Source organism: Triturus cristatus, chromosome 6 (genome assembly GCF_964204655.1).
Source record: "Triturus cristatus chromosome 6, aTriCri1.1, whole genome shotgun sequence".
Taxonomy (NCBI): Eukaryota; Metazoa; Chordata; class Amphibia; order Caudata; family Salamandridae; genus Triturus; species Triturus cristatus.
Genome location: NC_140589.1, coordinates 969,185,533 through 969,257,621, shown reverse-complemented (window position 1 = coordinate 969,257,621; position 72,089 = coordinate 969,185,533). Strand labels below are relative to the sequence as shown.

The window sequence follows — 72,089 nt, the reverse complement described above, 5'->3', positions numbered from 1 at the left end:
CATTCAATGGCAGCAATGGTACCAAACAACCAGGATGAATGTGCAGAATGATGTGATATGACTCACAGGGACAGCAGGGAAAATCACAATGGCCCACAACAGCAATACCAATGCACTGGTGCAGTTGCAAAAACACAAACAGGCAACCTCACACTGCACATATGACACAACATGTGTGTGTGTGTCTCAGTATCCCCAGGCAACTACACAACACATAAGGGGGGCTGAACCACAGTGAGACAGGTGTGGACACAGTGCCATACAAAAGTAACCCATCATTGGGCCCCCCTTAGTGGGCAATCAGGCATTGTGAGATGAGAGGGAGCAAAACAGACACATGTGACACAAGCTGGAATGAACAACAACTAGCACAGCAAGAGACTGACACACAACAGTACTACCCCCAGGGACCAGACATTGGGGTGACACAAGCATGCATGATACGTCCACTGTGATGACAAAGGTAGATGTCGTACAAAGTGTGAAATCCAGACATGTGTCCTGTGCCACAAACGTACATCACACCTACACAAACACAAATCCTTCAGCATGGCCGGTCATCCATGGACAAACGGGAGCTAGGGGCCCATCCATGCAAACATTTATATCAGTCCACCCTCAACACCACACACCCTGAACTGCACCAATGTGCATCTGTGAAGCTCACATGGACAGGTGACATTGCACATGCACCCATGACAAATACAGTAATGTTGGGAGGAACTAAAGTGCACAGACTCATCACACAAGGACAGTATACAACCCTGGTGAATGACAGACATACTGCACAGTATGCGGTACATGCCCATGACGTCAAAGCTCCGGTAACCTTTGGAATACCTGCCACAGTCCCAGGACAATGCAGAAGCCAAGGAGAACCACAAGGCCCACATGCTGACACCTGCCAACATTGCAGCCCTGAATCTGATGAGTGGGAGCAGTCACACACACACACACATGTCTCAATCACTGAAAGGTACCACCTAGGGACAACTACATGATATTGTGAACATAAAAGTGCCTTGGGGACCCCTGACTGTGTCCCATCTGCGTCTGACTACATCATCACCACTCAGAACTGACAAATCCCAATGATGAACCACCAATTAACAGTAGTGGGTCACGCACCCACATATCTGGTAGCCCATGGCACAGATGTGGGATGAACACAGTACAACTCAGCAAGCATCAACAACAGGAACATATCAAGGGAACACTGCCTGTGTATGAAAAGGGATGTGGACACACACACACATGCTCACACAACACACACCATGGGCCGAGGAAATGTCACAGAACAACACACTTACTTGAGGGGACTCAACTCCTGTGGAAGCTCAGCTGTGCCAAACATAGTCCCAGCAGGTCTCAGTCAGAACACTTGGTCAGTCAGCCATCAGTTACCACACAACGAAGGCTCTGGTCACAACAGCCTGGGTACGGGAGTGTCCCTTAAGTCATCTGCACATACTTAATACATATGTCCAGCAAGTTGCACAGAGGACCCAGTTGCTCCTACACCAATGATGCCCACACCTACATGTCAAGTGGATATGCACCCACAGTCAGGGAAATAGACAAATTGGACAATGGGAAGCACATCATATGTGCATGTGTGCAAGCCACAGATGTGACCATGCAAATGAAATGTTTACAGAGATGTTCACAAATTGTTATTCATGACACACCCAGTTAGCTGCAAAGGATTACATGGATACCGCCCAGAATAGGATACATATCTCATGGACCACATAGAGTACCTCACATCAACACCTCAATATTCAATATTGGAAATCCATCATTACAACTGCAAGGTCATGCTAAACATCATCAACATAATGTACAGCTAAATCAAATTCACAAGGATAAAGAAAAATGCTTTATTCAGCAATTTTTAAATGCAAAGTCCTTTCAAAACAAAGGCCAATGGCCAGTCCATATCCAAATGTCAACAATGTGATTTGAGTAAGAACTGTCACACGTTGCTTGCCTGCACTGGTAAGGACAGGGGACATCCCCTCGGAGGGGCATACATGGGGGCAGGCCAGGCACTGCAGGGACATGATCAGGGCTCAGCAGAAGGAGGCAGTGAAGGGGTGGTAGATGCAGGAGAGTCACTGGCAACTGCAGTGGAGCTGACTGAAGTAGTGGGTGCAGTCACAACTGTGGGGCACAAGTCAGATGGGGTGTGTGCCGGCACAACTGCAGTGGACAGGTCAGATGGAGTGGACTGGGTCCCCACTGCAGTGCCCAAGTCAGATGGAGTGGTTGTGGACTCCACTACAGTGCCTAACTCAATGGGAGCGGAATGGGGTTCAGGTGGGGTCAGCAGGACAGAGGGGGGGGGACACAGTCCCCACATCAGTGGCACAAACTGTCTGACCGGGGGTGCTGGGGGTGGAAGAGCGAGTGGTAGGGGTGAGGGCATGAGCATTTTGGGGATGGTGTATCTGTGGGTGGGGTAACCTGGGGCAGGGTGTGGTGGTGGAACCTGTGGAGTGGTGGCCTGGGGATGGAGGACAGAGACTTTGTCGTGGAGCTGCGGGGTGGGATCTTGCTCTTCCGGCTCCGGGGGGACTTGCAGGTGGGGGCCTCAGTATGACTGCACCTGGGGGAGGGTATCTGGGTGTGAGGGGCACTCCCCTCTGTGTGTGGGGACTTCCTCTTCCTCTTGTAAGCTGGATCAGCTGGGTCAGTGGGGAAGAGGCCAAGGTCACAGAGGAAGAGCTTCTGGCGAGATGGGGTTGCAGGTGAGGCAAGGAAAGGGGTCTGGGAGGGAGAGGTATCGGAGGACTGCAGAGTGATTGTTGATGACTGTGTGTGAGTTTGCAAACAATCCCCTGTGAGTGTGGTATCAGTCCCCTGAGGTTGCTTGTGTGCACGTCTAGCCCTTGGTTTGGGTGTTTGTGTGCTGCCCATGTCTGTGGGTTTGGGTGAATGTGCTGGTGCGTGTGTGCTTGGGACAGGTAGGGTGCTAGGAATCGTGGGTGGGGCAGGGGTAGGAGGGGTGTGGGACTGTTGGAGGAGGGACACTGCTGCCATCAGGGAGGAGGCCACGGACTGATTGGTCCTCTGTAGGGCAGATATGCCTGATGAAATGCCCTCCATGAACGACACCAGTTGTGTCAACAGACTGGTGTGCGCATGGAGGACACTCAGCATTGATGTCTGCCCTACATGGATCTGTCGAAGGAAGTCCACACCCTCCACACTAAGGGCAGCAAGGGACACAGGGGCAGGGGGTGCGGTGCCTGGCACAAAGGAGACATGCTCCAGAACACGGGAGCCTCCACGGACCTCTGGGATGGGACCCGATGGGAGGGTGGTGATGGTGGTGGTGGTGGCGTTGGCGGGGACAGCCTCACTAGCTGGGGTTTGGTGGCTGCTGACACCTGCCTGCACAAGGGAGTCATCCTCCGAGGATGGTGTTGAGGACTCCTCGGTGTGGCTCCACTCACCCTCCGTACCACTGGGTCCCTCCGACTCCTCGCCTTCTGTCCCAGCCAGGCTCTGTGGCTCCTCCTGGTCCATGGAGCTGTCCCCTCATGTGGCCGTGGATGTATCAGGATAGAATTAGGAAACAAAGAACAACATCAGTCACCTGCACTGACCGCACACACCACAGTGAGTACAGCACATCACAGGGCTAGCCCTGGCATCATCAGCTGAACAATGCTCAAAGTGCTCACACTGTTTAGAATAAGCCAATTGTCAGTCTCACCATCAACCATGGCACTCATATCCCTCCTGGACTTGCACCCATATGTCTGTTGCATGTTGGATGCTAATACCCAATGTGCAGACATGCACCACCAACACATTTGTTGGACATGCAAGTGAACATGTAGGAGTATGTCACTATACACACATCACATCTCTTGCCACTGACTCAGTACAGGTGTCAGGATGAAGGGATGACCAGAGTCTCATTTCACATGCTTGTGATGCATACCAGCAATACACACTATGATGTTCTCATGTCCCGATAGTCAATGCCACAATGGGGTGCATGGAGCACATTTGAACCCAATGCAGGATCACTCATAGCAAGTTAAATGCCATGGCCCTGGCATGCCTGGAAAGTCAGTCATCACTGTCTCCTGTCACAGGGGCAGGGCATCCAGACAACAACAGTATGTACTGTGTCACAATCACAGGTCATGGGTAAAGCAAACTCTGCAGCTGACAAGTGCACTTGTCCATTCCCTGAAAACAACATATCCCGGACCCAAAAGACCCCACATCATACAAAACAGACATATGAGTCTCTGCGAACACAACTCCCTGTACATGAGCACATCACAGTCTGCTGTGCATGAAACACAGCTGCCTGAAGTTCACAGTTGCATACACCATTGTGCACTGTCAAGTGATCACACACCTATATGTCACACAGGTCTTGTCTCTCATAGTCACATCTCAGATGTCCTGCTGACCCTCAAACTCATGAACACCCCAGTTGTCCGGAAAAGGAAGCCACACCACAATGACACAGAGGCAGACACCTGAAGGCACATGTCACTAAGCACAACCTCTAAGTTGATACACAGGAGTGGGATTACTGAGTAGACATGACTGCCCAGGTCTACGTGAAACAGTGTATAGCCCTGGACGGTAGTCAGGTGGCTAAGCAAGTGTGACACACTTGATATACATACTCCTGAGGCCCACAAATTGGAGTCCCCTGCTGCATGGGTGTGTTTGCAATACCCCAGGCACATGTGGCGAGTCAAACCAGCAATTGGAACACATATCAAGTATCAAGGGCATACACAGATCACATGTCGGATCTCAGGTATTGTGCAAACAATTGACCCACCGATGAAACCCACAACAGAGTCACAGTAACAGATGCTGCCCGGAAGCTGAAGCATAGCTGACTGCAGGGGCACAGTGCCCTTGTGACACAAGCAACAGACTGTAGGGTCCACACCTATGGATCAGATGAGGAGGATGCATCACACAATTGAGGGACATGAGTCCTGGACTACAAGACCGACGTAATGTGGAAGTGTGACCAGGCCAAAAGACTGCAAATAGCATGTCAGACATAGTACACAGATTAGGCATGGACTTACCCCCTCCTGCTGCTGTCTGGCCTTCTGCTGCCCATCCAGGTCCAGGAAGACCACCGCCAGAATCCTGAGCATGTGGGGGGTCAGGACCCGGTGTCTGCCCCTCCTGTGAGGAGGCGACAGCTTCAGCTGGACCCTTGCGATCCTCCGGGTCCAGCCCCCAAGGTCCTGCCACCTCTTCTGGCAGTTGCGGATCCGGCACTTGTAGACCCCCACCGATCGAACTGCCCAGGCGATGGTCAGCCATATCTCCTGCTTCTGGTGGGCATCAACCTGTGAGGATTACAAAGTCAAAAGTCCATTAACAGACATGCCCCATATTTGTGCTGCACACAGTTGGATATACATGTCGTCATCAAAAAGGAAAATGAGTTACACATGTAGTGCACCCATGGAAATGGACAAATGCCCTGCATGTCTGACATGTTAACAATGCCTGGGAGGTTTAAGCTTGCACAAATGCACTTTAGCTGCAGAACACCTGTTCATTACATGTACCTACACACTTTGGGGAATGAAAGTACTCAGTGAGTATGCTTGCCACTGGTGTACACACTGCTAGTACTGCTAGTCAGACAACATGCACAATTAGGAAGGCAGTGGACTGTACACTCACCTGCTCCCCTGGTTTCCCATACAGCTTGCTGTACTGTGGAAGGAGCCCGTCCAGCAGGGCCTGATTCTCCTCCTCAGTGAAGGCTGGTGCCCTCTCCAGAGTACATGCCATAACAGTAGCCAGAGGAAGCAGAGACAGCAGCAGTGCTATCAGAGATGTGGTCAAGTAGCATGTAGTGGAGGCAAGTGAGCTCCCTGGGGGCCAGCCAGCCTTATATCTGTGCTGATCTGTGCCATGTGTCCCAAGTGATCGGTCCAACACGGTTGCATTCTATGAATCTGGCCAATCCATAGAATTGTACGACTCGTACACGTCTTCCGCATCGTTCAAATCTTCACCTTCATAAAACCCTAGTAATTGCAACATTGTCCAACTGAATTTCCAGCGCATGACTCGTACAAGTTTTGAATCCGCATCCGTCTCCATGACAGTCCAGAGCCAATGGGTGCGCATGGCTTGGTCAACTGACTGTACAATGCGTAGTTTGAAAATACACATGCACCCGTCTCCATACGATTCAATGGCCAAGGCGTACGCACGGCTCGGTCCATGCCTGCATGACGCGTATGCATGATAGTCACCCGCATCGGCTCTGATTGCAGTCAATGGCTAAGCGTACGCACGGCTCGGTCAATGCCTGTACGACGCGTATGCATGATAGTCACCCGCATCGGTCCTCATTGCAGTCAATGTCTAAGCGTATGTACGGCTCGGTCCTGAACTGTGCAATGCGTACGCATGATAGTCACCCTCATCGGTCCTCATTGAAGTCAATGTCTAAGCGTACGCACGGCTCGGTCCTGGACTATGCAATGCGTATGCATGATAGTGACCCATATCGGTTCTCATAGAAGTCAATGTCTAAGCGTACGCACGGCTCGGTCCTGGACTGTGCAATGCATACACATGATAGTCACCCGCATCGGTTCTCATTGAAGTCAATGTCTAAGCGTACGCACGGCTCGGTCCTGGACTGTGCAATGTGTACGCATGATGGTCACCCGCATCGGCTCTCATTGAAGTCAATTTCTAAGTGTACGCACGGCTCGGTCCTGGACTTTGCAATGCGTACGCATGATAGTCACCCGCATCAGTTCTCATTGAAGTCAATGTCTAAGCGTACTCACGGCTTGATCCTGAACTGTGCAATGCATCTCTGTAGAAGTCACCCACATCGGTTGACATTGGTGTGACTTTTTGACGGCTTCCACACACAATTACTTGCCAGGGACTCAGGTGCACACCTACCACACTACAGCATGTGCCACACTGTGTCCCATGGCATGTAAGGCTGCATTCCTTGTGTATTTGGGGGGGGCAACATTTGGTTTGTTGTGTGGCACTTATGTGCAGCCACTCCCAGGCTGTGCACGTATTCATGGGGACAGAATCCTTTGTGTGTTGTGCACATTACTCTGTGATGTGCAAGTGTACAGTTATGGGCATTAGTCATGGACACAGTTTCAGGTTGGCTATGTTTAGGACATGTCACATACAGCCTGAGTCCTGGGGGTGATGGTATGTACATCACAGTGAGACCTATAGCCCCAATTCTGATGTACACCCAAAGCCTGTGTGCATGTTGTGTCTCAGAAGTGGCTGATCAAATGTGCCCAATGGGAGACAGTCTCCACATCCATGTGGTTTGTGCATCAACATTGATGTTGTGTGTGTGTCTACAAGACGTACATGTAGGGCCTGCAGAGACAACAGTGGCCATTACCTGTGGGACTCACGGTTGTCTTGTGGCGTGTACATGATATGCCATGCAATGCCAGTGTCCATGTTCATTACAGGGACCCTGGGTATCTGCATGTCAAAGATCTGTGATGCCTGGGAGACATCAGGCCTCACTTGTCGCTGTGGTGTGTGTTTGTAACGTGACAGCAGTACATAGGTACTGTGACACAGCCCAATGATTGGCCATTGCATTACATGGGACTTATGTAGACATGTGGACTTGTGAGGTGATGGGCATGTAGGTGACATATGTGTCCATACCCAATAGCACACACCTCAGTACATTGTGTATTGTCATGATGTATCTTGTGATATTTTGCTTGGTCATAGCCACATGGGTGGATGAATCGACAATCTTCCTTTGTTCATCTCTGTGCTGCAGTGCACCAGATGTCCATAGACCGTTCCCAGACCTTGGACCCATTCAGGAACGCGACGGCATCCGATGGTACCGCTTCACCAGGCCACTGATTGAGGAGTTGACAGAGCAGTTGGCGCCACATCTGCTACCTGGCCGGACATACCCTACAGCACTGACTCCAGAGGTGAAGGTGATGCGAGCCCTGCACTTCTTTGCAACTGGTACCTTCCAGTGCACTGTGGCTACTGCTGGTGGTATGACGCAGACTATGTTCAGTCGTGTGTTACGCGATGTCTTGGAGGAGATGTTGCATTTCCTTGACCTGTACATCAAGTTTCCTAGCCCAGGTCAACTCACTGAAATAAAGGAAGCTTTTTATGCACTGGGGGGGATGCCGAACGTCATCAGATCTATTGATGGTACACATGTGGCCCTGATACCACCACAGGGACATGAGCAGGCATACCGGAACAGGAAACATTTCCACTCCATCAATGCTCTGGTGGTATGTCTTGCAGACATGTGTATCACACATGTGTGTGCACGTTTCCACGGTTCTGCGCACGATGCCTACATCATGAGGAGTAGTCGCATTGCAACACTGATGTCACAGATGCCAGAACAGCGTGCCTGGCTTGTCGGTGTGTACTGACTGTTTACCATTGTGTGTGTTTGGCAATTTTGTATTCCACCCTCTTTCAAAACTCAGCTAATTGTTCAATTGTTTGTATGTAGGTGACTCCGGATACCCAAACATGCCGTGGTTGCTGACACCCCTCAGGAACCCTGTGACACCAGCCGTGATGCACTACAATGAGGCACATGGTCGGAGCAGGAGGGTGATTGAGCGGACATTTGGTCTCCTGAAAATCCGCTTCCGCTGCCTGGACAAGACCGGAGGGGCCCTCCCATATGACCCTGCAAAGGTATGCAAAATTATCCTTGTATGCTGCATGCTACACAACATGGCAGTGCGGAAGAAGTTGCCTCTCATCCAGGATGACGATAACCTACCTCCGCCACCTGTGGAGGATCCAGGCCTGGGCCACGAAGTCAGTGATGATGATGATGATGATGGTGACGTCCGCACACAGCTCATCAATAACTTCTTCACCTGAATGTGAGTTTACAGGGTTGTTATGTCAATGTATTGAGTTAGCCTGAAATGTGTTGGGGCTGCTCTGTTGCTGTTTGAGTGTGTCTGTGTGCCACTTGACTGGATGCATGCAGTGATGTGTTCTTTCAGGTGGTCTGTACTCCACAATAGTGTTGAACTGCTAACTTGTTTCTGTGTAGGTTTATTTTGACATGTTTTGTGCATGTGTATTGCATTTCTCTCCTGTTCTGCTGTGCCTTTAGACTGTGTCTTGTGTCTGTCCTTCCCAGGGTAATTTGCCTGCTGTTTGGTCAACACTGACCCCCAACACCCAGAATCCAACACCAGTGTGGAAGTTGTCAATTCCCATCAAGGGATGTGCCACACACCCCTGGACTTCAATTCTCCGACACTTTGTGACCGTGTGTCCACTGTAACGTACAATTACCTTGCAACTATTATGGAATAAACATCTTGATGATGTGTAATGAACCTGTGCTACGCTTTGTTAGGTGCGTTGTCTGTCTTCCCACATCTGACTGACATTTGTTTACCTCACCTGTGGGATTGTTACCACTGACTATGGATAGGTGTGGTGACTGTGCATACCTATGTATTTCAGGTCAACATCATTGTGTGGGATGAGTTACATGGACATGGTGAGTATGTGTTGAGGTGCCATAGTGGTGTGTCTCCTTCACATGTGTCACATCACCATGACTCACATAACGTTGATCACATTGTTGTATTATTTAGCATGCACTGTGTCGTTTAGCTGATCAACATCTCCATGACACATGACAAGTTGGAATCACATCAGAGGCAAGTATAGTGTACTGGTGAGTTTATTTACAAACATGTGTGAGGATAGTGCACAGGATGGTGGGTGCTGTACATTGGGTTTTGAATCCAACGTTTACAGTAGAGTTGGAAGTGTTGGTAGCTGAAAGGTCGAGAGTAAAGTCCACAGTCATCTGCTACATTGGACCAACATGAGCCCTCCATGTCATGTAGGCGAGTTGTGCTAGATATGACAAGGTGAACGGGTTGCGCACAAATAACATTGTCCAGAACAGGTTTAGAGGTCATAGGGGGATGTACAGGGACATCTGCGTCTCACTTGTCCTTCTTCGGACGGCCCCTCTTCTTCTTCGGGGGGGGGTCCTCAGGTACAGGCGTCTGCGGTGCAGAGGACTCTCCGCCAGAGTCATCCTTTCTCCCTGTGGCACTGGCAGATGGTGCGGCAACAGATGTTGTGGCCACACAGGGAGGTGTGGACATGTTGGTGCTTATCTGGCGGAGGCATTGGAGTATGTCCCGATGCACCGCAGTAAGTGCATCCCACTTTGCCTCCATGTAGGCATGATGGGCAGCCTGCTCCTGTTGAATGTCCTTGAGGTTCCCCACTACCTGGCCGAATCCTCCGGTGCTATGCTGGTACGCATCTATGATGCGTGCCTGTTGGGTGTCATCATGCAGTCCAGACTGCTCTGCAAGGCGTGCCCTCTGCCTACCACCTCTCCCAGCACCCCTATCCACATGGGCAGGACCTGCGGCGGCACGCACAGGTGACACTGGGCCCCCTTGGGTGTTGTTGCTGGTGGTGTTGTCCGTAGCTTCCTGGGGGTCCTGTGTCCCTGTGCTTTCGTGTTCTGTGGCCTTGGTCTGTCCGTGTTGGTGGGGGTGCCCTGTCTGTTGCCAGATGCTGGAGGCGTGGGTACAGGGGGTGCAGATTTTGGTACTGCTAGTGCTGCATGATGACTCACACCGGAGGTGCCAGGTTGTTGGTCGTTATCCGAAGAGGACAGAGACGGATCCACACCAGAGAGCTGAGGGTACACCAGAGTCTGGGACAGGGACTCCTCTTCATTTGCTGCTGTGTCCCCAGCACCACCTGTGTTTGGAAGAGACACACAATGTAAGTTATGTTTCTACAGGCATCAATGGTTCACATACATGACATTTTCTACTGTACGTCAGGATGCATGCCTGTACACTGCTTTGTCCAAGGTTGGCACGGACAGAGATTGATATTGTTGTGGCACATTGCCCAGCCAAAATGAAACATTTCAATGTGCATGTCAAAGTGTGTGCATGCCCAGCTCATGTGTAGATTTGTCTGTACATGGCCATTACTACTCAAGGGCCATCATGTTGCTGACACAGGTGTGTCATCCCTGTACACATTTGAGCTTTAACAAGGATATACGTGCAATTCCACTGAGGAGATGTTGTAAGATTGGGGCATGTGTGGTAGCAGATTTTGCTAGTCTTTGTGTGTCACATTGGAGTATTGGTACGACATGGTCACAGTCCACTATGCCTGTGATCTCTTTGGAGAAAGAGTTTTTTTTACAGTGTTCCTAGTTCCCATCTCATTTCATACAAGTGATGATGTCACCATTGTTAATGAGTCTGGTGCTGAGGTTTGTACGTGCATATGTGATTTGACTTGTCAATGTTCTCCATGGTGACATGGATTGGGCAAGGTAGCACTCTGACTTTTCAATGCTCATGACACTGAGAGCCGTTGGTGTGTGTGTTGCAGTTTGGCTGCTGTGAGTAGCATGTCTCCTCCAATGCAGTCCAGGTTAGACCTTGTGTCTACAGTGTCTGTGTCAGTGAGTGGTGTGTTGTGTGAAGGATGCATATGTTGCAGCACGATGTAGGAGTGGAATGCAGCTCACAACAGCACCAAGTGGGAATGAGACCATGCTATGGTGTCGGCTACATTGGTGTGTCCATTCCATTCACTGTCAGATGTCCCCTGTCAATGATGTATGTGTGAGTTCCTGTGTGTTTTGTGCAATGTACTATATATGGCTCTCCACACTTGTCATCTGCAAGACACACCTCCACAGCCAGGCCAGGGGGCACCCCTGGACACTGCATCCCCAGACAGTGAGTTTGAACATATGGTTGCAATGGCTGTGTGTGCGACCGTGTTTGGTTTGGCCAGTGCATATGTGTGATTTTCAGCCACATCATTTATCAGGCCCATGTGTCAGACATTTTGCCCGGGCATCATCTTTGTGAGTGACTGGTACCACGTGTGCAATGTGTTTTAGCATAGAAGATGTGGGTATGGCCAGCATCAGTGGGTGCAGGTTAACTTTCAGGATGTCAGTCAGTGCAGTCCTGGTGTTTGTTGTTGCCCAGTTCCCAGCATGGCCTTGTGCTCCCCACAACAGAGCCCAGTGTCAGACATCTTGTCAGGCCATTCCCACTCCCTGTGAGGTGAGCATGGTTCAGTGTGAGCTTGCTGGGCCATGTGGGTGGGTGGGGAATGTCTGTGACTGCAACTCCTATCATGCTCTTGGCTACACCCCCCTTCCCAGCATGCCCATACTTCCTTCCTTTTGACTCTGCTTCATTGTGAAGGAGTGTGACAGCAATGGCAAGATGGCTGACTGTGAAGTCCTGGCTACAAGTCCAAAGAGAGCCCCTGTGCTTCACACAGCAGCACCCAGTGCGGTAATCTTTGCGTGATATTTCACTACAGTGTAAGTTAATGCATTTTACCCGGTGAGTTGTGTGGAGTTTGTGTTGAGGGGTGTGTGTGTCTCCACATGCTGATAAGTATGGTCAGAGCTGTCAGTTCTCCTTCCCACCCGGCCAGACATCTCACCATGAAACGTGCTTCCATTGGAGGGCGTGCAAGTTGTCTTTCAGGTTGTCAGGCAGTGGTGTCCTGCTTCTGATTTGCGCACAACCCCTACAAGGACCTTGTGCTCCCCACAGCAGGAACCAGTGTCAGCCATCTTGTCAGTCATTTTCCACTCCCTGTGATGTGGACATGGTTCAGAGAGGTCTTGATGGGCCAATTTGGAGGGGGAGCATTATCTGTGACTACAAACCTCATCATGCTTTTGGATACACTCACTTCACCTGCATACCCACTATTCCTTCCTGTCAGTCAGCTGCACTGTGAGGTAGTGTTTTGTGGTGGCAAACTGTCTGACAGTGTTTATTTGGCTTTGTGCCACTGCCTTGCTCTATTTGTTGGTAGGTTTGTACATGTCATGACACAGTTACAAGTCACTATGAGATGGCAGGCATTGTGTTTGTCTGACTAGCATACACATCTTGGAATGATTATCTATTGGTTACTGTGGCTTTGCTATCGGTGCATGGTTCCACTGTCCCCTTGCCACACAATATTGAGTATGTTGGTTGTGTACTCACCAGTCTCTGGTATGTCTGCTAGACCAGCTAGACCATGGATGCTCTCTGGTGGTAGGATGTCCCGCACCTTCTCCTCCCAGGACCTGAAGGATACTGGTTTGGCAGGAGGGCCACCAAGGCGTGATATTTCTCGATGAGTTTATTGACCCTCCTGTGCACATCATACCACCTGTTCTGGATATCGTCCTTTGTGCGCAACGTTGGTGCTTGTGCATTCACCTTGTCCACAATCCTCGCCCACATCTTTGTTTTCTGTGACACGGGGGTCCTTTGGACCAATGTACCAAACAAATGTGGCTCTACTCTGATGATCTCGTCTACCAGCACTTCTAACTCACTATCTGTGAACTTTGGATTCTTCTTTGGGGGCATGGTGATGGGAGGTGGTGGTGAGTGATATGTGTGTGAAGGTGCAAGTGAGGGTGGGTGAGTGTCGGTTTCGCTAGCTGTATGTGTGGGTGCTTTTGGTGAGGTGCTAATGGTTCGAAAGTTGTATGATGGGTGAGTTGTGAGTGTGTCTGTGGTTGCTGTGTGATGGTCTTTTCAGCTGGCTGTTGTATTCAATTTGCAAAGGATCATGGTAGCGATTGGTGTCCTTTTTATAGGTGCTGTTGTGGGTGTGTCTTTGTTCCAAGTAAAAAAAAAAATATTTGTTGACTTTGTCATTGCTTGTTTGGTCATTTTTTTGTATTTTTTCCTTTGGGTTTTCTAGGCATGAAGGAGACGTTCTTCTGACCAAGACGGACGCTGATGTTGGCTCGTGCGGGCTTCTCCGACTCTTTCACGCTGACTTTCTTCTTGGTTTCATACGCGTCGGTCGCAGAGATCTCTATTGCTTCAAGTCCCTGTTTTCTGTGTGTGTCGGTCATGCGGCTTGGGCTCCGTGCGATTCGGTCTGATTTTACACGCATTGCATCGTACTGCGCGGGTCGGACATCATGGGTACGTGTCGGTCGGGTTCATTCCTGGTGCGTGTCGGTCGGTGCAAATCGCGTCCGTTTTCTGGGTGAATCACTGTTTTCCCTACGGATCGGTCGTACGTGTCGGTTGTAATTCACACGCGTTGCATCGTACTGCATGGGTCGTACGCCACTGGTCCATGACGGTAGGTCACCGTTCCGGGTCCGTGTCGGTCGGTACGTTTTGCGGCTGGAATCAGAATCGGCCTCTAAGTGGCATATTTACAAGGGCTTTATTTCCGCTTTTTTAAGTTAAAAAGCCAAAAAAGTGGAGATGAAAATATCGCCCTATTTACAAGAGGGTGCTAACATGCATAACATGCATAATCGCATGTTAGCACCCTTTTTCCCAACGCCTCCCTTTGCATCTCTAATGAGATGCAAAGTGGACGTCACTAGGCGTTCCCCGGAAGGATTACCTTGCAAATATCGCTGATGTTCACATCCCGATATTTACAAGCAGCCCACAGGATTTTAGCACACGTTAGATTTTGGCAAAAACGGCGGTTTTCGCCAAAAACTAACGTCTGCTAAAATCCAGACTTACCTATGCTTTACATAGGGGGTGGATTATGCTGATACGACCACAGGGTCGTATCAGCAAGGTTATCGCCATTTTGTTCCCTGCAAAACGGCGATAACCTCGCTATCTCGGGAATTTTTATCGCCCTGGAGAAACACGCTGTTAATAACGCGCTACCAGGACGATACATTCCAGAGATAGCCTGCGATAAAAAATGTATCGCTAAGGACGGCCAGCAATAATGACCGCTGGCCGTTGATTATATGCCCCTAAGTGTGATCATTAGTTGAAGTAATGAGTATGCTAACTCATTTTCAGTTACTATATTTACACAAGTATCTAATTGTACCTCTATTTGTATTTCCTCTCACGCAGATTTGACAACTACATGCACCTATAATACAGCAGTTTGGTGTGCATGGTTGTATCTGTTTCTTTTAGCAGCTACACCTTTGCTTTTTGATGTTTATTATTATTATTAATTTGTTCACATTATATGCAGTAGCTTACACTTCTAGGTCCTGAGGAATGTTAATCACTCTGTAGATCATGATAGCAGAAACATGTAGATCGACCCTCTAACTTGATAGTTGCAGTTATTTTTTAAAACTGCTTACGCACTGTTTTTAACCACGAGATATATATATTTTTTTAAATTCTCCTGGTAGTTAGTTTTAGTACACTTTTTCACGCTTTTTCTTTGAGCATTCCACCCATCACCTAGTAATGAACTCTAGCTCTTCATCTGGTGGATGTTAGTACATCCCTGAATATTGAAAACATCCCTGAGCTCCTCCCTCACAGTGAGGGGGTTGTAGCCCTCGGCTGTACTAGGATTTACAGCTGGGAGGAGTTCCCAGATGATGAAGCGTGTCACCTCTGGTGAGTGATGGGATTCCGTCCTTTAACCCCTTCAGTGCCCATGACGAGCTGGACTCGTCATGGGCTGCGGTGGCGCTGTGCCCATGACGAGTCCAGCTCGTCATGAACTCCGCCCGCTAATACAAAGCGCGGCACTGGGCGGGGAAAGGGGCGGGCATGCAAGGGGTTAAATAGGGCTTCCCAGCGTGAGGTTCAATATACTTTACTTGCGTTTAGGACGCCCTAGAGCACCTAGTGACTGGTTAGACCCAAAGATAATTTAGTCTGTTTTACAATGAATATGGTACCCATGTTAGGGCATACTCTTCCCACTTACAACGATAAAAGCAAAAAGAAACAATTATTATTTCCTCTCACAGAGACTCCTCAGATTCCTCTCACAGAGACTCGTCATGAAAAAATTATTATTTCCTCTCACAGAGACTCATCAGATTCCTCTCACAGAGACTCGTCACGCGGCTCGAAGTGAGACTAGAACCGACCGGACCAGCGCAATCATGAGGGAATGTATTTCAGTCCAAGTCGGCCAGGCTGGGGTCCAAATGGGCGATGTCTGCTAGGAGCTGTACTGCCTGGAGCATGGCATCCAGCCGGATGGACAGATCCCCAGCGACAAGACCATCGGGGGCGGCGATGACTCCTTCAACACCTTCTTCAGCAAGACAGGGTCGGGAAGCACGTGCCCCGGGCCGTCTTTGTGGACCTGGAGCTCAGTGTCATTGATGAAGTTCGGACTGGGACATACCGCCAGCTCTTCCACCCAGAGCCGCGTATAAGTGGCAAGGAAGATGCGGCCAATAATTATGCCTGTGGGCATTACACCATCGGCAAGGAGATCATTGATCAAGTGCTGGACAGAATGCGAAAGCTGGCTGACCAGTGTACCGGCCTTCAAGGATTTCTCGTCTTTCATAGCTTTGGTGGAGGCACTGGCTCCTGCTTCACATCCCTGCTGATGTAGCGGCTTTCTGTAGATTATGGCAAGAAGTCAAAGCTAGAATTTGCCAACTACCCAGCTCCCCAAGTGTCAACTGCTGTGGTCAAACCCTACAACTCCATCCTCACAACTCACACCACCCTGGAGCATTCAGACTGCGCCTTCATGGTGGACAACGAAGCAATCTATGACATCTGCTGCAGGAACCTGGACATTGAGCGCCCAACCTATACCAACCTCAACCGCTTGATAAGTCAGATTGCGTCATCCATTACAGCCTCCCTTTGGTTCGATTTTTCCCTCAATGTTGACCTAACAGAGTTCCAGACCAACTTGGTGCCCTATCCCCGTATCCACTTCCCCCTGGCCACCTATGCCCCAGTCATCTCGGCAGAAAAAGCCTACCACAAGCAGCTTTCAGTCACTGAGATCACCAATGCTTGCTTTGAGCCAGCAAACCAGCAAACCAGATGGTTAAATGTGACCCACACAACGTTAAGTACATGGCTTGCTGCCTGTTATACCGTGGCGACGTGGTGCCCAAAGATGTAAATGCTGCGATTGCAGCAATAAAGACCATGCGCAGTATTCAGTTTGTGGACTGGTGCCCAACTGGCTTTAAAGTTGGTATTAACTACCAGACTCCCACAGTGGTGCCTGGTGGAGATCTGGCCAAGGTGCAGCGTGCTGTGTGCATGTTGAACAACACCACAGCCATTGCTGAGGCATGGGCTCGCTTGGACCACAAGTTTGACCTGATGTATCCGAAGCATGCCTCTATCCACTGGTATGTGGGTGAGGGGATGGAGGAAGGAGAGTGCTCGGAGGCGAGGGAGGACATGGCTGCCCTGGAGAAGGATTATGAAGAGGTGGGATTAGACTCTTATGAGTGCGAAGAAAATGAAGGTGAAGAGTATTAGGCGAAAGTAAGATTTTATTGTGTGGTAGATGGACAATTTTCTTTGCGGTCCTTTCATCATGAAATTAAAGTCTTTTCCAATGTAAAAAAATAAAACAATTATGGACAGAATGCAAACAACAAATCAAACATTCACCCCCAGTCACAGATCTGGGTTTAATCCATCATTCTTTATACTCACCATGCCACCCCACTTTGAACCCAACCACATGCAAATCAGTCTTGACCCTGCTCGTCATAGAAACTGTCTATTCAGAAATGACAGGCCAGGTTCTCCCTGGCCCAGAAATATAACTTGGTCTAAACTGGAATAGCATGGCATGCAAAAGAAGATGGATTTAACCCAGATCTGTGACTGGAGGTGAATGCTTGATGTGTTCAGAATTCCGTCCATTATCTGTTCTTTTTGCATTTGTTATCCTAAGTGGGAAGGGTATGCTGAGACGTGTCTCCTGTGCTTGCTATGCCACTGCATTCAAGCTAGCCTGGCTGATGAGGGGTGTTACCCTGGAACTAGTCCCAAGATACTTGTTTCTAGTCCAGGGAGGACCTGGCCTGGCGGTTCGAGCTGGACTGTTCACATGGGTAGTAGGTTCAAGACTGATTTGCATATGACTGGGTCTAACCTAAAATGACGTGGTGTGTAAAACAATTATGGATTTAACCCAGATGTGTGTCTGGGGGTGAATGTTTCATTTGTTCAGCATTCCGTCCTTCATCTGCACTATTATTGTGTCATTCAATATGGTCAACACCAGAAAATCAGTTTCCAGGAATATACTTTGTTGTATAAATGTTTGAGTCACATCACCACCTTGTTTCACTCTCTCACACAGAAAGTGTGTCCTTGGGCTGATACTTCTCTAATGTATTTGAGAATATATTCTGATAAATAAAATTCAGCGCACAGTAACTGAGCATCTCTATATACTTATTTCAATGAACACAATAAGGAATAATTTACCTTTCCAATAATAATTTGGTTTTCATATGTTTAGTCCCCATTTGTTAAAATATGACAAACTTATATGAAGTTGTGTGAATAAATGTGTGCTAGTGTGTGCTTACGACCCTACTTAACCTATATTACTTGGATAAGAGCATACACAGTAGAACCTGCCTAGCACCACCAATAACATTTTCCCACACATACGGGAAATAGGGTGAAGGTTCCAAACACAATAGACCTTTGAACCCACTGCGTGATCTACCACAACGTTTTGAACATTTCAGTAAGGAAGAAATCTGTGGAGCTCATTTACAAAGAAGTCACGCAGTACAGCAAGTCACCTTGATGCACTGCCCTGCGTGACGGGGAAAGGGCAAAAATGCGCCTTATTTAAGGCAATACAGTGCATTCCTGTCCTTTTCCATGCGCTGGCGCCCTTTTGGCTCCCTAGCACCAACACAGGTATCCTTTTTCAATGGTACAAGGGTGCCTGTGTTGCACTCAGGATTGTTTTTATGCAAAACGGGACACCTTCTGGTACAAACACAATCCTGGAAGGCATATTCTGCTTTGTATGTGTGCTGCAGAATGCAGCACACATAGAAAGAGGAAGAAACAGGGAAAAATAAAGATATTTCTCCTTGTTACGCCTCACCTGAGGAGGCGTAAGATTGTAGCGCATTCCCAGAGTTACAAGTTTTTGTAAATCTGGAAATGCGTCAAAATCCATGTGAGTTGCGAGGGAACACCCATGCAATGCCCATGGAATCCCTTCCCAGGGCAGAGTAACCCAATGCAGCAATTAGCACTGTCATGCATGACTCCAGATTTATGAAGTCACTCACAGCCCCACAAAGTGGCCGTTCTTGGCTTCATAAATGGGACTTAGAGGTGTGAGTCGTTGCGTGGTGGAAACGGTGCGCAAGCCTCTCATAAATATGCCCCTGTGCTTCTGCATATTGTTGTATAGTGCATACGGAACTTGGCCCTTTGAACAGTAAATCACTGTACACATGAACTCACATAAAAACACAAATATTGAATACAAGGGAATGAATGAGACAAAACATTCGTCAATATTCGAGTCACCCCAAGGGGCTGAACTAAATTAGCACAGGTTACAACAATTTGGGGTGAGCAAACACGGAAAGTAAGGTAATAACTAGCCACATCTAGGGGGTCAGAGAAGGTAGCCGACAAGGAACTAACTGACACATGCATCAAAAATGTCATTTGCGATTCCTAATTAGCAAAAAATAAGGATTCGCTAATAAGGAATCACAAATGCCTATGCATGTAGGAATCCCTACAAAAATAGCGATTCCTAAACATTCCTTAATTGCGACTTGGAAATTCCGAGTCACAATTAAGGAATTGCTGCCCATTTATTCCTATGGGCCCAGAGGCGCATAGGAATCAATAGAAATTGCATGCGTAATTTGTGAGTACCCAATAGGTACTCGCAAATTGCACATGAAATTTCAAGGGTGCAAGGGTGCCAAAAGGACACCTTGTTGCACCCCTGAAATTGATATGTGAACACATGTTGCGCACACACATGCCCTTGTATGTGTAACCTGGAACTTTGAAAAATGCAATTTAGTGCATTTTTCAAAGTTTTCGCTAATTATCATCAGGTATAATTTTCCGGTAATTAGCGGATACTAATAGCGAAATCACTATTTTAAATGGCATCTTGCATTGCATTCAAGGCATCGTAATTTGCAATTCCTTAAATGCAATCGCAATTTGCGATTTTTGCATTTGGGATGATGCATCCCAAATGCAAAAATACCGGTCGCAAAGGGGAAGGTTGTGAGAATCTGCCCATTTGCGACAGTTTCTTTCCTTGATGCATGTGGCCCAAAGTGAAATCTGTATCCAGCAGCCTCTTAGATGCAGTCAAAGAGAGTCTCTTTCAAACTGGGAAAAAGTGACGCACCGGTGGCGCAAGGGGCTTGTAAATAAGCCCCAAAACGTCCATCGGACTTGAGGTGCTTTTGACGCTGAGCGTCTGCAAGAAACTGCCGTCATTGTTTTGTTTTCAATGCAAACGCCGTTCTGCACTTGCTTTTCAGATGGACCACGGAATTCTACAGAACACCACAATCTGGGATGCTGAAAAGGAAGTAGCACTTTCCCTGCCCCGCCCCTGACTCCCCTCCGCCCTGATTCATTTACTTTCTCTGGTTGCCCTCTCAAACAACATGGAATGAAGTTGCAGTGGGCGGGCAGGCTGTGGTTTACAGGGCAGGAGGTTTTCAGTTGCAGCGTCTCTGTCACTCCCTTCCTCCCTAGCTGTCACACGGTGATTAAGTTACACTGCAGGTTAGGGAGCTGTGGGAATGCACAGTACAGTGCCACAGATAGCAGGGCTTTCACAGGATGTTAGGCAAGTGCCAGTGGTCACACCTACCCTTGGACTACTGTAAGGGAAAACTAAAGGGGTATTTTGATCACCATAATATTCCACCAGAAACGAAATGTCCCTCGCTAACAATACAGCTTATCCACATAACATGATTCATGCGGGAAACTCCCGATTTTTAATGCCAAAAATGTCGTCTTTTGGCTGTCTCCTGCCTGAAATTGTCTGTCCATAAAACTCAATAGGCGAATTACATTCTACCGAGTATTTTTTTTTTATTTCCCACTTTCCTTCTGCAAAATGTTGGCATGTATGTATCCATAATGTAATAATCTGCCATGTACATATAAAGTGCTCGAAATGGAAATATAGAATACAGAGTACCAACATGGCTGCTACTAAGAAGTTCCTGCAGTCTCCAATTAAAATATTGCACCCCTACTGAAAAGTTAATCCTACGAGTAAATGCACTGTATATATCTTTCTACCACGTCAATAAGATTTATTTTCCTTGTAAACCCCCCCCCCCCCCCCTCCACCACCACCCCAAGACAAAAGTTGAGTCAATATAGGCAGGATCCTTACCCACCGAGTTTTCATACTGGTTTTCAAAGAATTATGTAATTCTTCTGCGGCATTGTCTTCCGCATATTTATGGATTTGCTGCATTTGCCAGATAATCCTTCATCTGCTCTATAAGTCTCCAGTTTTTAACATAGACACATTTTGTTCCTAGCTAAAACGGATAAAAAATTACTAAAAATGTTGCGATGCATGTTACAGCGCATTGGAAGGTCCTTCACAAAGGTTGACCAGACACCTTTCAGTTGCTTAATGCTACATTTCATTTTAGTGTTAAACTGGTACTAATGAGGTGAAGCCTTTGTCCAGACAGTGTTAGTGTAAAAAGACAAAATTATGAAATAATAGTATCACAAAATATGCTGCATTATGCAAACATTTTTGGCTTTCTTTGCCGCATAATTTAGTCAACCCTTCCACATAATTTGGTCCTCCACTCCTATATTCTGATTTCAGCGAAAGGTCTGACGCTGTAACTTTGATGCTCTTTGTCAGACAAAACTTGTCACTTTTACAAAGGAGCCTGCTCACCATTTTCAACAAACATATGTATAACGGTTTAAAAAAATGCTTCTCATTGGAAAATGAAACAGTTTTACCAATCCACAGGTACAATATTTATAAGGATTATTTTGTAGTGTCTGTGGTTTATGAATTCCCTTCACTGTATAAAATGTTTCTTTAAAACTTTGACCCAGAGCCACGGATCTCCCACATGGCGAAAGCATAATATTGCACTTGTGTAAGATTTAGAAAGTTATTTCTGGGTCAATGTTGTGTTAAAAGCTACTGTCAAAGATGTATATGGCATTTATAGGCCAGAATGCATCGGCCCTTTGCAGTTCTCAATATATAATTTTTCAAGCTATCTCTTCATCTGAACTGAATGATAAGGAAAGGGGCTGCTCTGCCTTTCAAAAGCTCTTGTGATATGGCTATCAGTAAAATATGGAGTCTCTAGCAATGAGCATTCATGTTCATGGGGTTATACGTGCAATGCATATCTGGATCCTATTGAATGTTGACCAATGGAGGGATTCACTGGCAGTGCTTAATTTGAGCCTGTGGTTACCGGTGCTGGCACCAGCACTTGATTGTCAGCACCATCACTTAATTGATAAGACCAGCACTTTGACAGTCTGCCACACGGTGGCACTGTTTGTCCTATTTAGAAATGAGTGAACAACAGTTGCTTAATAATTCAAAATGCATAAAAAATTACTACTATCTGACCCCTAAGTAATTCTTATGGCTTTGAGGACCTGGAATAGTCTGAATTGTCCCATTTGTAGGAGTGTGATGGTTAGTGATTGTGTTAGTACTCTTACTGGCACTGCTAGCATGGCAATGGGTAGTGCAAGCTGCAGTTGCCTCTTGACGAGAGCCCTGGCACTTATTGTTTTATAAATTAAGCACTGGTCAGTGGCAGACGTGTGAAGCAACAAGCAACAAACACGACTAAAACAACCCACACTTCATCGTATGGAAATATGGAACCACCAGCATTGGGGTCTCTTCACAGGCAAAATCGCAGTCATGAATCACAGAAAAAGGTTTGGCAAAATGTTGCCAGTGCAATGGATTTTCAAGTATAAAAAGTATAGCTAGCTGTATGCTGTAATTTCCACGATCAGAAATTTAGCGTTAGCTGTACGTCTATGGACCTTTCAGGGAGGTGATACCTGCAAAAGTAAGTGAACACCAGCAAACAAATGTATGACAGTATTATGCATGAGTTTAGGATGCATGCACTCGGAACACCGTCTTTTGTAAAAATGAGCCTTTAGCACTCATTTGTTCAGCGCACAAGTCATTTAAACAACTTGCCTTAGGGGGGTGCTGCATGTTGGAATAATTTAATTTACTATTCCATCTCCAGTCTGCGCAACAGTAGCGAAGGTGATGGACTTTAAATCCGACACCATTCCGCCACTGTGCCCCCCCTGAAAGCAAGTCGTTACGACTTGCTTGCTGAACGAATACGTGGCAATGCCGTGTTCGGTCTATTGCCGCGGCTGTGTTGTCTCCGCATGATTCCAGCTTCGTCCGAAAGGACATTTTCCCCAGCAAACATATAGGTCCATCTGCAAGTTGGTCTACACCCAGGAAATCAAAGACTGTAATAAGTGCATCTTCAGTGTGGGGATGATTTGGAAACACTAGAAAAATGTAATGGGGTAAAGGTAACTAGGATTTCCTCATGTACAATAGAAAAAAGAAGTTAAATGTGTTAAGTGAAATTTACATCATAAATTGGGAGTGGGAATGAGTCCACAGAAGCAAATTTCTGGCCTCTTGTCTACTTTTTCAAATCAAGCTTATTGTTATGAGCACTTCCAAGTAGAATTCTTCCAATTTTGAAAGTTATTAGCAAAAGATTATGCTGAAGCCCGAGCACTAATAGGAAGCATAATGACTGGGAAAAGCATCAGCAAGGAACCCAGAAAAGGCCCAGTTTCGGGAATTGGAGTCGTCTTTGGATCGAAGCACAAAAGTTGTTTGAAGACTGGGGGCCTTATCGAAGTTTGGCCAAAGGGGTACTCTGTCAAAATGTGTTCTTTATCCTGTCTGCCTTAGTACAAGTGCCAAAGGCACTTTTAATACTTCTGATGGGACACCCACCACATTTGTGCAGAGTATCCTGTCCGCCAAACTCTAAATAAGTCCCTTGGCCCAGCTAATAATGCAAACATATTAAGAAAGGTAAGCAAAGAAATATGTCAAATAAGTTGGTCTAGTGTAAATACAGGTTAGAGCAAGCACTTTGAAAGAGTTTGATGCAGGCCGGCACAGGTAAGAGTGGTGCGGCCGACCAGGGGTGAAGTCGACAGAACAGGTAAAAATAAATAAATAAAACCACTTACCTTGCGCTCGCCGCATCGCTGAGTCGGCGATGCAGTGAGCGCAAGGTAAGTGGTTTTATTTATATTTTCATTTTATATTACCTGTCCCGTCATCTGTCGACTCCCCCCGACCTGCCTCACCACCCCACGAATCTTACCAGTGCTGGCCGCGCCTGGATGTAGGTGCCACTGAGGGCATTGTTTTGAAAGGCGTGTCATGCGTCTGAATACAAGCAAAGAAATGAGGCCTCTCTACTCCATGTTCAAATATAAAAAGATAGTGAAGTGCTTATCCATCACATTCCTGCTACAGTTCCACAGCACCAGCTGCACTGATAGCAATGCACCTGACTGAGAGGCTGGTTATGTTGCGCCTACTGTGGCAGTGAATCCAGAGGAAGTAGATAAGCAGAGCTGGCCTGCCTGGTTCTGGGCAGGATACTTTTAGGAGAGAAGCCAATGCTTTGCCTTTGAACCACGACCTATACAACGAAAAACAAATAATGCAGTGCAAAACAACACAAGTGCCTGAAAAAGAAAGCAATTCTATCAGTGATCTACAACTACCCTCTCAAGTGCCTTCAAGCCAGGGTTCTGCCTTTACGAGAATCACATACATCAATCTATATATCGGTTCTTTTACTTGTAGGCTGATAAAAGATAGTAGCCATTTTAAGTGACCTTTTACTGAGAAATTAACAAAATAAGTGTACTGCATTCAAACCGTTTGTGTACAGTTGCACAGTCAACATATGGAGTGCACACTAAATGAGTCTGAATGTGGAGGCCTCAGTGATGTGCTTAGAAGTATAGGTCCATCTGCAAACTCTTGAAAATGCAGTGCTGAAAGCACGACAGATAAGGATGGTGTTTGCTCAGTGCAAATTTAGCACAATCTCAACTCTCCAGTATCTCCAAATGGGATGGACTTTTATCTAAAACTGAGGCTAAAATCATAAATTCAGCAATATATCAATGGCAGTGAAACATTGTGCTGAGGCACTTAGGGGTCCATTAGGATGACAGGCGGATCGCCCCTGCCAGGCCGGCGGTAGCCACCGCTGGCCCGGCGGGGGCGATCTACCCGCCATCCTTGCCTGATTGAACCCCTGCCATATCAGTATGGCTGGGGGGTCTGCGGCGGACGGAAAGACCGGCAGCCTTTTTTTCGCCGGTCGACTCGGGCGGGAAAAGGGCATAACATGGTGGCCATCCATATTACGGTTCAGGCGGTGAATCGCCTTTCCATGGCGGCATTGCCGCCATGGAAAGGCATGCGGTTCCTGCTAATGGGGGCCCGTTGTGGGCCCCCAGGGTGTTGGGGGAGTGGGGGTGCACATGGGGGCGTACCTATGGTACCCCCGTCATTGCCATCCACTATGTGGCAGGCACCATGTGGTGCCTGCCACGTAGTGCATGGCAATGCTGTGCACTGTCTGTATGCATTGCGAGTGGGTCTGCAGCCAGCAGATCCACCCGCAATGTATATGGCCATCCTAATGCACATGGCGGGACCGCCGCCTCTTCGGCGGTCGGTCCCTGGCTCCATGGCGATGGCGGGCGGTCGTAATAGGCCCCTAAGTATCCTAAAGTACGACACCCATGCCCCCATCGGCTTCAATCAATCAATACATTTGTAGAGCGCGCTACTCACCCGTGAGGGTCTCAAGGCGCTGAAGGGAGGAGGGGTGCCGCTATTGCTCGAATAACCAGGTCTTGAGGTGTTTCCTGAAGGTGAGATGGTCCTGTGTCAGTCGTAGGTGTGCGGGGAGGGAATTCCATGTCTTGGCTGCCAGGTTGGAGAACGATCTTCCTCCGGTGGTGGTTCTGCGAATCCATGGGACGGTGGCGAGGGCGAGGCTGGTGGAGCGGAGCTGGCGGGTGGGGGTGTAGAACGAGAGGCGGTTGTTGAGGTATTCGGGGCCCATGTTGTGGAGCGCTTTGTGTGTGTGGGTGAGCAGCCTGAACGTGATCCTCTTGCTGACGGGGAGCCAGTGCAGGTTTCTCAGGTGTGCGGATATGTGGCTGTGGTGAGGGGTGTCGAGGATAAGTCGTGCGGAGGCATTCTATATGCGCTGAAGACGTTTCTGAAGTTTGGCCGTGGTTCCTGCGTATAGGGCGTTCCCGTAGTCCAGTCGGCTGGTGACGAGGGCCTGGGTGACCGTCCTTCTGGTTTCGGTGGGGATCCACCTGAAGATCTTTAGGAGCATGCGCAGGGTGTTGAAACATGAGGACAAGACTGCGTTGACTTGCTTGGTCATCGTGAGTGAGGAGTCCAGGATGAATCCCTGGTTGCGTGCGTGGTCCGTGGATGTCGGTGCGGTGCCCAGCATTGTGGGCCACCAGGAGTCGTCCCAGGCGGATGGGGATTGTCCGAGGATGAGGACCTCCGACTTGTCTGAGTTGAGCTTCAGACGGCTGTGCTTCATCCATTCTGCGACATCTTTCATTCCATCCTGGAGGTTGGTTTTGGCGGTGAATGGGTCTTTGGTGAGGGAGAGTATCATCAGCACTGTATCTCGCTTCGTAACCTCAATGTGGCATGCAGGTGGACCTTTTTTTGAATTAGTGCCCATGGTCCTACCAACTTATACTGATTCCATTCTTTTTATCCTTGTATTTATTCCTTCAATTTTGACTGTTTTATTGATAACATCTTTTGATAAATTAGGTTTTTTAAACATGTGATTGTACTGTATTATATCATACGAGCAGGACCATGTCGTGGAAGAATTGAAAATGGGCTTTATCATGCCTAAATGCTTCCAATTGTACAGTTCCTCTTATTGGTATGCCCTTCAGGAATGACAGAGAAGGGTCATTTAACCACCATGAAGATCTATTAACAAATTAGTAAAGTTACAATTTGAAATCGAATCATTTTACCATAAATAAATAGTTGCCTGAATAAGTCATGTCTGAATTTATGAATATATTCCAAGCAATTCAATTTTGCAACTGCTAGTACATATTACTAAAGACAACATATGCAGAGTGTGATACATTTCCATTCCTATGAAGGGAAACTCCCTAATTCTAAAGTAAGGTTGTGGGTAAATCGGACAATTTTTTAAGCAGCGGGTATCAGCAAATAAGGCATCAAAAGTAGAACTAAATGAAGGTTCCAATCAAGAACGTAAGTGAATGGCAGAAATATAAGGATCACTGGGTCGTCCCAAGAGAGGGTGAAAGAGAGGGCTGCCTGTAAAGATGTGCATGTGCAAGTCTTCTAACCAACTAACTCAGCTTCACACAGTTAAAACATGAAATCTAGTCAAAGTGATACGTTGCATAGGTTCTCTCAAAAGTAAAAACCAATAAAAAATCAGTACTTGGTGTCTGCCTCAGTCTCACAAATATTTCAATGGCAGATTTTTACATCATCATGGCCTTCATGAAATCTCACAAAGGAATATTCACCCCATCTGCCCCCCATCCCGTACAGGTTTGAAATCATTGTCTTACCAATTAATTGCAACAAACATGACCTTCACACAGTAAGCTAACAAAAAATAAAACATTTAATGAAAAAACAGTGACTCTGGTACCTGAAAAAAAGAGTTATGCACAGCAAGCGGAAATACAACGTTTTATTTTCAATGTGTAGTTGGGTACCTATGTCCATGTTTGCTCATGTCAATTTTTAAGATGCACATTTCTAACTATAGTTAATGAAAACATATATAGAATAATGTGGAAACACATATGAATAATGGGTATGGGTGCTACAAGTTAGCATTTCAATAAGCACAAATAAATGATGTGTCATCAATTTTCCCCCTCCGATGGCTCATAGAGCCATCACGCAAAGCATCCACCATTTTCCCTTAGACATTTTACGAACCATTCAAGGCCATTTCTTACATCTAGATTCCTCGAGCTTCTTGAACTCATGCTAAATATAATACTGTGTTCTCTTCCTATTCAATTTCTTCCTTCTATCAGTGGATTTATGTCCAACTTTTGGTTCTGTATTCTTTTCCCCTTTCATCAACTTGAATCCCTTTATCATCAAGAACAAATAAATCACACAAATTCCAATAATTATTATAGGCCTGAATATAGCACCTAAAATCCCCTTTATCGAGTCCACTAAGCAATTTGACTACAGCAGATAATCCGTTCCCGATTGCTTTCCAAGCACCTGTCTCTTCCAGCTCCTTCAAGTCTTTATATAGCGTTGTAATATTCTTCACACACTTGTTGATCTCTTTTCTCTTTGTGCAGCATTGTTGGAGATGTACTTTCCAAACTCAGCCCTCTTTAGCAAGCAAACTATCTAAAGCTAATGTATTTTGAAGAACTATGACCCTCACTGCTATCAATTTTGAATTAATGGCACCCAAAGGGCCATCAGTATCAACTGCTAACCTATCAACCAGAGCACATAACTTTCTGATTTTCACATCATTCAAAATCATACCCACAGAAGGAATAAAAGCATCAAAAATATCACCCACTAATTGAGAAGGACTGCGAACAGATCTCCAATGAGTGGCTTTACTAATGTCTTCTAATTCACTTTCATGATATACTTTTGGAAATTTAAGGCCATATAGCAATCCCCCACCCAATTAGAAGGCAAATGAAAAGAAGCATTGGTCTGTCATATATAATACGCCCCAGGGATATTGGGGTCTCTTCCAGCCAGAATATATGCCTTTTAGACCTCTACTCCATCCTACATCTAGTTCATTCTTAAACCATCATTTCAATCATACAAAACATAACTTCCCTTCATTTTCCATATCCAGAATCAATCGAGGATGTATTCCTGCATCTGTTACATTCCTGTTCTTCCTTCTCCAAGCTAGCAGCCATACTATTTGCTGAATCCTTAGCAATCTGTTCATTTCTTGCCTCTAATTCTTTATTAAAATCATTTTCAACACTGTTCATCTTACAAATAAGATTCTCTTTGTAACATCACCCCCACCCCTCAAATATCCCATTTCCTTTACAGATCTAAATGCAGAATACATATGCAGCCCTTTAAACATAGGTACCCTATGTATGGCTTTGTCAAAATTCCAAAAGTAATATCTTAAACTACCTTGTCCATAAAACAAACTAATGATAATGCTGCAAGTTAAGGGATAACTTATTGGAGTATGGTGATAGTTCATACTATCGGCAACAGACATTGGCAAATAAGCACACAAATAAAACTATATAGCATATATTAGTTGTGAACAACCATGCAACAGCTTCAAAAAACATTATATGAAAAATTAACGTCAGAGCCTTTTTTTATGCAGAAGCTCTAAATTAAACTTATTCTGCTCTTCTACATCATCAACTGACATGGGTAGATTTAGTATCAGTAATAACTGGCGCTGCAAGGGAATTCAAACTTAATAATAATCAAAACATTAGAATTATTTAGACTATTGATATTATGACCACTATTGCTCTACACTAGTTTCCTGAAAGAGTCACACTTAATTCTTGTGAATCAGAAAGGAAAGGCAAAACCCTCAAAATAGTACAAAATGAACACGTGTACTTGTTTTTTCGGTTTACTTAAAAAAGTAAACTGTTGATTATTTGCAATGACTATACAGTTCAACTGTTTCAAAGTGAATCGCTATACCTTTGTTGGTAGTCTTCTAAAATTACATCCCTACTCTTCTTCTGGTGCTGGGGCCCTAAAAGTTATCACTAAGTTTAATGTAAAAGTTAATTCATCCAGAAGTGTCAGTTGATTTTAGTTTGGTAAAATTCAAAATTCAGTCAAAGTCAAAGTGTGGCAGCTTTGATCAAGGAGGTTTCTCAAAAATAATCTCTTGATCATCAATCTCATGTATTCTCAAGCCAGATTCACTTTCAGTAAAGTATGTCCATTCAGAAGCTGGGTACCTTCGACTAGATACCATTGTTCTCTTCGATCTTCTGACTACTGGCTGTTCAATGTCACTTTCACTTTGTTCACTGGTCTCGGTCTCCTCGTTGATGACGTCTGGAAATCGTTCTTCAGATACAGAAACTCTCTGCCTTTCTCCTCTCTTTGGTCACCTTTTGTTTCTTGGCCCACTCTTGCTATGAGTTGACTTTGAAACACTTGAGAACACTCTCCTTCTTCTTCTCCCTCTGAGTTCTCTGGTTGCACCAAATTTGGACTTTGCAAATCATTTTCATTTTGATAACTTTATTTCGGTCGGAGACCATAAAAGCACAGAATAAATAACAAGAAAATTGCACATTTCATTAAAACAATAAATAATGTCAAGTTAATACAATAGTTAAAAATGTATTAAACTGATGTTATCAAAAAGACTCATTTGATAAAAGACAAAGGTATTTAAAGAAAACTTTTCCTTCTGCGCCAAAACCCATGTAAAAAGCGAGACATAGCAAAAACAATTGGGGGGTGAGTATCATATCTTAAGACCCTGCATGCGAGCATGCAGTGTCTAAACCCTAGGTTCTTGCAAATGGGAATGAGCCACTTTTTTCTTATTGAATGGTATGCAGGACAGAAAAACAGGACATGGCATATATCTTCACTGCTATGGTTACATGCCGGACAGGCTGCATTTTCTGATCTTGCCCATTTGCAGGTGAATGCTCTGAGCGGTAAGGTACCATACCTCAACTGCAAATAAAGCTTCCTAGCAAGAGACGGATAAATTACATCGAGGAACGCCTCTGCTCTTGTTTCTAATTTTACTAGGAGAAACTCATTAGTGAGTTTCCCCAAGGAGCTTGAACCATGTAAGGTAGCTAATCTCAGCTCCCTTATATGGCCTCTTAGATCAGGCTTAGAAATCCGTATGCAGGCTACCTCCGGTAGTTCCCAGAGATCGGTCCTGCCGATCTTTATGCTAAGAGCCTTAACATGGGATAACCATAGAAGGTTCTTACTTTTAATTAATGTCCAAACCTCTAAGAATTCCTCTCTAAAAGGTGCCAGTTCATGCACCGTCCAGAGCCTTTTCCAGTAGAGTAAGGGTCGGAGAATTGCCAAGTCTTCAATTGGTTCTAACCCCAGGTCGAGGCGTAGGGGAGTGAGCGGTGTGCTTACAGGAAGTCTCACAAGTCTTCTCATAAAACCCTGCTCAACAAGGGTTAATTTGGCAATGTTTTTATGGCCCCATAATTCGGCCCCGTACAGCGAAGCTGTTCTAGCTTGTAATCGGTATATTTCAACTACCGGAGCTGCAGGTTTATATACCGAGGCTCGCTGGACCTTGCAAAGGCCCCCTGCTATTTGAGACAGCCTCAACCATGATTTTGCGATTTGAGGTCCCCAATCAAAGTTCTCGGTCAACGTAATTCCAAGGTACACAAAAGTCCTGACACTCTCAAGGGGGGAGCCATTTAGGGTGGGATTTGGACGAGTCCGTTTGGGAGGATTGAAGATCATGAATTTAGTCTTTTCTAGGTTAATCTCCAAGCCTCTGGAAGTACAAAATGCCAGGAAACCATCCAAGGTGCGCTGGATGCCCGATGATGTTTTGGATATTAGCAGGGTATCATCGGCAAACATCAGAGCGGGCACTCTACCGGTAGCCAATCTGGGGGCGTCATTATTAGCTACATCAGCCAGGTGAGTAACAAGACCATTGATGTATAGGCTGAACAATGTTGGAGCCAAGACACACCCTTGGCGCACTCCCTTCCTAACAGGAAATCGTGAGGATAAATCGCCATGTCTCCCGCATCTAACCTGGGCGTAATTACCGCTGTGAAATCTAATTAAGATATCCAACAGGTAGGGTGGGAGACCCATTTCTGCCAGGACTTTCCATAGTTTTTCTCTTGGGACAAGATCAAAGGCAGCTCGCAGGTCTACAAAGATGAGGTAGAGACTGCCACCCTCTACTCTCACCGTTTTCCAATATAGAACCTGGAGCCGGAAGATCTGGTCTATGGTTGAGATCCCAGATCTAAACCCTGCCTGTAATGTGGTCAAGATGTTGTTGTCATCCATCCATTCCTGGATTCTATCCAAGATGATCCTGCCCATTAATTTCTGGGTGGTGTCAATAAGGCTAATTGGTCTATAATTAGCCGGCTTTAATGGGCAGCCTTTCTTAAATATGGGAACTATCTCCGCGCCCAACCAAGTATCTGGCAAGGCGGCCCCCATCAGAATGGAATTGAATAATACCACCAAATACGGGGCCCAGATTTTTGGTTGGGAGCGGAATAAGTCCGGCGGTATTTTATCCAGGCCAGGTGCTTTGTTAGAAAGGAGCTTATTTATTGCGGTTTCTACTTCTTTAAGGGTGATGGCCACAGGGAGTTCTGTCACAGGAGTGGCTACACCCATCAAAGATGGTTGCGGCTGGCATACATGAGAAGGTGCTAAAATAGAGGAGCGAGGGTGAGTCTCAATATTAGATATACTAGAATCAATTCCTCTCATCGGACTAGACTCAAGAGACATATCAGTAGAAAAAAGGTCATCCGGATCCCCATACAGTTCCCCAAAATGGGATTCCCAGACTTGTGGAGCTATATTTACAACAAGGGGTGGGGCTACCCCATTCCCGTCAGAGTTCACAGTGGCCCAAAACGCCTTAGGGTCTCTACATGTGAGAGCTAATCTTAGATCCTCCCATCTTTGCTCCTCCCAATCCCTCTTCCCCCTGGCGATAGCCTTCTTATAGTCTAGACGAAGTTTCTTTATGTTGGCCCTGTCATTACCTTTAATTGCCGCGAGCAAGTCCTTTTTTGCTTTTCTGCAGGGTTCCTTATACCAGGGGTGTGACCTAGACTGGTGTTGTTTGTTTCCCACAGGGTTAAATAGGCCCCTCAAGTTATTAACTAGGTGAATATGGATCTTAGTTGAATCACTCAAGTTGTCTATACTTACATCCCCCATTGCGGAAAGAGATGGCAAAACTGTCTGATATACTTCCGCAAGTTTAGCAGGGGATTTCAGAAAATAGGGCCATTTTATTCTCCTCCTATTGTTAGAAAGGAGTACTGGGAGTATTGGGCTATTTAAATTGGGAGGAGGGTTAGTTAGACCAAAACTGCCCGGTTTCAAAGTTAGAACAAGGGCATTATGGTCACTATCTTGTCTAAGGTGGATTTCGAACTCTAATAAGTTACCCCAATGTCTTGCCTCCATTAATATGTAATCGATATTAGAGTTTTGGCCTGGTCTGTTGAACGTGGGAAGGCCTGGGCAATCGGGTTTCAACCTCCCATTACAGGCCCTTAGGGACAGTGCAAGAGATAAGGATTTAATTTGAAGGACGAGCGGAGTCCAGGCTCTGACAGGAGAGATCTGTGGTTCACAAATGTGCCAGAACTGGTCTTCTTCGTCTGACTCGCCCGTGTTGGGAGACTCGAGGGGTTCAAATTGGCAGTTAAAGTCGCCTCCTACTATTAATTGTGGTGGGGGGTCTAGAGACAATATAAAATGCTTTAATGCATCTATTACACCAGATTCTTGGCCATTCTTGACTGGTCTAGAATAGACATTTATTAAAGCAACCGATGGTTTGTCATTTAGGGTTAAGAGGACACATTGAACATCCAGGGAGTTAGTTGGAATTACGGTTGCCTGAGCTCCCAAATGTGTCCCCACCCAAATCGAAAGACCACCCGAAGGCCTCCCTCTGCCACTTGTGGTTGCCAAAGTGTCAAAAGTGGCATAACCAATCCTCAAATTTTCCTCAGTGGCCCAGGTTTCTTGCATGAGGCAGATGTCATGAGTACCTACAAAATTACTCCATTCCAAGTTGAATAACTTGTTTTTTATCCCTGCCACATTCCAGGACAATATTTTTATTCCCCCGCCTAGTGCTCTATTCCTATTTACTGGGTTGCCAGCCGTAGGATCTATGCAGACTTCAGTTGTTTGAGGGTTTGTTGCTATTGTGGTGCCCACAAGATTAACATTACACAGAAGGTCATCGGGGGGAACAACCAAGTCTTCATGGGTGGTTTGTTTTGTTTCCACTCTTGTGGTCAGGGGAGAAGATACTGAAGGAGATTCTAAAGTTCCACTCACACATCTATCCTTTTCTACGGCTAATTGGGTGCCCATAACTTTGTCAGGTTGGAGTACAGGGCTCAAGTTCACGACTGGTCAGTCCACCTCCTCCAACACGCTGAATCTATTTTTTTGAGCAAAGAGTGACAACAAGGGCATATTCTGGGTCTCTTCCACTGATCTAGCGTACAATTTATTTTGGCCCCCCGCCCAACTTGCACCCCTGGTCTGCCCTACTCTATGCTGTGGGGCTGGATAGAAATATGACAGATGCAATGGGATGATTTGAGTGTTTGGTCTAAGGGGTGTCCTGTTGCAGATATAATTTACAGCAAGTGGATGTCTAAAATTGACAATGACACAATTTCCTATGATGGACTTAGGAGTAGGCCCAATCCAATCTAATCTCCGAACACCCAGAATTTCTCCAGAGATGTTATAGGGGAGGGGGCTGTTTAAGTTGAACCAGTGCATACATTTGTTTTTTAGTTCCGGAAAATCCTCGTTCTTCCCTTTAGGTAGGGGGGGAACACCAGCAAGGACAACAACATACGGGAGAGATTCAGGTGGCAAGTCAATGCAGGGTAGTGCGGTGTTAAGTCCCTCAGTAGAAGTGTTTCTATGCTCTCTAGCTTGGTTGTCTAGACATTTTTCCCCCACATTGGTAACCTCCCTCTGTGTTCTGAAACTTTCTGGGTCTATGGCCCTAGTCAGAGAAATAGTTGTAGCGGGAACAATCATGTCAGCTATTTGAGGGGGAGCAGAGGAGGTTTCAGTGGCGGCGCCGACGTTGTCGTCGGCAAGAGCAGGACAGGGGGGGAAGTTTGTAGAGTCTGTGGACGGCTTGGTTTTACCAAAGCCGGCGTTGTTGATGGTAGAAACCAATCTGTCCAATCTAGACAGGAGGGATTTAAAATGGGAACCAAGTAGATGTTCAATATGGGCCTGGAGATCTAAAATCATGTGAGTGGCCCACAGAGGAGCCTGCGTGGGGGACAAAGTAGAAGGAGCATCAATCGATGCAGAGGAATTAATTGGAGGCTTGTTTTTCCTTAGTATTTTATTCTTCCCAACCCTAGGTTTCTTGGCTACAATACGAGTCGCAGGAGCCTTATTAGGAGGAAGGTGGGGTGGGGAGTTGGGAACCTGGAAGGCGTGCGTATCGCTGGTAGTGGGCTGTGCGCAGGGTAGGTCAGCGAAGGAACAAATAAAGGAGGAATTAAGATAAAGGGTGTTAGTTGTAGCAATTGACACATTCTCCACTATTTGGGAAGGGGGGGGAATTGCAGGAGTAATTGATAAACGCCGCTCTGTGTTTTCTATGGCCGAGGCCACGGCTCCAATTGTCTGCTGCAGCATTTTGTCAATAGCTGTCAAGCTTGGGAGGGGTTGCACAGTTGTAGTCTGTTGCCTAGTTGTTGGCCGTGAAGTAGATAGGCTAGGATTTTTACCATTGCGTTTCATGGTTACAAACAAAGTGTAAAATACACACAATCGCGCAAGATATTACAGTAATTCCCTTAGGTGTTAACTAACACAGAGCTGTGAGGGGAGATACTGATAAACTTGTAGTTCAGAATGTCAACCGATTCAAACACATAAGATGAGTCGGGGATTTGAAATGCGTATCAGGCTTGTGACACAGTACCTTGGTTGCTGCTATTTCCAGCTGCGATGATGTCAGTGGGGTAGCCCTGCCCGGCCTCTGACGGTCCTTAACGGGCAAGGACGGGCCCGCCCTTGGCCCGGGCTTCGCCCGGGCGCTGCCCGCGCGCGTCCCGCGCTGCGGGAGGCGTGCAGCGAAGATGTAGGCAGGTGACGCCTGCCACTGACGTCACCTGCTTGCGCCGCCCGGAGGAACCTGGGGTTTGTAGTGGATAGAGCCGTTTCCCTCACGGCAGACCCGGCGGTCAATTATAAGGTAATTGCTCTCTGGAATCGGAGCCCCTCTGTGTCCGTTTCGATGCTGCCGTTGCCCTCACGGCGTAAGTAGAAGAGCCACTCTCAAGCCCCCTTTGGATGCGTCCACTTATCAATAAGCAAGATTTTTTAAATAAAGTTTGTTGAAAAGAACAAAAAGTCAGTAGCACTGTCCTTCAATCCTCAGTTACTCAGACTGTGCTCAATATAACAAAATGTGTTTTCTAATGCGCCTCGCACTAGCAGGTCAAAGGAAGTAAATGTATCCAGGTTTTAAAAAAAATAAACATCTCGTTACGATATTCGCCGTTATTGAAATACCACTTACTGAGAGGGGGGGGGAGGGCCACTCGTCTTTGAAAGCGGTCACTTTGCAGGGAACGTGCACGTCCTCGCAGTGCGGGAGGTAGGGAGCTACCAAGCTGTATCCAGAAGAAGGAAGCTGCCTCACTCAACCGGCTTCAGGTTCCAGGTTTTCAGATAAACAAAAGTATGGTGAGGGCGCGATCGGTGGGTCCAAAGAGGCAGAGCAGGCGGGGCCAAAAACGCCGTGGTCCGAAATCCCCCAAAACGCCGTGGTCCGAAATCTGAAATGCTGGTGAATCACTTCCGGGCGCTAGCTCCTCTTTTCCAATTAGCAGCTCACTTGTTCTGTGTTCCTCGCAGTCCCCCGGTGTCCCGGGCGCCCTGCAATATATTCCCTTTTTCCCTCTCGGTTTGGTGAACGACTCGCAGACTTCTGTTTCTCCTTCTGCCTCGCAGCTGTCAGAGGTCGCACTGCAAATCAGTAGTGGCCATCACTACCTCTTCTCCACCTTGTCTCATTCTCTGAGTATTTGATGCAGGAATCCAGATGGGAAGACCTGCACATTTAACAGCAGTTTTCATGGCCATAATGACTTGGTAGACACCACACCATCTGTGATCCAGACATGACTTTCTCATGTGCTTCTTCACCAAGACCCAGTCACCAGGACTGAGGTCATGTCACTGCTGTTGACTTGGCAGGGTTGTTGTCAATTCAACCTGGTAAAAGACAGAATGCACCACATCATCCAGACCATTGCAGTAGTCAAGAACCATATCATCTGAAATATTCGCAAGTGCAGATGCAAGCATAGAAGGAAGTCGCATGGCTCTGCCCTTGAGAATTACATGTAGGGAACAAGCCTGTTCTACGATCCAGCATACTGCTCAAAATTATAAGTCCCAATTAGAGAGCATCTGGCCATTTCAGATACATGGATGTACACACTATAGCAAGTGAACACTTCTGTGCCACATTAATCTGCTTCATGATGCCTGAAGCCTCAGGTATGTAACTTCAGTGGAACCTTTGATCTACCTACAAAACAGAACACAGATGTTTAATCACCTAATTCTTGAAGTGACTGGCATGATATGATACCAGAGAAACTAAAATCCAAAAGCAGCGGTCAACTCCCTTAGCATAGTCTGGTCACAGTAAGACCATCATTTCTCTAGTAGGGTATGCCTCCACCCATTGGGAAAACAGACAAACCACCACCAATATGTTATGGAGCCCATTATCCGGGCATCTCCACAACATCAAGTTGTATGAGACAAAGGAGACATCTGATCTCCTTATGTATACTTGTGTGAGGACTTGGGTTCTCCTTTCTGCATCCAGATGCTCATAAGTGGGACACCTGGGACATAATTCTGCTACAAACAAACAGAAACTGGGGTTAAAAAAACATATGTGCATAAGAGATGAGCCATAACATTGCAGCCTATGTGGGTAGCACCATGGAAATAATATGGCATAGGAAGTTAAATTGTTATGTGCCCAGGTTAGGCCCATGTAGTGAAGCTGCTTATTTCTTACGTTGTCCACTTTTTCACAAATAACATTTATACCATGACGTTTTCCACATGTTTGCGTGCACAACAATGTTGGATTAGTTTCTCTGAAACTATTTCATTTATACATCTAGCTTCGCACAACATTATCACAATATCTCGAACATCATGTACAATGCCCTTCTATGCCCTATGAACAAATGTTGTTCTATCTTCATCCACGGTGCAACAGTGCTATCTACATATCGATAGCATTACTAAACTATACGCATATCACAAGGCTGCTTTCTATTATAAATCAAGCGCATCCCAAAAGATTAGTAGAGGACGCACTTCAGCTGACACCAAGGGTCCCTGCATGGTGAGACTTCACCACGCAGCGGTCTGACATCTCCGTTAGGGGGTGTCCAGTTCATAACCAAGTCTGGCTCCTATATTCTCTCCTGCCAGGTAATGGGGTTGGATCATCCCTTGAGGGGATTCTTGGCTTTACACCTGCACACACTCTATGTGCACTTAGAGCAGGGTTTTGCATAGAAGGAGTATGCCTGATTACTGCCTTGTTATATACCTGCATATATACATTGTTTTAGCATCATGGTAGAATTGTATCTACTATTTATGCTTTTGGTGCTTGTAATCACTTTCGTCTGCTTCTGGCTACTGATTATTGCAGCACATGTATTCTATACAAGAATAAAGCTGGTTCAATAAATATATTGAAAACGTTCCATTGTGTATTCTCTGTATATTTCTCTGAGCACAAGTACGCATTAGTGACTGAGTAAAAGGTCCTGATCTGTTTCCACGATCCTTGGGGTGGCAGGGGTGTCATGATTGGTGGTTGCCAGAAACCATTTGCTCCCTGGTAAGGTTAGTGGGGCTTACGGTGGCACTGTGAGCTAGCTGGTCTCTAGGCCAACATGTCCTGTGGGGTGCCAAGAATCAGTCTAGGCACCTCACCTAAAGTTTATGTTGTCCAACAAATTTGCATATCCTACGGATTAGTAGGAACTACATGACATGGCGCCTCCAACGTTGGTTGTGTTCTTATTTAAAGGCCTATCTAAGTAGTTCAGTTGCGCTTTTCTGAGCCCTACTCACCTCCAAACTGGGGACATCCTTGGTGGGAAGAAAAATCCGCCTCATCTAAGTAGGTATACCCTATGTATTGGCTGTAGGTTATTCAAGCTTGTAGGGTAAAAATTCTCCCTCATTGTGCTAACCCTATCTCCATAAATTCATTTAATTAATTTCCTTTTTATGTCTCGCCTAGGCAGCGCTTGCGCTGTCTCGTTGAGACATGCAGTATATACTTTAGTGAGTGGAAGACCACCTCTTTTTAAATAGTTGTTTTCATTTGTTGTCCAGTGTGCCTTTCAAACCTTCTGTAGTTGGTATTGGTTAATAGTGTTTTAAGTCCCTCCTTTTGGGCTCTTAGCCATGCCTATGGCTATTGGCCCCTTTACTTGTATTAGGGGCGTTGTTTTGGTTGTTGGACTTTTTTATTTGAAGCACGTGATGCTGGAGTCCCTCCCAGGCACAGACACATTTTCTTCATGTCTCGCCCCCTGCCCTCCCGTTCACACTTTCTACAACTGCTGCTCATGCAATGTGCCACCCCTCCCCCCTCCCTCACTCTCCCGTTCGCGCCTTCTACAAATGCGCCGCCCCCCTCCCCCGCTCTCCCGTTTGTGCCTTCTACAAATGCGCCGCCCCCTCCCCCACTCTCCCGTTCGTGCCTTCTACAAATGCGCCGCCCCTCCCCCGCTCTCCCGTTCGTGCCTTCTACAAATGCGCCGCCCCCTCCCCCGCTCTCCTGTTGGTGCCCTCTACAAATGCACCGCCCCACCCCCACTCTCCCGTTCGTGCCTTCTACAAATGTGCCGCCCTCTCCCCCGCTCTCCTGTTCATGCCTTATACAAAAGCGTCACCCCATGCTACTATTGTAGTGAAACTTGCTGAAAAATCATGACAGGGTAGTTGGAATTTGTTTCTACTGCATCGTTTACTGATATTATCGAGGTGCAATCGCAGATAAACAGTACTTCATGCCCCAATTAGGATGTCCTGGGGTATATCCAGTCCAAGATCTCACATTGTTTCCTTCAAAATACCATTCTAAGATGGCCGCTGTATTCGCTCAGTACTGGGTTGCCTCAGTTCCTTTTCCGCGGCGGCGCACGCATAACACAACAAATGGGGCGTGCATTTGGGGGCCAGCGCGCTCCGATGTCGCAGCGTGCCCAGCCAATCAAGGATGGCCTGAACAGATGCCGCCAAGCTCAGTTTCTTGCAGTTGACTGGCTGCAAGGACAGTCTGGGAGGAAGCCGCAAAAGGACTGAGAGCTGGGGCTTCACGCGCGGGAGAGGGGGCTCGGAGCGAGGCGCACTCCTACATTTACTGACAAGGCAACGTGCCGCCGCTGCCTAGAGATAACAGGTGCTTTAACGCCGGCCTACCACGGTGGACAGCAGCCTCCACACCACCAGTTGAGTGCAAAGCGGGGTGAGTGCTCCCTGCTGTTGACAATAAGGGTTGTGTTTGCGCGTTACACGGGAGCAGCTGGATGTCTCCATTGCTGGGGTCCGGAGGATGTGCAGGGAAGGAGATTGGTTCTGAATGTGTTATGGGTCGGGTCTTATGTGTACTTGCTAGACTGTGGATTTTTGGCAGGGCGCAGGCCCTCTGTAGATATGCGCTGCCTGTATATGAATGGATAGTTTAAAGTGATTGTTCTTGGTCTACTGTTGAATGGACCACGTCTTCTTGGGTCTGACTGCAGGGGTGGGGCTGCCCACACTCCTGGCACAGCTGTCCACCCAGGGTAGCTGAAACGCAGAGGGGTCGGTGGCAGCAGATGTTTGGTGCACTGTTGCCGTGTCCTGTGACATCAGGGGGAGGTGGCGTTGTGCGCTTTGTGGGGAGCTCTCCAGAAGCAGATCGTTAGAGGAGCATTTGCTACGTAGGTGGAGCGCCATGGCAAGGCAATAGAGAATTTGCATGGAGCAGTGATTCAAGGGTGCAGGTCGGTGTACCCTTCCTGTCATATGCATAAGGTATGATGATAGCGGGTGGTGCAACCTTTTCGGAGGTGAACTTGCATGTTAAGGCTGATAGCCAGTGTTGCAAAAAATACTGAGCTCCGATCATTGGAGTTGGCTTTCCCTGTCTCAGTTTTAGGAGAGCCCTGCAAGCTGAACCTCCTGGACAGCTGCTCTTGACCCCAAATGTCCCACAACCTTACTCCGAGTGACGGGCCAGTATCCCGGCGCAGGTTCCCAGTGGTGCACGGGGGCAGGTGATTCCGAGGGTGGCCGCTCCTACTTGCTTGTCTGTGGGTGTACGTAGCAAGAGTTGCGGTGCCAGGCGGGGCGCGGGTATGTGTGAGGGGGAGGAGGTAACATGGCTGCCCGATCTGATTGTTTTTGTTTCGATGACCGGGGCCGCCCTGCAGAGCGGATTACATGTAAATGATCTGTCTTTGCTGCCGGGGTCTCCCTAGGGTCCGGGCTGTGATCGGTCATCGATGGCGACATTGTTTGGCTCCAAAGTCACCAGTGTTCACTCTGCACAGTCCCAACTCCTAATCTCCAATTCTATCTCCCCAATTCACAATCTTTGCGATGCAGTCATTGAGTCAAGCCAGACCATACCTGCCGTGTCACGCAGTTTGGTGCTTTCTTTCCCTCCATGTTAAAAAACAGTAGATGTTTCAGCCCCAGGCTAATGTGCTGCATAGCTAAATACATATAAGGTCCCAAAGGCGAGACCGATGCTTGGCAAATGCTTGTTCTTTTAGCAATGACTGAACTAGGAGAGGACATTGAAGAACAAGCAGTTAGATTAAATATTACAGAAAATTGCAGACATGCAGTTGCTATGAAATTATTACATTATGGCCTCCCGGCAACAGGTGAAGACATTACCTTCGTGGACGAGGCACATAAAGCATTCATAACTGAAGTATTCTATTCTTGGGTTAAATGCACACACACAATTGTTTCACTCTTTCATTGAAGATGAAACACCAGAGGAATACTTTCCCTATGTGGACATAGAAATTCAGTTAACTTACCAAGAACATAAAAATTGGTTTAAAGGCACCCTCCCCCATAATGTAATAAATGTGAGACTCAGTCCCCTCAGTAAAGAAGGAGAGACTTGGCTGGGCCTCGCTGCTTATACACCACATCCTAATCTTGATGATTTTGATGCAGCAGAAATTAAAACACTCTACAAAGATCTAGTAAAATTTACAGAAACCTCACACAGTACATTATGAAAACACTCACAGCTAACCCTACATGGATGGCTCAGGCTACACAACCTCAATTGGCTGCTAGGGGTATCAGCCCTTAAACGCTGAGTTATATTATGGGAAAGGTTCCCACTGCTCAGGATCTAATTTCCTTCCAGTCAACTTGAACCCTTTTTCCCCCACACAGGACAGCAGGACTAATACAGTATATTAGCAATTTGCTTGCCGATGGGGATGGCTGCCCCAGAGGAAGATTCTGCTACGTGGGGGACAGTCTTCACTGCAGTTTATACCAGAACTCATGGTACCCCCTCAATAGCAGTTTTACCTGAGGGATTGAAACAAGCACAGAATGAGTTCAGGACAGGACCTGCTCTTGCCTTGGAGATGAAACTAATGGCCAATTTTGCCACAGTATCAACAATCATGTTAAGTAGCATAAAGCGGGAAGCAGCAGCTTTGGCTTTACACCAACACCTGAGGGAATTCAATCCTGCGCAGCAGGAGTGGGAATTGCCTATATTTATTGAAAAAACCTAGAGATAATTTGGGAATCAGACCTGAGTTGCCACAGGTTAAGAGTAATTCTGAAAATGGATAGCTCTAAGTGAGCACACAATACTTCCAAGAAGAAATGGGACAATAAACAAAAACATTAACAAAACAAAACACAATCACAGGTTGGGTCTCCTCAACAGGAAACTACTGAGAAAAAATAAAATTTGAGAAACTGTGACAATATTGGAAAGCCTGAAAGGTCTCAGGATACTGATACACATTCCTCTCGCTCCTTTCAGGATTCATCCGATACATGTTCGGCGAGAGGTTGATGCTCAGAGCTCAGATCAGAAGAGCATATGAAGCCGAAAAGGGAAACACATCATACTTCAGATTACATCCTTAAAGAGGACAAACCGAAGACTCAAAAACTCAATTAAAAATAAAGAAAGCAGCAGGGATTAAACCATGACATGCCCAGACTACTGAGGAGTCTGCTTCTGAACGAGGAATGGGCAATGATGATGCTTGACAGCGTGACAGAAGACACAATAGCTCGCCAGGACCTGATTGATTATCGGGTGGTAGTAGCACTGAATGAGCATATCACAGTGGAAACACATGATACAAGGGTAAGTGTCCCACATCATTTATACAAAATAATGCTCCAAATGGAGGGGGACATACCCAGGAACATCAAAGCTCTCTTTTGGGAGAACCTGGCATAAGATTACGACATTCTTTGGGCTGAAAAGGATTGGCCACCTGAGTTCATAATGGAGTGCTGACTGGGAGAAATGGGAATTTTACCTTCTTTCTCTGACCTCGTTCCAGAACCAGTTAAACATTCATACGCCAAGGAGTGGGCATTAGTGCTAGCTCCTGCACTTTATCAAAATCATGTTGGGTGGGATGATGAGTCTCCTCATCACAAAATGCCATTAAAATCAGTTCCTCAACCCCAGGGACAATACCCAATGAAGTATTAAGCTAAAAAACAAGTTAGAGAAATCCTAGAACAACTTGAATTCCAAGGGATACTAGAAAATTGCACCTCATCCATGAATAACCCATTGTTTCCCATAAAGAAACCGGACAATTCGTACCATGTAGTCTTAGACTACAGACATTTGAACACTTCCACACGCATATTTGCAGTACAAAATGTACATAGTGCTGAACTAATGAATAACATTGTGCAGAAGAAATAAAAAACAGTATTAGATGTCTCAAATGGATTATTCTGCCAGAATATAGCTTCTGGAAGCAGATATTTGACAGCATTTTCAGTGCCTGGCTTACAGTGTCAATTTAGCCATTTATCTCAATGGTATAAGAACAGCCATGAGCTGGCCTCAATCATGGTAACAGAGTTAAAGAAGAGGCATTGTCCTATGTAGATGATATTAATCTGACAGACAACGAGTTAGAGGAATGCTTGGCTAGATACAGATTTGATTCTATAGTACAACCAAAAGCATTCCTGCAGTAAGAATAAGAATATCCTCTGCCAAATGAAATAATGCCTCTAGATCAGCGTTACTCATAGTACGGCCCGCGGGCCAGTGGCGGCCCGCCCGGCCTTCATTGGCGGCCCGCGGACCATGTTCGAATCATACACTATGCTGGTATGCCCTTCCTTGGAGTAAACAAGGAAGATGGCCGCAGGAGCAAACGTTGTGAATACGCTTGCATACGTATTCACAATGTTTCCTCCTGCGGCCATCTTCCCTGTTTACTGCTTGCCTGCGATTCGCCTGCCTGCCTCTCTGACGTCACACCTGGACCCGGCGCGAAGCTCAGGCCCTTTAAAAGTCAGCTGTAACTAGCGCTAGTTACAGCTGACTTTTAAAGGCCCTTTGGTGAGCTTCCTGTTGACGACGTCGTCCTTCCAGCCCGGAGTACCTTCGCAGCAGCCTGGTGTCGTCGTCCTTCCAGTCCGGAGTACCTTCGCAGCAGCCTGGTGTCGTCGTCCTTCCAGCCCGGAGTACCTTCGCAGCAGCCTGGTGTCGTCGTCCTTCCAGCCCGGAGTACCTTCGCAGCAGCCTGGTGTCGTCGTCCTTCCAGCCCGGAGTACCTTCGCAGCAGCCTGGTGTCGTCCTTCCAGCCCGCAGCCCCGGAGAACCTTCGCAGCCGCCTGGTGTCCGGAAAAGCGTCTCTTCGCCTGAACTGGTATGTTTTTGTTTGTACGCACAAAATAGTTGTTTTGACCACTGCCGGGCCCCGCAGTCTGTCTAGTTATCAGCTTGCTGCATGTAGCCCCGTCATGATTGGTGGCGGCGCAAAACGCCATGTAGAGTAGGGGGGAGGAAGTGTCTTACTGCGCTGGGGACACATCAGCGTCACTGGGGGGCTGTGAGTCTTGTTCTGCGATGTCTGGTGGTGTGAGCGTTTTGAGAAGATCATCCCAGGCCTGCACAATCGTGTGTTTGCGCAATCCCGCAGTTTCCTCCTTGTGCAGCGTGGCGCTCTCGGCTTGTTGTTTTGACCACTGCCGGGCCCCGCAGTTGCTTACTGCCACTAATTCCCATCAACCATCGCCCTGCTGCACGTTCACCCCACTCCGCTCTTCTAGAGATGGAAGACGATTGCCAATCGCAATACCTTTTATTTGTGTTCTTGGACCGGAATAATTAATAGTGAATGAAACCCATCTGTTTTTTTTTTCGTTACCTAGCTGATGGCGCAGGGGGTGCTTCTCTATTAGTGGTTTACTAAATTGTCTCTCACATAGTACTGTTCTTGAAACTATTCTAGGGTTTGGGGAAAGTGCAATATTTTAATGATTATCACAGTCAAGTGAAGGGCAGTTTCTGATATGTTGGGAGCTAGTTTGTGTGCGAATCAACTTTTAATGTGAAGTATAGTTGTCCTTGTACCGGAAAATACATTTTCGGATTGGTGAGCTGCTCTGGGTGGGCTGACCATCGACGTGTGTTTGGAGCAAACAGTAATCATACTATTTCATGTTATTTGCATTTGTATATCAACAACTACCATCACAATAGCATTGGGCCCCCTTTTGCAGTAATCTGGGGAGGCCATCGATCTCTCGCATGTTGGCACATGATTATGAGGTTAGCAGAGAGTATGTTATGATATTTAGTTTAGAACTGGATTGTTTATTAGCAGGACAGTAAATTGTGTTCGCTCTGAAGATCTTTTTAGTTCCTTTTGTGTATGGCTGGGTGCGCCAAAAGGACCTTTACAATCTCTTTCTTTTCTTTGGATTGTGTGGTCAATTATTGTTCACGTTAATCAGTAGTAAAGTGTCCTCTAACATGATTCACAATCCTGGTAGGTAATTATGCTGTGATGCGTTTTAGGGCATGGTAAGTTGAGGCTGAATTTTCCACGGTGTATGTTGTGTGACAGTGCTGCTTGTTTGGCAGCCCTTTGCTAACCACATGGCTTTCATGTTTTGTGCATATGAGGATGTAAGGTCAGTTGTAAATCTCAGAGCTCTAAATGTGACCCTTTTTGGCCTCCTCCCTATCCCCTCGTCAGTTCACCAGAAAGGCCAAGAACTGGATGAGTCACACCTTTGTGACCCACTACCAGGCACCGCGAAAAACACGCACTGCCTTCAGACATTAAAATACATTGACAAATTGGGATACGTGTCCCAAATACGCTTCAAAGTGCTATCAGAAGCCATTTGTCTCTCAGCCGTGCAGTTTCTGTCATCAGCGCTTTCCCTCCCCTTTTCCACAAAAGCAGTGCAAACATAAACAGCAAAATATCCTATTATGTGAGATTTGGTTGGCTCTGTTTTAAAGTAGCTTTGCGCGTGAACAAATTTGCACGAAGTAGGGGCATTGATTGATGGCGGTTGATTGATCGGGTTCGGCCTCAAGCATAGATACCAGCTGGCATATAGGCCAAAGTTAAGCTACAATGTTTTGTTAAAATTGTCCCCACCTGAAACCAGGGCCCTCCCCTTGCCCACTGCAGGTGCCTGCGTTCTACCTCATGGTCACAGGGTCAAATCCCGGCGGGTCCTGCCCTTCATGCATCTGAGGTCGATAAAATGAGTTGGGTAGCAACAAACATCTGTTATTTAGCGCCAAGATACCTGCGCGTGAACGTGTGCTTTTAAATACGTGTCTGGGCATGCCATTTATTTCAAATCCCTATTGAGTGACATGTGCAGGTTTACCCATTATGTTGTATGTTTAAACAAAACATTACTTTGATGTTGCTCACAGATCTGTTGCGCGAAGTGGTGTTGGTCCATCGGTCGTGACGCAGTATCGGTCGTGGAGTGTGTCGGTCTACCAGTCGTAGGGTGCTGTCGGGCGCAAAATCCGAATCCAGGTCCGTGTTACTTATTGTGTAGTAACAAAGTAGCTGGAGAGCTCCGCAATGGCCTACAGTCCAGTTTCCAAGCCTTGCAAACGACCCAGATCGATCCAGAGTGAACACAGGACCTTCCAGGAAGCATGGGAAGAAGAGTACTTGTTTGTGGAATGGCCAAAAGAAAAAGCCACTTGTTTGCTTTGCAAAGAGAAAGTAAATGTGCTTAAGAGATATAATCTGGAACGGCACTACAAAACGCGGCACTCTGGATACACTGCAAACTATCCACTGAACTCCAAACTGCGTTCTGCGAAGGTGGCATCACTAAAGGAAGCACTTGTATCCCAACAAAAGCTCTTTCTGTGCCAGATGAAAGAATCCGAGGCAGTAACCGAGGCATCCTTCCAAATTTGCTACTTACTTGCCAAACATAAAAAGCCATTTACAGAAGCAGAGCTGGTTAAGAAGTGTTTTCTCTCGGCAGCAGACATTTTATTTGCCAACTATCCTAATAAAGCAAACATTATGAAGGAAATAGGTGCATTGCAACTGTCAGATTCCACATGCACACGTCGCATCGAGTCAATGGGTGACAATGTTCTAGAGCAGGTCATCAATGCAGTCAAGCTGTCCCCTTTCTTTAGCATTGCTGTGGATGAGTCAACAGATGTAGGTGATGTGGCACAGTTAATGATTTGGGTGAGGTATTTGGAACAAGGAATCATTCCAAAGGAAGAGCTACTCTGCCTTTTGCCATTGCATGGTCACACAAGAGGAGAGGATGTATTGGCCAGCATGTGTAATTTCTTTGATACTCATCACCTGCCATTGAACAATCTTGTAAGTGTCACTACAGATGGGGCACCCTCCATGATTGGACATGAGAAGGGCTTTGTATCTCTGTTAAGGAAAAAACTTCAATCATCCACTTTAATTGATTATCATTGTATAATCCATCAGGAAGCATTATGCGCCAAAATAAAACAAGGGCAACTAAATGAGGTTATGAAGCAAGTCGTTAAAATTGTTAATTATATTCGAGCGAAAGCACTCAACCACAGACTTTTTAAATCATTGCTGAGGGATGCGGAAAGTGAATATGCAGATCTGTTGTTGCATACTGAGGTTAGGTGGTTGAGCAAAGGTAGAGTGCTAGAAAGATTTATTAGTTTGCTTCCTGAAATTGAACAATTTGGAATCAGCCGAGGGCAGTCCTTCCCAGAATTATATGACTTGCAATGGCTCACCATGCTCCATTTTCTGTGTGACATCTTCTCACATTTCAACACACTCAATCTGGCACTTCAAGGTAGACAGAAACTTGTGTCCTCAATGATGAGTGCCATATACTCCTTCGAAAGTAAACTCGAGCTGTTCCGAGAGCAGATGAACGATGGGGATCTCACACACTTTCCTAAGTTGCAGGCTTTAACACAGAGGGTTGAAAAAGCTCAGGAAATGTTGTCCAGTCTCAATCTGTGTACTTATCTGGAGGAAGTGTCTGGGGACATTAAGAGGAGATTTTCGCAGTTCAGAGTTCTCACCCCACTTTTCAGACTTGTAGAAAATCCATGGATGGTTAGTGCAAGGAATCTTGAAGCTGTTGAACTTCTTGGTTTGAAAAGGGCACAAGCTGAGATGGAACTAATTGACATGCAATTCAGCTCTGTGCTCGAGTCCTCTTTCTTGGGGAAGGAACCAGAAGATTTCTGGAAAAGTGTGCCACCTGAGAAATTCCCTATTCTTTTTACCTTGGCACAGAGAATACTTTGCATGTTTGGCTCCACATTTGTATGCGAGTATTCCTTTTCTACAATGGGTGCTATAAAAAACAAACTAAGAAACAAACTGACTGATGCACATCTGGATCACCTCATGAGACTTGCACTCTCTGAAAAGGTTCCAGAATACAAGAAGTTAATTGCGGACATGAAATGTAAAATTAGTGGATAAACTCTGTGCCTTGGGAAAGACTTTTCCCCATCATGTTTGCCTTTGTACTTGCTGTTCTACTTTCACTAAATGCCTTCAAATAAAAATGTATTATCAAAATGTGCTCTTTGTAGTTGCATCTGATTGTGAAATACAGCATTGCCTAATCATGTTTTGGAAGTTTTTTTTTTTTTACTCTAGCTCCGCCCCCCACTGATCCCGCCCCCACTGATCCCGCCCCCACTGACTCCACCCCTACCAGTGCGGCCCTCGGCCACTAACCACACTGTAATTTTGGCCCCCGACAGAAAGTTTGTGAGTACCCCTGGATTAGACGAAGAACTTGAAGAAATATCTCTGAACTCGGATCTGATAATTTGATGTGTGTTTGTTGACCTTTCAGTGGTGCACCTTTGCTTATGATAGAAATTGTTAAATTCCAGTATTGGACAGCACTGTGACAGTGGGTGCGCTAACTGTGTGCACACACAGCCTTGGGTACTTCCCAATACATGCATGATAATTAGGGATAACAGGTCAGGGGCTAGTCCTTTGTAAGGTTCCACTGTCTTCGCTTGTCTTCCTCAGGATTCACGAAGATCATGTGATCTGGAAACAAAGAGATATTATTGGAGAAGACAGTTTTCACTAATCGTCAAAGGAAGTTCCTACCCATTCCTCTCTTCTTAAATCATCCAATTGATATCTGGATCATTCTTTGGAGCTGTACTTTACTACTAGTGCAGAACTATACTTAGGGATTTATTTTTTTATTTTTTCCATCCAAAATGGCAACAGGAGGCAGTGACCAGTAGGAGGTTCCACAGCAATCAGAGAAGCAGGAGCAGGGGAAACATCAGGAATACTCTGGTGATGAAGGTCCAGCCCCAAAATGCAAAGTATAGTCTGGGATTTCTTCACAATTGCATCATGGGAATCTAAAACAGTAGCAAAGTTTGTCAAATGCAGCTTTTTAAATAAGATCTTTTCAAGGGGCACAGCCAAAAAGTATTCTTGTGGTATAGCAAGCATGCTGTATCACACTAAAACCTACCACAAGAAAAACCTAAAGAGGGCACAAAAGGAGAGAGCTGCAGAGGGACAATTGACCTCTAGGATTGCACCACCTGCTCATGGAGAGAGAGTGGCTGTAGAAGTGGAAATACGATGGCCAGAAATGTACTCCGAGTTAAGATGCATTGGGACTTATTGACTTGAGTGCAACACTACCCTAACAACTGGTGGGCATTATGTTGATGTCATTTTGGAGACAGAAATGCAACAAACCTGCTAATTTTCTTACAATTAACTATAGTTTTTCCACGGCTTATGTGTTTGTTGTTAGAATTTTTGTTCCCACTCATTGCCATTTTGCTTAAAAAAACACAAAAAATACAACAAGGTTAAGAAAATAACAAATCTATAAAAGACAGTTCCAGAAAAAGAAGAAAAAAAGTTTTTTGTCAGAACTGCCATACATGTTATGCTATGTTATTCGAGATTTGTTAAGCGCACGGGCACCCAGAGGTTTCATGGCGCTGATGGTGAGAAAGGAAGGTAAACAGTGACCTAACCGTGCGCTTGCTTGAATAACCAGGTCTTCAGTGCGCCCCTGAATTCCGTCAGATTAGTGCATCTCCGGAGTGACAGAGGAAAAGAGTTCCAGATCTTTGGGGCCAAATAAGCAAATCGGCACCCGCCAAAACGTTTCTTTTTAAAAGAGGGCAAGGTGAGAAGGGACAAATAGGCAGAGCGGAGATTACGAGTTGGTTCATGTTTATTTATGAGATGGTTAATAAATTTAGGGCTTTTTCCAAGGAGAGCCTTAAAGGTCAAGCAGCCCACTTTAAAAGTTATCCGTTGGGCTATAGGTAGCCAATGAAGAGTGGCCAACAGCGATTTCGCCGAGCTCCTGCCGTTACTTTTAAAAATTAGTCTGGCCGCCTGATTTTACACGATTTGCAGACGTTTAGACAGAGTCAAAGGGAGGCCTAAATAGATGTAGTTTGAGAAATCTAGGCGGGAGAGGACCAAAGCGATTACCACCTGAATAAGGGCAGAGTGCGTGAGCAGATGAGCAATTTTCTTAATCTTCCGTAGCTGGAAGAAACTTGATGAGATCACCGTTCCCACCTGACTTTCCAGTGAGAGATCAAGATTGAGGGTGATTCCGAGGCTTTTCACCGAGATAGAGGGAAGCGGAGGAGATCCCATTGATGATGGCCAGAAGTAAGGGCCCCAGCTTGTTGCACTTATACCCGGAAGTACCAGCTCGGTCTTACCAGGGTTGAGTTTAAGGTGATTCACTTCCATCCACCCTTGAATGTGCAGCATAGTGGCCTGGAATTCCTCGACGGAGTCAATTGAGTTTAGTGGAAATATAAGTTGCAGGTCGTCCGCATAATTATATATTGTAACTTTCCTGTTTTTTAGAGAGTGCAATAGGGGCTTAAGGTACAAATTAAACAGGAGGGGGGACAATGACGAACCCTGCGGAACGCCGCAGGTGGTGGACAGTTTGGGCGCCGTGAAGTTCTCAAGCTTGACTGCCTGGAATTGGTCCTTCAGAAAGGACTTGACCCAGCCAAGGGCCGCGCCTCGTAGGCCGGCTTGTTCGACACGGTGTAATAAGATAAACTGTATGTCTATGTATATATAAAGAGGAGTGGTTTCTAAGTGTGTTAATGACTGCATGTGTGTCTGGATGTGTAAGTGTCTATAAAGGTGAGTGATTGGCTATATGTGTGAGTAAATGGATGGATGAGAGCCTGTACTAGTGTTTGAGTGACTGTATGAGTGAGTGAGCAAGTGAGAGAGGGTATGAGTGGGTGTATGACCTGCTGTATGAGTGAAATAGTGAGCATGTAAGCAGAAGTATGAGTGTGTGAGTGAGTGTATGAGTACTTGTATGAATGAGTGAGATGGTGTATGACAGGATATATCAGTGAGTAAGTGAATGAATGCATGACTGCTTCTGTGAGTGAGTGAGTGAGTGACTATGAGTGGCTGCCTGTGTAAGTCAGTGGCTATGCCAGTGACTTTATGGGTTAGTGAGTGGATCTCTGAGTGACTGTATATGTGAGTGGATGCGTGAGGGACTGTATGGGTGAGTGAGTGGGTGTGTGAGTGGTGAATGGGTAAGCAAGTGGGTGTGTGAGTGGCTGTATGGGTGAGTTGCTGTGTGGGTGCTTGTATAAATGAGTGAGTGGCTATGTGAGGTGCTTTATTAGTGAGTAAGAGGGTGCATGAGTGGAGTATGAGTAAATGAATGGGTGTGTCAGTGGCTGCCATGGTAGTGAGTGAATACATGAGTAGTGTATGAGTGAGTGAGTGCATGTGTGAGTGGCTATATGTGTGACTTAGTGGGTGTGTTAGTAACTGTATGGATGAGTGAGTGGGTATTTAAATAGCTGTGTAGGTGAGTGAGTGGGTATGTGAGTGGTATATGGGTGAGTAAGTGGGTGTGTGAGTGATTGTATGTGTGAGAAAACTGGATGTGTGAGGGACTGTATAGGTCAGTGAATGGGTGTCAGTGGCTGTATGGATGAGTGAGTAAGTACACGAGTGGTGTATGGGTGAGTGAGTGGGTGTGTGAATATCTGTGTGGGTGAGTGAGTGAGTGTGTATCAATGGTTATATGGGTGAGTGAGTGGGTATGTGAGTGACTGTACGTCTACATGAGGGGATGCATGGGTGAGTGAGTGGGTGTGTGAGTGACTGTATATGTGAGTGGGTATGTGAGGGACTGTATGGTGAGTGAGTGGGTGTATGAGTGGTGTATGGGTAAGCAAGTGGGTGTGTGAGTGGCTGTATGGGTAAGTTGCTGTGTGGGTGCTTGTATAAATGAGTGAGTGGCTATGTGAGGTGCTTTATTAGTGAGTAAGAGTGTGCATGAGTAGAGTATGAGTAAGTGAATGGGTGTGTCAGTGGCTGCCATGCTAGTGAGTGAATACATGAGTAGTGTATGAGTGAGTGAGTGCATGTGTGAGTGGCTATATGTGTGACTTAGTGGGTGTGTTAGTAACTATATGGATGAGTGAGTGAGTATATAAATAGCTGTGTAGGTGAGTGAGTGGGTATGTGAGTGGTATATGGGTGAGTACGTGGGTGTGTGAGTGATTGTATGTGTGAGAAAACTGGATGTGTGAGGGGCTGTATAGGTCAGTAAATGGGTGCCAGTGGGTGTATGGGTCAGTGAGTAAGTACATGAGTGGTGTATGGGTGAGTGAGTGGGTGTGTGAATATCCATGTGGGTGAGTGAGTGTGTGTCAGTGGTTATATGGGTGAGTGAGTGGGTATGTGAGTGACTGTATGTGTACATGAGGGTCTGCATGGGTGAGTGAGTGGGTGTGTAAGTGGCTATATCAGTGAGTGAGTAGGTATGTGAGTTACTGTATGTGTGAGTGACTGGGTGCATGAAGGGTGGTATGGGTAAGTGACTGGGTGTGTGGGTGGCTATATTAGTGAGTGAGAGGGTATGTGAGTGGAAGTGGGTATTTGAATGCCTGTGTCATGGCTGAGTAAATGGGTATGCCAGTGGCTGTATGGGTGAATGAGTGAGTGAATGAGTGGTATATTGGTGAATGAATGGGTATGTGAGTAGCTATGTGGGTGAGGGAGTGGGTGTGTAAGTGGTTGTATCAGTGAGTGAGAGGATGTGTGAGTGGTTGTGTGGTTAAATAGATGTGTATGTGACTGTATGGGTGAATGAGTTAGTGTGCGAGTGACTGTATAAGTGACTATGTGTGAGTGGCTGTATGGGTGAGTCAGTGGGTATGTGAGTGGCTATATGGATGAGTGAGTGGGTGCATGAGGGGCTCTATGTGTGAATGTGTAGGTATGTTAGGAACTATATGGGTAAGTGAGTGGGTATGAGTGACTCTATCAGTGAGTGAGAGGTGTCATGAGTGGAGTTTGGTTGAGTGAATGCGTGTGTCAATAGCTATATAGATATGTGAGTGAGTGCATGAGTGGTGTATGGGTGAGTGAGTGGATGTGTAAGTAGCTGTGTGGGTGAGTGACTGAGTGTGTCAGTGGCTTTAGGGTAAGTGAGTGGGTATGTGAGTGACTGTATGTGTATATGAGTGGGTGTGTGAGGAGCAGTATTGATAAGTGACTGTGTGTGTGAGTGGCTATATCAATGAGTGGTAGGGTATGTGAGTGGTAGTGGGTGAATACATAGGTATATCAATAGCTATATGGGTGTGTGAGTGGGTGCATGAGTGTTGTATGGGTGCGTGTGAGTAGCTGTGTGGGTGAGTGAGTGGGTGTGTTAGTAGTTGTATCAGAGAGTGAGAGGCGATGTGAGTGGCTATGTGGGTAAGTGGCTGTGTGTATGCCTGTATGGATGAGTGAGTTAGTATGTGAGTGGCTGCATAATTGAATGAGTGCATGTGTGAGGGGCTGTATGGGTGAGTCAGTGGGCATGTGAGTGGCTGTGTGAGTGTCTATATGGGTGAGTGAGTAGATGCATGAGGGGCTTTATAAATGAGTGAGAAGGTACATGAATGGAGTATAGGTGAGTGAATTGGTGTGTCAGTGGCTGTATGGGTGAGTGAGTGCAGGGGTGATATATCAGTGAGTGAAGGTGGATATGGCTATATGGGTGAGTTAGTGAGTGTATGAATAACTGTATGGGTGAGTGAGTGGGTATCTCAGTGGCTATATGGGTAAGTGAGTGGTTGAGTGAGTGGCTCTTTATTTGAATGACTGAGTGTGTGAGAAGTTATGTGGGTGAGTGAGTGGGTGTTAGTGGCTCTATCAGTGAGTGAGAGGGGTCACAAGTAGAGTATGGGTGAGTGAATGGGTGTGTCAATAGCTGTATGGGTATATGAGTGAGTACATGAGGGGTATTGGTGAGTGAGTGAGTGTATAAGTAGCTGTGTGGGTGAGTGAGCAGGTATATCAGTGGCTTTAGGGTGAGTGAGTTGGTGTGTTAGTGACTGTATGTGTGCATGAGTGGGTATGTAAGGGGCTGTATGGAGAGGTGATGGCTATATCTGTGAGTGAGAGGATGCATGAGTAGAGTATGGGTGATTGGGAAGTCAGTGTTGTATGTTTGAGTGGGAGGGTGTATGGGTAGCTGTATACGTGAATAATTAGTAGTCTAAGCGCATATACCACTGTGTGAGTAGGCATGCTAATAGCTGTATTGGTGTGTTTATAGATGTCTCAGTGGCTGTATCACAATCTGACTCAGTGTATACCTTGACAATGTAAGTTTCTTGAACAACACAGAAAGAACTATTTAGGAGATTGCATTACTCCAATAGATGTTTGCGTTCGTCTGTTTAAAAAGAAAATAAACAGAAATATAAGTTAATATTACTTTTTACAGAATTGCACAATAAACTTTTAATTTCTACAATGAAACATTGATATTATATAAAAAATTGTAGACATTTCTTATGCTTTAATAGCATCTCCCATTAGATTAAAGCATTTTAATTTTCCTTTCCCTTTTTACTGTTGTCAGCGTTCATACTTTTTCACCATAAAAGGTGGCTGTATGAAGCATAATCCTTGAACAGTGGGGAAAAGCAATGCATTGCACTCACTACAATTCATGAATCAGCTGTTTTATCTGGAGTTACTATACTAATCTAAAGAAACCTATGCAAGAAATATTGTCTAAATTATTATATCTGGTACAATACTACAATTACATTTAAACAACCTTCTAATTTCGGTGTTCCTCTTGAAAACCTCACCCTTGGTAGGCCAAATGATGTGTAAACTGCTGATGATTCATATAGACAAAATCCAACACAATGCTTTTTTTCCACAAGTAGTACGTTGAAGTATGGTTAAAGAAACAAAAGGGGTCGGTTATTTAGTTTTGAAGGCAGTTTTTGCTTTCAACTTAACGTCGCTGTACTTGGATTATGTCCATCCAGTTTCAGACTTTAAATAGAGAATGCAGTATTTCGATGATATATAAAGTCATTTGTAGAAGATAAAATGATTCTTGAATTTTGAAGAACTTTCTGAAGACATTACCCCCAATAGGCCAAATAATGTTTAAAACATAGATGAATCATGTAGAAATAACACTGTACACCCCTTTTTGTATTTACAATATCTCTTTAGAACTTCCCTTGAAGAAGGTGATACCAAATTAGAAAAAGTTTTCCCCGAAAATTTTACTTGTTCAGCTTTGAAGTTTGAAATTTGGGTTTCCAATTTGGAACCATCTGCTCTGCATTGTTGTAGCATTACTATAAGGTATTTTCCAGTTGTTCCTGGAAACAATGTAGACAAAACATCTGATCTGCACTTTGGGCAGGTCCTATTTTGGGTAGCCTTTTAAACAATTTTTTTTGAAAGGCACAGTTATAGAATGCGGTAATGTTCAGTAGAGAAATCTTTCAGAATTGTATTCAGCGCTAGATGTGAAAGAGCAACCTTCACAGTCATTGTTCCTTTTGTAACTCAGTCCAAATAAATCATCAATATTAACTCCTTCTAGGGGGGCGTGGCTTTGCTGGGCTGCGAAATTGCCTCGCACTAAAGCCGCTCCGCCGGCCGAGTTCTATTAATCCGTTACTAATCCTGTAAGACTGGATCCACCGAGAGCCCGCAGCCATGTCACCGCACTGTGCAAGCAGCGGGGATGCTGAAGAACAATAATCCGGCTGAAGGAGGCGGGCACCGGAGAAGATGACGGTGAGGCCTGCCTGCGTCTGTGCACCATGAGGCCGGGGAATAGGGTGTTCTCTGCCACGGGCGGCCCGAGCGGCGGACAGGGGAGAGACGGCGTGGGGCGGGCCTTGACCGAGAAAAGCTGTGAACTCCAGCTTGTGGGTCCCGAGATTGAGTGACTGGGCCCGGGCGAGCCTGTGAAAGGCCCGGGACGGATACAGAAGGTGAGCCCCAGGTGCCGGACCGTTACAGCAGGGGCGTGGCGCCTCTCGCGGGTCGCTGACACTCGGGAGGACACGGGAGCCAGAAAACACGCGCCGCCTGAGCTGAAGCCTGTAGGAGGAGTGCGGCTCTGGGGAGGCGACCCCATACTGAAAAGGGCCCAACGCGGAGATCGCTGAACAAGTTGCGACGCCCCACGCTTGTGTTCTCCAGACTCCACGGAAGCAGGGGAAACCGCGCTGGGAGGATAGCGACCTGGCCCTATGTCCGGAGGAACAACGGAGCAGCCTGACAGGAGATCCAAGCCTCAAGGGGAGGCAGAATTGTGACGGACGACGGAATACTTAGAAATATGGATAGTGCACGGAGGCCGTGGTACCTGGCGGAGGCTGAGACGGATGGTAGGTCATTAACCCTGGCAGTGCGGACCTCGGTTTTTTGAAAAGCATGGAGATCTGATCGCCCCATGACGATCTGCACTTAGCATTGGTGCGGAAGGTCCTGGAACGCGCGCGTGACGCGGTGCTGAAGTATTGTAAAGAGCTGGGGCAGCTGGAACAGATTGTGGAGCGCTCCTTGTAGCGTTTTGAACACAGAGGGCATGACCGGTCTGCGATACAAGGAGCTCACTAAGCCAAGATTGGAAGCAGCCTAGGACGGGGGAAGGCGACATAGTTAGAGTGGCAGAGTCGTGGTGAGGCGCGCCACGCGCTATCTTTCTGGTGTTGCTCCGCAGGTGTTAAACTGGAGCTACGGTGCCTGCGAACACACTGAACTGTGCCTTCCAACTCACTCCAGGGGAGGGTGAAGACCTCAGCAGGAGCTTGAGGGAGGCAGTCAAGTTCGGATAGAAGAGTGAGGAAAGCAGTTATACAGGATCTTGTACCTGGAGGCTGAGTGACGCACAAGAGGTGGCCAGCCCATAGTCAACACAGCCACGTAGCACCAAACGCTAGCGAAAATAGGTAAGCCCGACACGCGTCAACCAAGGATCACATTCGAGAAAAAATCCAACAAGGCGCCAGATGGCAATTCTGGTCAGCAGAGTCGGGTGGAGGATGGTGAGGCTTCTGTACCGCCGGAAGAAGACATCCGGTCAATGTTCAAAGATCTGAAATAAAGTCTTCAGGGCCTGGACTCCCTGGCAGAAAGAATGAACCGGATAACGCAAAGGGTAGAAAAACAGGAAGGTCGTATGAGAGTCTTGGAAACCAGAGTCACGGAGACAGAAGAGGGGCACACGGAACTGGACAAGAAACTACGTGAAATGGATGTGGTGCTGCATGCCATCAAGTTAAAGAACGAGGATTTGGAAGCCAGCTCAAGAAGGAACAACGCTAGGATCACAGGAATATCGGAAACCACAAATATACAAAACATGGAAATATACATAGAGACCATGATGAAAGACCTCTTCGGCCCAGCCCTGTCCGCCATGTTTTTAATCGAATGGGCTCACAGAATGCTGGGTCCCAGGCCACGACCGGGAGAACCGCCACGACCCATTCTGGCGAGAGTCCTTAACTACAGGGATCGCGATATGATACTTAGAATGGCGCGAGAGAAAGGGGCCATATAATACAATGGGAATAATATCACCCTATACCCGGACTTCACGTTGCAAGTTCAAGCGGCCCGAAGAGAGTTCATGCCAGCTAAGAAAATCTTTCAGCAGATAGGCACAAAGTACTCGTTGATATATCCCGCTAAACTGAGGATCCAGGGCCCTGGCAAACCCACATTCTTCACGGACGCAAAGGCGGCCCTGACATACGCAAAGCAGCTGGCCAAAGAGCAGAGACAGAGAACACCCTTGGCAGATCCTTCAGAGGCGAACAATCTGAGTGACAATGACTGAGGGCTCCGATATCCTGCGCTGGCTGCGCAGATAAGTTTGAATTTGGTTATTACTCTGCTGCTGGGTGTATGATGACTGGAGGGTTCTCTGAGTATATGATTGTGATAGGTGAATATGCTACTATGCCTGTGGTCTTGGGACATACCCGTCGCAAATTTGACACTGGAGAAGGCATATAATGGCTCTACGGTGTGGGGCAGTAAACACAGTACTCGGCCACCCTGCCATGAGCACAGGGGTGTTATGTCGGCAGACCTACGGTCCCCATGGGAGGATTCCCTTAAGGTTCCTAGCATGGAGCTATTGTTTACAGTTGTGGGAAGTTGGGGGAGGGTATCACAACCTGATTAGGGGGTTGGTGTGGGAGGAGAGGGAGGATGGAACAGTCCATTTTAGGGTACCTGCCAAAGTGTAAACGTGCACCTAGCTGTGGGTTATGGTTGACACATACGTATGCATCTTTGCTTGGTCATGGAAATGTTGCTGAAATGGTAGGAAAGCTGACTGATATTCCGTTAGTGGTTGTCCTGGGAGACTCCATGCTACCTACCGCTTACAAACATACCCAATACCTGTCTATACCATGTCGCACCTAAAATGTCTCACATGGAACGTTAGAGGCCTAAACGACTGCCGAAAGGCGAGGTTGGTACACTCATACCTCACTAGACATGGAGTGGACATAGGTCTTCTGCAAGAAACACACTTGACGGGCGGCACGGTAGGCATGCTCAGGAACAAAAGATGGGGGAGGTGGTGGAAGTGGGTACTCCAACTACTCATGGGAGTGGCCATACTGATACGCAAAGGACTGTAGTGGTTCAACATCATACAATGTTAGATAGAGATGGAAGATATATACTGTTACAGGGCACACTATACAATACACCCACGGTGATAATAAACACCTATGGCCCAAATACGGACGCCCCAGACTTTTTCCAGCACATTAGGCATTTAGCACAATCCTTGACTAGCACTGCAGTCATTTGGGGTGGGGATTTTAATGTGGTTCTATCGGGTGGGGCAGATAGGCGGGGAACATCACAAGAGCACCATCCATGGGCAGCTGCAATGCTGCAGGACGTTATATCTGACCTGCAACTTGTGGACTCCTGGAGAGCGCTGCACCGAACTCAGAGAGGGCACATGAGTGACGCACCACCGTAATGCGTGGTCGAGGCTCGACTACTGGTTACTATGTAAAGACATGCACACATGGGTCACCGAGGCTGTGCATCACCCACGCACGCTCTCGGATCATGCACCTGCACAACTGACACTTAAAGTGCCCAATCCCTACGTAACTCCGTTCAGTTGGAGATTTCCCTCAGTGGCGCTTCTAGATCAAGCATTTCGGGAAGAACTACGTGGGAAGATAGAGGAATATTTCAATCTTAACAAAGGAACGGTGGAGTCACCAGGTACATTATGGGAAGCATTCAAGGCCGTGATACGTGTAAACTGTATAGCACTAAAAACAGGCATCCTCAGAGATATCCGTAACACGCTGCGAAAACTGGAATGTGAAATTGGAGGGTTCGAGCGGGCAAGGGATAGCTCCCCGTCTCCGGCCATTGCGGCGCAGCTTAGGGCTAAATTGTCGGAATTTCAAGCTGAGGCGGAGAGGGAAACGGCATATTTACATAAACATGCTCAGGCAAGGCGCTATGGAGAAGGGGATAGAGCAGGGAAAACGCTAGCAGGCTTATTGAGACCACCCAAGGGGGCGGGTTATATAACGGAAATACTAACGAAAGACGGGGAACTAGTTAGAACGCCACCGGAAATCCTAAGCACAATGTCCCAGTACTATGAAATGCTATATACTTCCCAGTCCAACCCCTCACAGTCTGACATAGTGGACTATCTGGACACTATGGCTCTGGCGTGGTTTAGTAATAGTGCTAGGCAATACATGGAGCTCCCCATTACGGTGGAAGATATAAGGCAAGTGATAAGTGCTATGCCGGCGTGAAAGGCACTGGGGGCGGACGGGCTGACTGTGGCATTTTATAAGGAGTACTCTGACCAGCTCGCCCCGCGCCTACTACAGGTATATTTAGAAGCGATGGAGACAGGTATCCTCCCTCCCACCCTCCTTGAGGCAACCATAGTCGCTTTGCTAAAGCCAGACAAAGACCCAGTAGCGCCTGACTCCTATTGCCCACTCTCCTTAATAAACCTAGATGCAAAAATATACGCCAAACTCATTGCTAACAGGTTGCAGCCAATACTGCCACAGATAGCATTGCCGGACCAATCTGGTTTCATACCAGGCCGCTCAACAGCCCACAACTTGCGAACACTGTTTGGCCTGCTTCACTATCTGGCTCCCCATGTACAAGCAATAGCTACATTGTTAGATGCCACAAAGGCATTTGATTCACTGGAGTGGCGGTTCCTGTTTGTCTTGTTACCCAATCTGGGATTTAGCCCCTTATTTATCCAACAAATACAGCTGCTATATACAAACCCTATGGCACGAGTTAGAATTAACGGGCAGATGTCAGACCCTTTTGCCATAACCAGGGGAACACGACAGGGTTACCCATTGTCGCCATTGCTGTTTGCCATCGCTACAGAGCCATTGGCGGCCCGGTTACGGCAACACCACACACAAAGGAGCATAGGGTTCACGTCTAGAGGACTGCTGATCTCCATGTATCCTGATGACATGATAATATATCTAACCAACCCGAAAGAAAAGTTTGTAGAAGTAATGAGAGAGATCATTCGCTATGGTGGGCTTACAGGCATCCAGGTAAACTGGTCAAAATCCGTGATCTATCCGCTCACTGATGATACCGCCCCGGTGGACGTGGAATTTCCAATACAATGGGCTAGTGGTGAAGTTAAATATCTGGGAATATGGGTGAGTAGATTACTCCATGAAATCTGGCTGGCTAACTATGGGACAGTAGTGGACTGGATTGAATGTAAGATAAGGAAGTGGAAGCAGCTTCCACTTTCATTGATGGGTCGCATAGCCATCATTAATATGGTAATCTTACCCAAACTTCTGTACCTGTGCGTAAAAATCCCGATACCGCAAAATACACACTTTTTCTGGAAACTGAGATCCCATATGCTCGACCTGGTGTGGGCGGGCAAGCAGCCTAGAGCTTCCTGGAGGCTGCTGACACTACCCTTCACTCAGGGCGGACTGGGTGCTCCCGATTTTTAACTATACGCTTATAGCGCATAGGCGCAGTACTTATTCTTCTGGCAGCACCCGACGCCCTTTCAACCCCATGTGGTGATCGAACTTGATAGAGCAGCCCCCACTCCGCTAAATACGGCAATCTATCAGCCTTATAAGAGACCACATTTAGAGATCGATATGGTTGAAACAATGAGGTGGGCATGGAGGGCCCATCTCAAGAAACTATATGCCCTGTCCATGCCTATAGGGGGCAACCCGCTATTCACTCCATTAATGGACAAAGCAATCGCATCAAGAGCTAAGGCGCACGCATTAGAGAGAGGTGGAGATCTGTTTCCGAACGACACATTTCTGACGTTACAACAGATGTGTGACTCCGATGCGCCCACGTCATCGGATATGCTGCTATATTATCAGATTCGGGCTGCATGTCGCGCTAGGTATACGACCTTCCCGAAGGTACCTCCTACATTGCCTGCGCTGGAAAATGTATTGGGTAATCCCTCTCCTCGCAAATTGATAACGCGAATCTACAGTATAACGCAAAAAGAGTCACCTATAATTGAATGTGGGAGAGAGACTCTAACCTCTCTATCACGGATAAGCAATGGCAGTACTGCTGCTCGCAATTAGAAAACCTCTCACCAAATTATACACTAAGGTTAATTAATTTCAATTTTTTGCATAGATTGTACCGGACGCCCTCCAAGCTGCACCGCATGGGAATTAATCCGGACACGAAATGCTGGAGATGTGGGGCACAAGGTGCAACATTCTCGCATTTGGCATGGGATTGCGGTCCGATCAAAAGCTGCTGGGCGGCAGTGATTGGACATATCGGACAAATCACACATAACCAGATACAGGCCACCCTGCTGACGGCGCTTTTGGGATACGTATCTGAGGTCCCGAAGCAATCCCGGAAACTTACGGCCATGTTACTCCTATTGGCTAAAAGGCAGGTTGCACTCAACTGGAAGAAGAGGTAGGCCCCTACAATGGCGGCATGGGTGACCAATGTAATATATTGCAAAGACCAGTTATCTAATTACTGGGAGTTAATGCCTAGCAGATCCAGGCCCCTGGATATCTTGAAATCATTTGCTGCCTGGTTGGATGCGGGAGGGTCAGACCTTCTACGGAACTAAGCGTTGACGTTGTGATGGCAATACCGGGGACTGGGGGCAGTCACTAAATATCTCGGACTAGGGTATCGGACATAGGAGGCGGGAGGAGAGCGACCGGGCACAGAGACAGGATGGGGAGTGGAGGCTCATTTCAACTATAATAACTATACAACCCACACGACAAAAAGGGTGACAGCGTAATACATTCAGGTATGGCAGAAGAGGTGGAGGGAGGGTTACTGTTAGGTTTAGATTTATCATGTATACACCTAGACACACGCTGTCAGAAGATGATATGGATGGTTCAATGTAAATGTCTTACATTGCTGCCAGCCCATTGGGTTGTAGGCATGAAAGCTGTGTCATGACAGCAACGTTCTAGTATGTTCTATGCTGCCGGCCTCCGAAGAAACTTTTGAAAAAAGCAATGAAGAGAGCATGGTGGACCCCAAGAGAAGAATTGCTCAAAAAAACAACAAAAACACCACTGGAAAGGATTGTTTGTGTCTCTACATTCTGTCCCAATTCAAACAATTTGAAAAAGGTCATCATTCAAAATTGGCACTTGATAAAAAATCTTGATCATTCACTAAAGCAGAATCCACTCTTTGCTTTCAAAAAAGACCGTAATATAGCAAACCAAATTGTGCGAGCATCTATGCCAAAAGACAAACAAAGCACCTTACGTGACTATGTAGGACTTCCCCCAGTACGAGGACACCACAAATGTGGTACTTGTATCTGCTGTGAATCCACAGAGGAAGGTAACCTATTTGAATACAACTCTGTTTTTTGGAAACACGACTCTTTTACTAATTGTAAAAGTAAGTTTGTTATCTATGGTATACGTTGCCCTTGCAACCTATTATATATAGGAAAAACAAACCAAGAGATTCGTACAAGAGTATCACAACACAAATCACGAATCAACAAAAATGTGGAAACAGCTCCATTGGTTAATCATTGGAAAGCCAAAAATCATCAAATCAATGATTTAAAATGGACAGTAATATCTAAAGTGGAACAAGATCTAAGGGGTGGTGATTTAGAATTAAAACTATCCAGAAGAGAGGCTTTATTGATATTGAAGTTTAACACAGCCATTAATGGACTTAATGAGCTCTCTGAACTGTACAAACTAAGCTAATATATCATCAAATGACCTGGATTGTATCGTCATCAAAGCATATGTTTTCCCTTTAAAGCCACTGCTTGATGGGACCAATTACGTGAAAGAATTCCCATTCATATTAAAGTATTTACTCCTTGTCCGCTTTGGAGTTCATAAGTTTTACTTGTTGCCTCCATGTTGGACCAGGTTCCGTTTCTAACTAGCGCCCTGGTCCCAACTACAAAAAGTCCGCCCTTTGTTTTGCCTAAATGAGATATACACACCGCGATCAAGAGTTCTTACACGTGACAGGAAATAGCGTCTGCAAACGGCTACCGCTACCCATGAAAATTACTCAGGTAAGCCTGGACTTTAGGCTTTTAATTCTAATTTTGGACGTAAAGGACTTTTTACACTCGTTCCTTTCCATTAGGAACAGATTGATAACTAATATGTTTCCAGTTTTGGCTACGTCATCGTACTTTTTGCCTATATATGATTTACGAGTTGTTCTATGAAATCGTCCCATTTGTAAAAACGATTCTCGCTTCGCTTTCTCGCCATCTAAAACCTGGCTCCGAGAATATTTTCAGTTTTATTCGAGTTTCACGGAGTGTCACGTGATTATAGGACAGCGCACACCAATTCTTTCTGGAACGTTTGAATTCCAGCCTTCACCTGAGAAGTGCAAGACTGGTCAACCTTAGGGCATTTCAATATGTCCTTCGCACGCAATTGAGGTACTAAATTACAAATTATTAATTAACAATGGTCTCTAACCTGGGATCACTGGTCCGCATTGAAAATATCTTTTACAATCTCACACAGTTGACGAGTGATTATATTGCGAACATTTCACCAGTATCAACTATATCAAGAAAGCGAAGACGCGCTACAACTAGGATAATCCATGTAAGTTCATGATGAATGATTGTAAGAATGTCACACTTAACACCACTTTTCAAACATTGTCCTAATTGTCGAAATTTACGTCCCTTTTGGGCTTAGTGCCTTGTTTTCTTCTCTTATTTCCAGAGCTACTCGAATAAGATCGGCTGATCTTCTCTCCACTTGACAGAGGTAAACAAGTCAGTTTTAAGGGTTGTTGGTGTTTTGAGAAGTGGTTGGACGTCCCACCATTACTTATAAAGGTTTTTGTTATTTTTAATTCACAGGTCCTGACGAGAGACCCTGAAACTTAGGGGTTTCGAAACGCGTAGACCTTTTGGTGCGACCACAAGAATCTTGAAATTTTGAAAAGAAATAACATTGAGAACAATTAGTCTAGCAATATTCTCTGTGGTCTCAGAAAATTATATTGAGTTGTCTATGTTTTTTTGAGCGATTGATTGAGATGAATGAATGGTTTGTGGTACCAGTGTGTTTGGAGTGAAGAATCGTTTGGTGTCAAGAATGTTTGAAATTAGTTATTGAATGGTGTGAAATATATTATTCAAAATATGTCCCATTGATGTGAGGTGTAACCTTTTTGGAATTTTGCAATACGGAAGGTGAATGAAGTATTTTTGATATAAATACATTTGATTGATTAATTCGACGAAAAGAAAGGTCTCAGACGCATTTTGTTATCCCACATAATGTGCCCTCATAAGTTGTTTTGAGGTTCAAGAATAATTGCAGTACTAGCAAATTTTTAGTTAACTCTTATTACGGGCCCAGCTCTACTGCCTTTGGCCTACCTCCAGTCTTGGTTTGGGCCTCCGGGTTGTGAGCAAACAGCTGTGTCAACATATTATATGTTAAATAAAAACATTAAAAAAAAAAACATTAAAAAAAATATATATATTAACTCCAAGAATGACCATAACAAATTCCTGTGCATCTTGATAAGCGTAAGAGTAAATATTAGTGATCTGCTACATATATTGAAAAGATCTATGATACCTGAAGCAGAATGTATAACAGTTCTGTCAGTCATTAAGTGTTGGAGCAGATAATATAGTACAGAACACATTCTCCTATCTGATTTTTTTAAAGTTTCGTTTCCAAGATGTGGTAAGTGGAACAGTACATACAGAACAACATTTTCATAGCAGCTGACAGCTAAACTGTTTTCCAACTGGTAACCGACAATCTCATGATCATTTTCCAGTTCTCTCTTCTTAACACCCTCTGGAATGTCCTTGTGTCATTTCTTTTCTTGAGAAACCATAGACTGTTTGGCAAGCTTCAGCTTTGGACAGATTATCAATTTCTCATAAACAGAGTATTAGCCTAAATTAAGAGGGTTTAGACTTCTTAACCCAATTGCACTCTCTTACACAGTTTGTATCAGTATTAACTTTCTTATCATCAAAGTCAATAAAAAAACTGGTCAATGTTCTAATTCGTGGCAATACTACATATGACATTCCTTCTTTAAATACAGTAGATCGAATATCAACAAAAGCTGCATCTACACCCAAACTGTGTGATTTATGGATAATTACAGCACACGCTAGAGAGAGTGAGAATTGCTGGTGTTGCACATATAGGACTTTCACGAGCAAAAAATTTACATTGCATCAGCCAATCTGTTTGACACCATCAATCTGACCAACTTTTATGGCCAAGTATTCAACCTCACCTCTATTTGGGGAATTAATTAAATCAATAACTTTACACATTGTACCACTAACTAACCCTTCTCCAACATTTAATTTATGATGCAAAATGACCCTACAGTTTTTGCTCACTCACAAATCTTATTCTAATCCTGCAGTTTTCAATACAGACTTCTCCAAAGAATCCAATTCCTGCTTGTAGTGTATATGTGACTCATAGTGTGACTCCCTGATGTTCCATTTTGTCAATAGCTGTAATTTCAATATATTTTATTTCTCCAGTTCTACTAATTGTTCATTAAAGTTGGAGCATTCTTGAGGTGTTGGTATTTAACAAGCTATAGATTTTTGATGTTCAATTAAATTGTACATCAGTTCTGCTGCTGTAATATGAGATGGAAATAGTATTTTGATAAGGTGACTTTCCAAAGCATATTTCCCCTTTTGTCAGAACTCCTATTCTAATGTCCTTCAGTATATCTTCATATTCCACATCAGATGCTTGACACATATCTTTCAGAAGTTCCTTGTATTCAGTGTTTAACCAAATATTTATGTTCCCCAGACAATTTCTTGTTTCATTATGTACAAGTGTTTTGAAAACTTGTTGTCCTTTTACAGGGGTAAGTTGAAGTAGGTCACCAAACACAACTAAATGTTTTCCTCCAAAGAGTACATTGTAGTTTGTTCTTAAAACCAGCTACATTCTTAAGTGTATGAAGGCAATCATGTACAATACCATGCTCACTTCGACAAGAATTTAAAGTTTCATGTTTTTCAATCCTCTTGGTACCTCATGACAAACATTCATCAGACAATTCCTGATATTCTAGTTTATTGTCACGTTCAACAGGTAGTATCAATGGTCGATGTAGAGTAATTCTTTTAAAGTGTTGTGTAGCTAATCCTGTTGGTGCAGTAACTACACATGACAAATTTGAATCTTTAATCTTATGTAGGTAACCGGTGAGACCTTTAATTAGGAAACTTGTTCCAGTGCCAGCTTGACCACTAATGTATGGTAGAATTCGTTTAAATGAATAATACTCACACTTTTTCTTTTCGTGGAGAAATTTATGCACAATTTTATCTTTAACATTGTTGTAAATGTCTTTTTGTTCACTGTTCAATTGATCTACTAACTGTTCAAAATCCACATTTTCTTCTCTTGCTTGCTGCATTTCATTCTCCACCTCATTCATAACTATAGGTAATTCATTTTGATTTATTGGTTCTCCAAGAGGATCTTGACTCGCTGTTGCAGAACTTTGGCTGTTTTGTGAACTCTCTCTAACTATCTCAGCAGTGACAGTTTTTTTCCTATTCAATCTCATCTTTCAACATTTGCAAGTTGGTTGGAAAGATAGAATACTCAATACTGTCTTTTAAAGCATTGAAAGAGTCTTCATAAACGTCATAGTGTCTAAGTAAGTCTTCTTCAGCACGCCATGGCTTGAACAACTACAAAAGACCCAAGTAGAAGAACTCTCTTCTCTCTGTGGTTTGGCAACTAATCTTTCTGCGGTTAATTAGATTTCCTTTGTTATGTCTCACCAAACAACCATCACATCCAAGTAATGCATATCTTCCTTCTATGCTTTCAGTTACATTACTTCGATATGTATAGTGCTGAAGTACTTCATAGAGACACATGTTTTGAAGATGGGTATTCCTTCTTGGGTAGTATGAATCCAACATATTCGTTTTCAGAATGTCTCTACTCTCTGGATCAAATTCTGCTAGATACTGTTTTTCTGGGTAAGATTCTAATACTCTATTTTGACTGCTTGCAAGGCCTAGGCTTACCCACACAATTTCTCTTGACTGGGAGAGCAAACTAGCCGAGTTCAAGTCATCCAAGTACTCATAAGATCCTATTTCTCTGTGGGAAAGCATTTTCAAACTGAAACTGTACAAATTTCTTGGTAAGACTCTTGTCCACAGAAATCTCCTCCCACATCTCTTTCAAATTAGTGTTCTCTGATTTTGTTATATGTGACATCACATAGCGAGCAACAATGATGGAGTTGTCTTCAACAAATTGTAGATCCATATTTCCATTTCACATCTTCAGATTCACAGGGTTATAGTCACTGATATACTTGGAAGCGTCTGTTCTTCTGATGTTGTATGTATTTTTTGGTGATTTGCTTGTCAGTGTATGTCTGACTGCAGGCAAAAGCTGTTGACTCTTCCTTCTGAAATGACAGGTCGTGGAAATCCCAAACAACATATAGTGTAAAATTTTCAAAGCGCATCTGTATTTTTAATGACAGTACTTCCCACATCTATCAATTTGAAACTGTAGAACTTCCTGTCTCAAACCCTTGTCAGCATCGTCATTTGGGATGGTGCATGTCACATACTGTATATGAATGACAAGACAGACTCATCAGTGTCTGCTCCTAATTATGGAGTATCTATTACCAATAATAGCATGTAAATATGTGGAACACCTCTAACTTGGTAGTCTTTATGCAAAATGAAATCAGTTACTTCTCTGAGAGGAGGATTATTATTATTGCAGATGAAAGACATTATGGCTTGAAACCTGTGGTTGAAATATCTGCAAACATTTGCAGGATCAAATGAGCAAAGTTCACCAGTTGTCTTCAGTTTGATGTCCTTTATGGTTGAGTTTACTTCTTGCATGAATTCATGTAGGTCATCTCATGCATACTCAGCACAACTCAGTGTTAGAAATCAAGTAGACGCTCCTAGGTTTCCAACATGCATTTTGGCTTGCCATGGAGATGATACCAATATTTGTTGGCACCACGTTGACACACAATCAAATGAATCAAGCTGTACTCCAGGTTGTCATCTTTTCCTTGCACATTATAAAAAAATTCCCTTGCTGTGAGATCTTGAAGATTCCCTCCTGTTTTGAGAATATGATTTACGGTATAAGAGAGCCCTGACAAGTCTTTCTGAAAAAGTAGATGAAATATATAGGAGATACACTGGTGAAATCTGGGATCTTCTGAATATTGCCTAGTTGATCTGTACTTGGCTGCTGGTAATTGTGCCGGCAGGTCATCATATCCACCCCCTACTCCAGTATAAAACAGATGTGGAAAACAGCAAGCTTCTAAACCTTTCTCCCACAAACTCAAGGGAGCTCCTTTTGCTTCTTTCATTTGAAAGAGGTTAATAGTATCACTAATAATCTCTTTAGAATGCAGTGAATGGATACTGTAGTGTTCATTAATTTCTTCTTATCTGGATATATCCACCTTTCAATCTGACCTTTTGATGATGATGTGTCATCCTCCATATGTGTTATATCTTGAAGAACATCTATATTTTTATAATAAATATTATTTTGTACCAGATATACTGTTGCTGTTTCCAATTTACTAACATCCTCTATCTCTTGCCATTATTAATTGGTCTTGGTAGGGACACCATTGACTAGACTAATAAGTGCTTCTTCAAAATCTCTCTACACCCCTACAGTTTCACTACTCTGCTTGAAATCTAATGGCAAGTACACAACTCTACCTTTAAGATCATTCTGGAGCTCAGTTGGAGGTAACGTTCCTCTCTTTTACTCCATACAAATTATAGCTTGGAATGGATGTATAGAGGTTATTAGAATTGTCATAAACATTTAAAGCTTCAAGTTCTTGTGAGATTAGAACTAATTCTAACTTGTTGTGGACTGCTCTAGGTGGCAATTTATTTTCCTCCAACTTATTATAACAGTACTTACATATAATTTGTTGTGCGGAACAATTGAAGCATTCCTCTACAACTCAATAACCTGCAAATTCTTGCCACTTATCTCTATTGTCTTCTTCAGTTTTGAAGGCACTATAACATAATGAGTTTGACTTTTGTAGTTAGTATTTTGACAAGATATGCAAACATAGTTCAGTTTCTCTGAACAGATTGTGTTAAAACTTCTAATCTCTTCTTGAATGTTATCAGCGGTAATACCTGTGTCCTGTTCCCATACATCTGCAAATACCAAGTCATCAACTACCCTACACTCCTATTCAGGACCAAAGAAACAAAACCGAACATCATCACAGACTTTTTTTTATCTTTGCTACTGTATCTTGCAAAAGAGCACTATACATTTTTCCTAAATATAGGGCAGGAATTTTAACATCATCAAGCCTCCTAACTCATTTTTGCATTTCAGAGTAGTGTACAGTTAACATTCTAAAGTGATGAAAGGTACTTCTGCACACTTTCGATAGACATGCTAGTCAATGTCCCTGTAGAATTAGAAACATTCGCAAAAAAGAATGATTAACAAACATTGTGTATTAATTCATATGTTTTGAAAGTTTTGGTTCTTAAAACTGTTTATCATGTAATGTACTTAGATTTTGGTGTTCTATAGCAACAGCTAGTAGGATAAAGTGCGCAGAGGTGAAGTCGAAATACTTGATATATCTATAAATTCTATGGTCTCCCTATTTTAAATCATGTTGCAGTATGGACAAAACGTTCCAGAGTTTAATTTTTACTCACTCTATCCATAAGCTATTTTAAGGCTAAATCCCCATTCTACATTCGCGGGTCACTCACCTCTAAATATGGAGTAGGAAACGACCATCCGTATCGCTGTCCCTCAGTCAATGATCAACATTGGGGCAAACTCTAAATCCCCTACACTTACGTCACTGAATTATGACATGGACCGTACCGACTGTCACTTGTGCTTGTAGTCCGCAGTTCTGTCCCGTTTGTAGTTGAAAAAACAGGGCTGCCATCTTTTAATATGTAAACAATTGATATTCACGGGGTTCCACACATAGGAACTCAATTAGTTTTTAAAAAGTAGTAGGTAAACTATTTCCCTCATACTCTGCCTTATTATAGCCTCCTCATATCACAATAAAATATTGTGTTAATAGTGTCGCCCATGGTTCCGTCCCGTATATTACTCTAAAATTGAAACCCATCATCAGGATAGATTTTCACGTGGCTCCAGGTCTAAGTCTCCTATTGTTTTAAACCAAGTTATTTTCCTCATCCTCGACCTTAATCTTGCCTCTTAACATTACTATTTAGTGTCCAACCATGTATTGCACCTTTTAGAATGAGTCCCGCAGTTACATGTCATTTACAATAAAAGACTTTGGCGTCCATCTTTTAGAATGGGTTGAAAAACTGATAGTTCTGCATATATATCTCTATGTTTTATTTAAACAGATTAATTATTAATCTAGTACGGTCCTTTGTCAATTAACCACATATTTGCCTTATCATCTTATTGTGTGATATTTGATTTCCCCTTTGTACACTCAAGTCAATCCCGTAGTTTCAGTAGCATCTTTAATAAACAATTGGGGCAGCCATCTTATAATATGTTAGAAAGAAATCTTATTAAACACATCTTTTTAAATCCGCTGTAAGGCAAAACTTATCGAGAAAGTATATATTATTTACGAAATCATCTCATATTGTGCTATTTATGCCTAACATTACTAGTCTTTACCATTATTGGGACCTTAATTAACCGGCTCCCTTTCAATATGAACTACTCAATCGTATTCTATTTATAACATACTATTTGTAGGTTCTATCTTTTCCCAATGTCAGTTCATTAAGATAACACCTAATGACTTACCTATAATATCATTATGGATGTAAAATCTGGCAGATATCTGTAAGGGAATCTGCAAAGAATAACTATAAATAAAAGAAGGGAAGAAACAAAT

At 45.2% G+C, this 72,089-nt stretch overlaps 1 protein-coding gene and 1 pseudogene across 1 annotated transcript; both read left to right on the top strand.

Annotated features, from left to right (window-relative positions):
• The first annotated feature begins 15,874 nt into the window (after positions 1 to 15,874).
• On the top strand, positions 15,875 to 17,378 carry LOC146820867 (tubulin alpha chain pseudogene; annotated as a pseudogene).
• Positions 17,379 to 46,856: 29,478 nt separating this feature from the next.
• On the top strand, positions 46,857 to 48,743 carry LOC146820866 (general transcription factor II-I repeat domain-containing protein 2-like). The gene is made up of 2 exons (XM_085609755.1): positions 46,857 to 48,368; positions 48,552 to 48,743. The coding sequence occupies exons 1-2, from the start codon at positions 46,857 to 46,859 to the stop codon at positions 48,741 to 48,743; spliced, it is 1,704 nt and encodes a 567-aa protein (XP_085465881.1).
• The last annotated feature ends 23,346 nt before the right edge of the window (positions 48,744 to 72,089 follow it).

What these genes read in the sequence shown, in the direction of transcription:
- LOC146820866 (XM_085609755.1), top strand. Translation starts at nt 46,857, where the DNA reads ATGGCCTACAGTCCAGTTTCCAAGCCTTGCAAACGACCCAGATCGATC. An exon ending in TTGTAGAAAATCCATGGATG is followed by an intron (nt 48,369 to 48,551) that starts GTTAGTGCAAGG and finishes ACCTTGGCACAG; the next exon opens with AGAATACTTTGCATGTTTGG.